Raw genomic sequence first — 72,089 nt, forward strand, 5'->3', positions numbered from 1 at the left:
AGTAACATCTATCACATTATTATTTTTCAGCAAATCTTCGAGCTATTCAAACTCTTCCTTTTTGATGACGTAGTTTTGTATTTTTCTGAAGGTAACGAACAAGCGTAAATAGATATCAAACCATAAATACTAAGTTTCTCGCATAATTTTAATTTGAGGTGCAATGCCCGATACCGATTCTCTTTGTCACGCGATATTTTACTTGTCCGAGGTTTGATCATCGGTATCTCTATACCTTGTTCAACCTCGTCTCCTGACAAGTACTCTTTACTCGTACCGTGGTATGTGGTCTCTTATGAACCATTCATATGCTTGCAAGATAATTAGACGACATTCCACCGAGAGGGCCCAGAGTATATCTATCCGTCATCGGGATGGACAAATCCCACTGTTGATCCATATGCCTCAACTCATACTTTCCGGATACTTAATCTCACCTTTATAACCACCCATTTACGCAGTGGCGTTTGATGTAATCAAAGTACCCTTCCGATATAAGTGATTTACATGATCTCATGGTCGAAAGAACTAGGTAACTATGTATCGAAAGCTTATAGCAAATAACTTAATGACGTGATCTTATGCTACGCTTATTTGGGTGTGTCCATTACATCATTCACATAATGACATAACCTTGTTATTAATAACATCCAATGTTCATGATCATGAAACTATGATCATCTATTAATCAATAAGCTAGTTATACAAGAGGCTTACTAGGGACTCCTTGTTGTTTACATAACACACATGTATCAATGTTTCGAGTTAATACAATTATAGCATGGTATGTAAACATTATCATAAACACAAAGATATATTATAATAACCATTTATTATTGCCTCTTGGGCATATCTCCAACAATATCGACTACCAGACTGAAAATCGGCCAAAATATCGGCGCTGGCGATAAATCAGTCGATATGCCAAAATCTTATCTGTTACCACCCGATTCACGATAAATCGGTATGTCGATCGATTTTTTGAATAGTAAAACTACCAGTTGAGAATAATGTGCATTTTAGGCTATACAAAAATGACAAAGTATGATCATGTTCAGAATCCAAAACATTTCGAATTGAGATTTTGCACATCTGTGGGATACATTTATTATCTACTTTTAGAATTTTATTTCATTTTTTAAACATATAGATTTTTTTATTTTTTTAAATATGCGGAAGCACTAGAGCTCGGGAGCCAAAAGAACTTTCCGGATTCTTACATGTTAATATGTTATATATGAGGTTTCTATCTATTAACTTCTCATATCATGATCCTAATCCACATCAGAGATGCTACACACCCTTTAATGTTATTTTCTTCATTATTATGATATGTCCTCTCTTTACCCATCCAATGCTCGCTTTTAAGTTTTGTTCTAGAGACATTTAAATTGTTTGTGTGCTTTGCTATACGATGCTCCTACGATGCTCCTCCGCCTGACTGCTTCCTTGCCGACCTCTATGGATTCAGCGACATCGATAACATCATGGACGACAACAACAACGAAGCAGCTGCGGTGATGACCTTCCCGGTCAATAGGTATGTGCTTCTCATCTCTTTGTTCAAGCTACTACTTGCTCCATATGCAGATCAGCTAGATTTGTTTATCAGATGCATGTAATTAGATCTATCAGTGCTTATGTCATGTTGATTTTGGTAATTAAACTCACTCGAAATTTGCTTGAATAACCTAACATATTCAATCAAGCACTCCTTATACACTTGCATACATGACATCAGTGAGTAATATAAAGCAACATGTATTAACTTCTTATTATTGAATTTCAGATCATGACTTCATGCATACACTGATTCACCATTACATGCATTATGCTGTCTACATAATTCTAACTTTCATCCTTACCGCAACAACACCGGTACCACCATCAACTTTGCGGTAGCTTCTTTCCGCTACATAACCAGTTCTTTGACATGTTTCCGTGCATGAAGGGAGCGTGCAATTTCCCGCAAAAACACACGACTCTACACCAACTCGGACACCTATGCAAATAAACTGAATGAGAAGTGTACATTCATATATAGCATTTGATTTTATAAAACTGCAAAAAATATGCATAGAACATACTGTGCAAACAATCGGTCAATCCAGATCAAGAGAGATACGTACCCATGTCATTCTTTATTTCACGACAGGACACCATAGTGGTACACGTCACCAGAAGAAACGCCAAGCAGAGAACAAATGATATGTTCTTAAGAAGGGCCATGATGAGAATCTAGCTAGTTGTTTTACTTGTACACCCTCTTCGGGTTAGTTTGCCACGGTTCTGTGTTCATTTGCTTGTGTTTATATAGAGCCATAGAGACACATGAAAAACTACATAATTAATTCTTGCCTTATCTGTTCCACTTTGCATTGATGTCTTCCTCATAAGTTTTAGGTACGCTAGCTGAAGGTATACTCCAAGGGTGTGTACGTGTTAGCCCATATGGTAATGGCCGCTGACCCGTTGTAGTTGTGGCATGTAAAAAGAGCATGATGTAATTAATGACAGGTTAATACTAGTACTACTCCCTTCATTCATAATTACTTCGCATTTTTGGCTTAGTCAAAGTCAAACTTTGTAAACCATGATCATATGCTTATAAAAGGACATCTACATGCACAATATAAAACATGTTACATTAGAATCCTCATAAAGCATATTATCATATTATATGTCTTTGGTATTAGGAATATTTAAAAAATTCATATTATTGATCAAACTTTGTAAAGTTTGACTTTGACTAAAAATAAAACTCGAACTAAATATAAACGGAGGAAGTAGTCTACTTATCTTCATCCTTGCATGAAATACAATGGAAAGTAAACCACTTCTAGCAATTAAGTGTACATTATCCTCTCCCTTGAATGAAATACCAAATAGGACGAAAAAATTAAAAGAAGATGACAAGTAATTAAACTAGTAGTAAATAAGAGTCATTATCGTCTTACTTGCATGAAATAAGCATGGGATGAGTATTAATTATGAGTCATTATCTTCTTCCCTCATGATATATTCACTCCATGTTAAAATAATATAGTGTATATTAGGTTTGTCCTAATTTAGATTCTATATATAAGATTCTACCAAATTTGTAATAAACACCAACATATATAATTAAGAATAGAATCCTTAAAGTTGAATTGAATATTAAGAAAAATACTACTCCCTCCTATCCATAATAAGTGGTGGAGATTACTTTGTACGAATTCTCCGACACTTATTATGGATAGCAGAGAGTAACATCTATCACATTATTATTTTTCAGCAAATCTTCGAGCTATTCAAACTCTTCCTTTTTGATGACGCAGTTTTGTATTTTTCTGAAGGTAACGAACAAGCGTAAATAGATATCAAACCATAAATACTAAGTTTCTCCCATAATTTTAGTTTGAGGTGCAATGGGAGAAACTTAGCAAGATCCGAAGGACCATATAAAAGATTAATCTTCCAACACCACCATTGACTCTGAAAAGGAGATCTCGTCATTGAATGAAGAGCTGAAGATCACTAATGGCCAATATTGATCATTAACCTTCATTCCTAAACTTTCCTTAAACAAATTGCATAATATATACATTCACACCACTGCGTTACGAAACCTTTCATATGCAATGCTTATTGCAAGAAAGACCAATTCACTTTTCATATGGTTCTCAAAGTTTATTTCAGAAAGAACGCCATCCAATTTCTTGTGTACCTTAATGTATTGTACAATAAAGTTACCAATGTAGGAAAGAACATTGTTGCACATTTGCTTAATTCTCTTCCTTTTGTTCATGATAGGCTGAAGCCAGTATTCAGACAAACAAATTAGAATGACAGGGAATTCAAACACGAACTGATTGTGTTAGCTAATTTTAGATAAATGTTTCTAGGGTTTGGATCCTGATTACAAAGGAATAGCTCACTGATACGTCTCCAACGTAGCTATAATTTCTGATGTTCCATGCTTGTTTTATGATAATACTTACATGTTTTGCTCGCACTTTATGATGTTTTTATGCATTTTCCGGAACTAACCTATTAACGAGATGCCGAAGGGCCAGTTGTTGTTTTCTGTTGTTTTTGGTTCCAGAAAGGCTGTTCGGGCAATATTATCGGAATTCGACGAAATGAAGACCCAACATCTTATTTTTCCCGGAACCTTCCAGAAAGTCAGAGGGGGACCAGAGGGGTGCCCTAGGGGCCCCACACGTGTGGGCGGCGCGGCCCAAGGGGGGGCGCCCCCCTAGTGTGAGGAGGTCCCGTGGCCCCTCCGACTCCGCCTCTTCGCCTATTTAAGCCGTCCTGACCTAAAACGTCGACACCAATTGACGAAACTCCAGAAAGACTCCAGGGGCGCCGCCACCATCGCGAAACTCCAATTCGGGGACAGAAGTCTCTGTTCCGGCACCCTGCCGGGACGGGGAAGTGCCCCCGGAAGCCATCTCCATCAACGCCACCGCCTCCATCATGCTCCGTGAGTGGTTCCCCCATGGACTACGGGTTCTAGTTGTAGCTAGTTGGTATTCTCTCCCACATGTACTTCAATACAATGATCTCATGAGCTGCCTTACATGATTGAGATTCATCTGATGTAATCGGTGTTGTGTTTGTTGGGATCCGATGGATTGTTACATTATGATTAGTCTATCTATAAAGTTTGTGAAGTTATTGTTGCTGCAATCTTGTTGTGTTTAATGCTTGTCACTAGGGCCCGAGTGGCATGATCTTAGATTTAAGCTCTATACTTATTGCTTAGATTGTATCTACAAGTTGTTTGCACATGTCTATGTCCGGAACCCGAGGCCCAGAGTGACAACAACTGGGATAACTGGAGGGGAAGGCTTAGATATGAGGATCACATGTTTTCACGGAGTGTTAATGCTTTGCTCCGGTGCTCTATTAAAAGGAGTACCTTAATTTCCGAGTAGATTCCCTAGAGGCCCGGCTACCACCGGCTGGTAGGACAAAAGATGTTGTACAAGTTTCTCATTGCGAGCACGTATGACTATATATGGAAAACATGCCTACATGATTAATAATCTTGATGTTCTGTCTTAATGCTATTTCAATCCTATCAATTGCCCAACTGTAATTTGTTCACCCAACACTTGTTATTGGAGAGTTACCACTAGTGTAGATAGCTGGGAACCCCGGTCCATCTCTAATCATCATATACTCGTTCTATATGTCATTGGAAGTAGTATCAACTATTTTCTGGTGCCATTGCCTCTGTGTTACTATTACTGCTGCTGTGTTACTGTTACTACTGCTCTCATATTATTGCTACTTTCACATCACCCCTGTTGCTAGTGCTTTTCCAGGTGCAGCTGAATTGACAACTCAGTTGTTAAGGCTTACAAGTATTCTTTACTTTCCCTTGTGTCGAATCAATAAATTTGGGTTTTACTTCCCTCGAAGACTGTTGCGATCCCCTATACTTGTGGGTTATCACTCACTGATCACACAAGTGGAGTCTAGGGTTACAACCCAAGGAAAGAGATGGCCAACAATGCCTCTAATCCATAGCTTTATAGACAGCTAATACAATCTTCAAAAGTAATAAAGCAAAAAAGTAGCTAATTCTCTTTGTCGAATAGGGAATGTGGAAACTCAACAGGGACCGTCGGATGTGAGATCAAAATCACCTATGAACACGGGAGAGGGCTTAGAAGTAAGAAAGAACCGAAACGGAGTAAACAGAACAGGACTAACAACAATCCATGAAACTTCCCCTTGTTTGCGGCACAAATCTTTCATCTTCTTTGGAAATCCTTTTCTTGCAAGCATCACCTTACTGGCTTCAGAATAGATCTTGTTGATCCTCGGCTTTCTTCATGGAATGCTATGCTCCAATGCTTTGCTTTGATCCATTTAACGCAAGGAATGATGTATCTTGATGGAATCTACATGAGAGCGGCAAATTCTCTTTGTACTCTATGTATAGAGCTTCAATAGAGCCAAACGTGGATAATAATAAAAAATCTATAAAATGAAGATTGCGCTGAAGACTAAGGTTTTTTGCATGGTATTTTTAGAAGAGAGTAAAATATTTACCAAAGACAACCTTTTAAAACATAATTGGCACCAAAGTACAAAGTGTGTTTTCTATCATCATGGCGATACCAATAATCACTTATTTTTCCGGTGCAAATTTTCTAGATCTATATGTTAGTCATCCAAGTAGGTTTTACCTTATACTCGTCACGCAGCGTTGCAAATATTTTTGGCAACTGACTAAATGGTGTGCATCATATGTTTAAAATACTTATTAGGATGAGAATGCTTGTCGTTATTTAACCACTATGGCTATGTGAAAATGACAAGATTTTAGTGATAAAATTTCTTCTATTATGCAAGACAACTTTTCTCTATGCATGATCGTCTCTACAACGTGTGAAAAATCGCAACATATTTATGGAGGTGCCTACATGACTGAAGGATGCAGCGATGGACATTTTTATCCAACATGGATGGCAGTGTAATCTCCGAACCGAAACCTCCATCGTTTTAGGTGTCTATACAGTTTCCTTGACGATTTCTTGTAGTGTGCGCCTTTTATCTTTTCCGCTTTTGATTGTTTGAATTTGAGCAGAATGTTCTTTTTAATTAGGCAGCCACTTTTTTTCAGTTGATGTCTGCGCGTTTGAAAACGGGAGTGGGTCAGAAGAACAGGGAGTGGGTCAGAAGAACAATGAGGTTAATCCATGTCGTACGACAGTTGTTTGCACACTTGTACTCTGATGAAGGATGACTAGCTAGGGCAAAACAAATTCTGGAGGATACTAACCGAGCGCCCTCTAGTCTTTTTATGCAGCGCGGTTGGTTTCGACACGCGACACTTTGAGCACACGGACTTTACTCTGGAAGACGTGATAGCGCCGCACTCAAATGCCACGGAAGAAGGCACGACCACCCTATGTGCACAGTTTGATTAGTAATACTCCCTCCGTCTACAAAAGGTTGTCAAAGATTTGTCAAAATTCAGGTGTATCTAGAGTGTCTAGATACATTCAAATTTAAACAAACTTTTGACATACTTTTATGGACAGAGGGTAGTAGTAATTTTATCACTGGAAGAAAAAAAACTGTCCGAGTGGATTGTAGTTGTAGCTGTTCGGTTTTGTGGGCATGCCACTGCTCTTGAACGGGGCAGTCTCGGGCCAGGCCCAATCATTGAGGCTCGCAATGGGCCGTAGCTGGATTTCGCCATCCTGTCGCCAACGAGCCTCGGTTCATATAGACCATGCTCCTACACTTTTTTTTTTAGACGGAAGGCTCGAAATGAGCCCGGCTTTGAATTAACAAAGCCATCAACCGGCTAGGAGTTACACCAGAAATTACAACACACGCGCGTCAAGCACACAACGGAACCCAAAACAGAAGACAACACAGATAACGTCGAGCTGAAGCGTCAGCTTAAACTATGGAGGGAGCCTTGTCTTCACGCAAGCACCGAGCAATGACGACCAAGTCCACACCAACAAACCTCCACCGCACCAAGACTGCAACCCATGAGGAACTCAACGACGGGCCGACGACCTAGCAGAGCTTGAGGAACCAAAGGAGGGGGTCTTGCGGCGACGCCTCCAAGAAGGTGAATGGCGCGAGAATGCGTCATCGTCGTCGGCAGAAACACAGGTCCTGCAAAGTTTTCAGCCAGACCCGAGAGCCACCACCCCTGGAGCTCGGGCTAGGTCCAGACCAAGAAAACAACATCTTCCCCCGGCATTGGGATAAGCACACCGGCAAAGCTACGACCAGACGCCGCCCTAGCAAAGCCCCCCAAGGCGCTAGGAAGGGCATCAACTACCGCAGCAAACTGTGTAAAAGCAGCCAGGCCGATGCTGCGAGTGGGCTGTGACACCAGCCAGAGATCACAGGGTGATCCACAAGACACTACTAGAGAAGCAAGCACAAAGTGAGGGCCCCAGGAGAGCAGATTGGGGCGGAGGGACAGAGTCCATCACTTCGAACAGGAGACATCATCGGGACGCCTTCAACAAGGGAGCGACACCCGCAGGTGACGCCGTCACCGGCACAGGCCACAACCATGTGCAGCTTTCGCCGAGGTCCAAACCCGACCAAAATTTTGGTCGCCATCGCGAGGACGTAGAGCAGACAAGGCAGTAATCGCTGCCGCGCCCCCAACCAAAGCCGCACTATGAACTAGCCCCAGCTAGACTCATCCGCAGGGTGAACGCAAACGCTGGCTAGCAATGCCCGGCCAGACCCAGATCTAGACGTCAACGACGCTAAATCGGCAGCAACCCAGTGACCTCACCATCCCCGAGTCGCCGGCACACCGCACACGCAAACTGGTCGGAGGGAAACCAGACTACCGCCGCGGGAGCAGCAGCAGTACTGGGCACACTGCCTACCCGGCAAGCATGCGCCGGCCCAGGGACCCATCCCGGATAGCCGACAAGAACCTCGCCCCCAAGCGACGTCAAAACCGTCGGAGAGCCCGAGAACGCCGGACTCCCACGGCAGTGAGCGGCCAGGTCGTCGGATCCGGGGCCTCTGTACCCAGATCAGGCCCGAGAGCAGACCAACAGCCAGATCCGGCCAGGCCCTGGCAGGCCCAGATCTGGGCCCCCAGGCCCAGATCCCGCCGCCACACGCCAACCCTAGGCGACCCAGCAGCCGCCGGCGGACCGAGCAGCGCCGCGCACGACCGCGCCACGCTGCAGTCGCCGACCACACGGCCCTCCACGACCGGAGCAACGCCAGCCCGAGCCGGAACCGACGCGCCTCACCGCGGCAAGGGCGAGACCCGCCCCGTCGGGCCTTCCCAGCAGGCGGTGGGAGGAGAAAACCGCCGCCGCCAGCACCGCCCGGGCTTTGCCTGGTGGCTCCCGCCGGCGGCGGCGGGGGGGGGGGGGGAAGGAGAAGGGTGGGGGATAGAGGAGAGGGAGACGGGGGGCGCCCCGGTCGCCCCGCGGGGGGAGCGACGGGAGCGAGAGGGGAGAGAGGGAAGGATTTGCAGGAAGAAGAGGACGATGTGCTCCTACACTTTCGCGTCGCCGAGGACTGGGGTGACGGATTGCTGACCACCGCGACTGCTGCCGCTGCCGCTGCCAGCACCGGCGAGGCGGCGACGTCCGCAGGCTGATCCCTCCTCGGTTAGTCCGGACCTCGCTCCAGCCCTCCCACCCGCTTCCTCCTCGCTCCTCCTAGGTTTCGCGGCGCACTAACATTTCCCCTCCGCGCGCTCGCAGGCAGACGTCCTCCGCTCCGGCGCGGGCGCACAACGCTGACGAAATCGGCAGCGCACGCATCTTACGCCGCGCCGCCCGCTGCTCCTCCGACCTCCCGCCTTCCCGCTTCCGTAAGCGTGGGTAAGTAAGCACGCACCCCCTCCCACTCTCGCCTCCTCGGTAGCCACGCGCCTACGCCGACCTACCTTTCCGGTGCTGTTTGCGACGGGTCGATGAAGTTTGGAGCGGTTTTCTCCCGATTTTATGTTTCGGCTACCTCCATCGACGAGCAAGCTCGGTTTACCTTGTGTATGTTGCTAGATTGAATTCGTGTTTCATCTAAGCCATGGGTGGATGTGGATGTGGATGCGGGCGTCGGCTCGCTGGATTGTGTGCCCGCGAATCGTGCTATTCATCCATCGTTGAGTAATATACTTGCATTTTTGGTAGGACATAGGCTAATCAAGAGCTTGTGTCTCGCCTAGCTGGGTTGTGTGAACCCACTGGATGCAAAAACCCACTGTAAGCCTGCATGAAGGTGTCTACTTTAGTCATCATGTAATAATATAACAAGTACTGTATTCACGAACCACGTAAGCCTGCATGAATAGGCAAATTAATCGAACCAAACTTTGTTCAGTTCTATGTATGGAAAGTTTGGGCGTCCACATTCTGATATATTACATGTTTGCGCGCTGTGTGGTGGTGCTTCTCTGTATGTTGTTTCAGCATTTTACAAGTCTGTCAATGATTTCGCATACCGGGGAATTGTAGAATGTTGCGAGTCTGAGTATATTCATCTAGTCTAATTTCTATTTTTATGATGGGAGAGTTTTAAATCCCCAGCCTATGCAACCTGAAGCACACAAGGCCTCAACAGTGTCTTATTACAGTGGTTTGTTCAGATGAACCATGAAAGTACTGCACACACTTGAGAAAAGAAAAACAAAGAATGTTCGAAACATCTTCAGCACCTTCAGCGTAGATTTGCATTTGCATCTCATTGTCTTGATCTTTCTCCCATACTTGTCCACCAACTCTCTAGCATATTTCAAACATTATGAGGAGTTAGTTGTAGGTGTTAAATTATTATCTTGCAATGGTTTTTCCATATCTGTGAGTGTTAAAATGTACTCTACATGTTAATGATTTTGGCATCGTTGCCTTACATCAACTTCAATAAAGAAGGCTAAAACTTTTGTTATTTTCTCTCCTGAATCAGGATTTCCCGCGCTGCGATTATTTATATCTCAAAGTATTGATGGAGTAGTTTGAAAAATCCATTTGCTTAGCACTCTAATGAAGACTATGACATAATGAATTGTGGATGCATGACATGCTCACTATTGGCAGACAATAATTCAATTATTGTACTGTTAATGAAATTATCAGACATCTGTGATTACTATATATATAGATATATCATTCTGTGCACTTCTTGATACAGAATTTGCTTTTGTTGTAGCAAATGGAGCAGGAGGAGATCGTTTGCAGCAGTTCGGGACTTACAGGTGAACAAGTGGGCAAAGTAACCTCCTTCTTATCCGATATTGTTCTATGTTGGAGTATTAATGACATCGACAATGACAGTATTGGCAAAAGCAAGGTAATTTATCACCCCTCCCTATCTATTATAATAATTACAGAATTTCAATACATCCATAGAATACAGTATTCAGATTTCAGAACATGATATCATATTCTTTTTTTCATAACTCAGGTCAGCAAAGTTTCTCATATATATGAATCAGCTGAGAAGTTTCAAGATATACACCGTCAATATTTAGTAGAAGAAACAAGAGCAATGATAAGATCAGGATGGGAAACTGTTGCAAAGCCTGCGATCTTTCATATATCTTCTGCCCAAAAATGTGGGACCTGTTGTTACTACATTGATATCAGTCTTGAGAAATCCATGGAGGCAGGATGTAATCATATTTCAAATGATAATGATATTTTCTTGCTGAGCTATGTATCACCCTTGGAGAAAGGCTTTAACACGAGCCTTAGTTGTCTTGGGATTTCTCCTATAAATGTCCCTAGACTACCCTCCCAACCAGGGGGTCTGAAAGGGGCAAATCGATCTGCACCGCACGTTTTGCTCTGTACAGTAAATTTCAGATCCCACTTTCTACCTCAGCCGTCCGATTTAGTGAAACTTTTCTCACTCGTTCAGCTTCTGAAAGAGTCCATGACGCGTGGGACCGGCTATGGCAGGGCCCGACGGTGAGAGGGACGCACGCCCGCTCATTCGGTCGCCTTCGTTCTCCTCTCCATGGTGAAACCCTAGATCGCCTCCACCACGCTACCCAATCCCCGGCCCTCATTTCCTCCCCCAATCCTCGTCTCTTCTCCTCCTCCCCAATGGCGCCGCCGAGCCGCCGCCTCTCCTCCTCCCCCAACCCGCGTCGCCGGCCCGGGCTGTCGTGCCGGCCGAGCCACCTCTTCTTCGCCCTCCTCGTCGCGCTCTTCACGGCCTCCCTGCTCGTCGTCTAGCAGCTGCTCCCCATCGGCGACGGCGACGCGACGGCGGATGGGGAGGACGCCCTGGCGCCACCCGCCGCCGGGGGAGGGGCGATGCGGTTCTCCGCCTCGCGCATGGTGCTGCGCGCGTACGACGGCCAGAGCCGGCTCGAGGCCGCGAGATCCGCGCGCCGGTGGTGGCCCAGCCTCCAGCCCGTCGGACCGGCGCTCGTGAGTGCTCCTGTTCCCTCGCTTCCCCTGCTCCTTAAACAAAACTTATTAGCAGCTTCACTGCATTTAGCTCCTAAGTTTCGGTTCCAGTGAGGAAATGCCCATTTTGTAATCCATCTACCGGACCTCGCCTTGGACTTACCCCAAGTGAAATGCCTGCCGATCGTTTCAGTCGCTGGTATCACTGCCGTTATCTATCATTATTCCTGTACCGATCAGATACTGTTGGACAGAGGAACAGACATGCTTACCTAGATAGATGCACCTCGTGTTTGCTTGCGTAGCTGTTTTTTTATTGGCCAAACCTCAACATGTATGGATTGTTTATGTTGCAGCTGCATGCCACGGAGTTGACTTTGGCTCTTGCATTGTTTCAGGTTGTGGGAACTATGAACATAGATGCAGAGTCCCTCTTGCTCGCTACTTTAGCGAAAAGTCTTGTCGGGCTGGGTTACCAGGTCGAGGTGAGTTGCTTCGCAATGTTGTGCACAGATTGCTTGTTTGGTGAAGTCCAGTTATTGTTGGCGGTCAATCTACCATATGTTAAGAACACTTCATGATGTTTCTCATTGACTGAGTTGCTATGGAGCAGGTTTTAGCATTCTCTTATGGGAAAGCTCATGACATTTGGAGAACTATTTGTCGTGTAAATATCGTGAGAATTGACAAGTTGAAGTCTGTCGATTGGTTAAAGTGAGTACCAAATACTTAGCATGGAGCTCATGATATTTTTATGTCTTTATATACTAACGTTTGTGCTTTTACTTTCTACGCCTGATTTTGTAGATACAATGCTGTGCTTGTAAGCAAATGATAGGACCTTTTAAGTATCATCATTATCTAGCTGCTGAGTTCTGATTAATTATTGAGTTGCACTTAATAGTTGTGTGAAAGTTTGTACATGATTTCATGTTAGCACATGATAAAAGTTGCAGTGCAGGTCAGTGACAAAGACAAATCTTCCCAGAATAAAATAATTTTGGTTGTACTAGAAGCATTCCAGTTGCACTGAAAGTTGCTCTCTAATATAGCTATTTAAATAAAGTTAATGTCATTAAATGAGTTATTGTTTTGTTTTACTACTATCGATTTTCTCTCCCCATTGTCATACCATCTGTTTGCTCTTCAACTGCGTTTATGTTGTATTCAGTCTTATGCAGGAACCTTTTCAATTTCTACCAGTGGTTTGGCTTATTCATGATGATGCTCTTGGACAACACCTTAGAAATTATCCAGAGTTGCATCTGTCCATTCCAAATCATATTGAAGATTGGCGAGCTCATTTTAATGCATGCACTTATGTTGTGTTTCCAGATAACCACCTCCCTGTATGTGCCGTCTCAACTTTATATTCTGAAATAATTAAATTAAATATGGACATAGCTTATACCTGATTTTACCTATCTGATTTCAGTTGTTATACTCTCCCCTTGATACTGGGAATTTCTTGGTCATTTCTGGTTCCCCGGTTGATATCTGGGCTGCTAAAGGATATGGCACATCACATTCTCAAGAAACTTTAAGGAAGCAGCACGGGATCAGAGAAGAAGATGTTGTTGTTTTGGTTGTTGGGAGCTACCTGTTTTTTGATGAATTACCATGGGATTATGCAGCAGTCTTGCGTGCATCAGCCCCCCACATATCATGGAAATAGCAAGGACTAAAAAATTGCGAGTGCAGTTTATCTTTTTCTGTGTAAATGGCAGTGACGCCTATAATACTGCTTTCCAGGTATTAATTATATTCACGTTTTATCGTGTCTTGGGAGGATTGCCCTGTATTTTAGAAAATAGCAATATCATTTTAGAGGCTTGGACTGCAAAGTTCTATTAAATTGTGTGACCGAAGGTGCTAGATGACTGGTGCATGGCATTTTGTATGTGATATGCATTTTATTTGCACAATACAATGGCTATTGTGAAGTGAATGCATCACATGGTGGGAGACTACTGGCTGTCCCTTGTTTCTTCATATAAAGGGCGCTAGCCTACCCGGCCAAGCAGGCCATCCAAAGGGGCAAACGCTCGTTGGTCGTCCGATCGGTGCCACACAGTAAATTGCTCCTCCCGCTTTTCACTAGAACCGTCCGATGCGGTAAAAACTTTTCTCACTCGTTTGGCTGTGAAAGAGGCCTGCAATTTCTAAGGTTCATGTTTCCTCTATTGAGGAATAATGCAATTGTACTCTGTGTCATAAGCTTATATAATTTAATATGGGTAGTCAATTGTTTCATGACAGTTTATGATCCTGTAGTTTTTATATTTCTGCTCCACTGATTTCATATGTAACACTGTAAGATTTAACCCTACGCGATCAATGGTGACACTTTTAGGGGAACCGACTGTCAGTTCAGAATCAACGACAGTTACAACATTCAGTTGGTGGCCTATATTCTGCACCAACAGTAGTTGAGTGCTTTGACAATATTTGTGTTAACCCAGAAGAGTTTGGTGAGTGATGATGATGTCTCTAATTTGTGTTGTCTATATTCTTAACTATGTTTTGTGCAAAACCTGATAATAATACTTGCAGCAGCACGATTTGAGAAGCTGGAATGTACTGAAGAAGATTACGAAGAAGAGCTTGAGTGTATTGAGAATGTTGGAAATTTTATTCGCTTGCTCGCTGCTCTATCAGTCCGTGCAAACATATTGTAATCCTACATGCTCTTACTTGTTTATGCACTTTAATACCGTTTCAGGTCTTTTCTCCATGGGTTGAGAAGTGCAAGCAGTTTTGTTACATCTTGTTTCTTTGGTATGCTCTGTCAGTGGGCCAAGATTGATTCTTCCTATCACTTACATGTTTGTCTAATTTTTTAGATATTGGTAACCTGAAATCCTCTTTCGTATGTTGACGTGTTGCAACAATAATAAGGCCGCATAGAGTTTCATGAGTGACATTGGCATGTGTGGTTATTTGAAGAGATGGATTTTCCTAGGTGGCATATAAGGAGTATTTCAAAGAGTCAAATAAGCTGACCGCCAATTGTATCTTTTTTGCATTCAGATTTGTATTGAGTAACGGTCCCTGAAAGCATTAATATGGAGGACGTTTGCACATGGTGGCACTTCAAACTGTATGCATGTCAGTTTTTCCCTTCTCATCTTCCATGCAAGGTGCTCAAATTGGCACATTTAACCTTCTGATGAGCTCGCCTTGCCGCAGGTTCAATTCGCTCCTTCACTATTGTAAGTAATCATGTATTAGTTAGTGCTTATTCATTTTCATGCCGGCGAGTAACATTGACTTCATGCATCTGCTTCTTGCTGCCTTTGTTATATTGATCCGCGGGAAAAAGGGAATTTTACCCTGCTAGGTACATGCACGGTTGTTTTGTTGATTTAGTAGAAAGGTTGTGATACCTAATAATTTTCAATTAATTTGTTGTCCTACCAAAGTTGGTTGGAAAAGAAACAGGCTCCTTTTTCCAGAGCCATTTTTTTAGTGATGTTCACAGCAAGAACTGGGCTCCCCAATTTTTCCATTGGCGTCTTTATGTTGGAGTTGTACTACACCGCTCCCTCTTTTCTGTCAGTGAATTGCTTGATTTGTTGATGCTCTTAGCTGGTTGTCCAATATACTTGCTCAGCTGAAAGTATTCTTGATATTTGGATCGAGTAGGATTCCCATCTTTATCTTCCTTTTTAATGCGAGTAAAGATGGCAAAGATACCATTATTCTCTCTTGACTACGTGGCTCCGCTGCATCTATTGTCTGCTTCTTTCTATATTTGTCTGATCTATATCAAGAGAATACTTGGTTTCTGTACTACATGCTGGTCGATATCATTTTCTTAGTTGTCCTCTAAGTAGTGTGTGTCCCATGTCCTTGAAATACCTTCTGCTATTTTCATGCGTTTTTCTTCCCTTCTGCTGCATATTAAGACAAATGGTAATGTTGGACTCTGCAGATTATCAAGTACAGTATACTGGAGCATATCAACTTCTTAAATTTATGTTGCAGCCTAGAATATATCAACATCAAAAATATATCAGCCAGGTAATTAGTTCACATAGGCTGCCATTTCCCATCCCTTCCAACTTTAATTTTCATGTGTTTAGACTGATTGATGTCTAGACTATATCAGTTTCTGTACGGGAGAGATAGGTGGTTCTGGAGGTTGAGCAGGGAGGAGGGAGCTAGAGAAGTGGTGCAGCGACGGAGTTGGAGGATCAGGGAGGGGCTATGTTGGCCCGGCTCTGTCCCTCACGAAGATGAGCACATCTCCCTCCTCACCCCTTCTGAGCTGAGCTTCTTCTTCCAACTCATGGCAGGGCTTGGTGGTCTCACAGGGGCAAGGTAGGCAATCAACACCGCCCCTTCTCTCCTATTTCTTGATTTTTAGAAGGATTCATCTCGATTTGAGATGTTAGTTTGTGGTTGTGTTCTTTCTCTTGTATCTCAGGATGTGATCATGGCTAAGATGAGGTGGCCTCACTGCTTGTAGGTTTTCCCACCACATGCTTGGTTCAGACATCTCGTCATCCTTGTTGTCTGCGCTCCTCAACTGAATGTCGGCGTGGACGCCGGCGCATTCCCGAGGGTGCATTTGAGCAGCGATGGTGATCATGCCGATTCATGCTGGTGATCTAATACTAGGTGTTGACAATGAGGATTTCACGTATGTTTTTCCCATCTTCCTTTTGAGATTAAGCACCGCATAATTTTGATCCATTAGTTTTTTTCGTGGCCTGTTCTGTTAATTCAGTGGCAAGATTTGCATCGTGGGAAACCTAGCTTCTTTTGAAATTTGTTCTTACCAATCAACCGCAATAATCATGACTCCATAATCTTACTGACTATTGAGACCCTGTCTTCTATTGTGTTCTCCAGTTTGACAAGCAAGGTGGTGTAGAGTTGGCTGAGCTGTCAATGGTGACGGGTTTTTATGATTAGGATTTTGGTGCTTGGCTATTTCTCTGGAGTGACTAAGGTATATACTCGTGGAGTGCTCATATCTAGGTTTATGTGTGGTATTTTGGTTTTTCCCGAGAGCAGAATGTGACCGATGTTGTAGTAGATCCTTCTTATTCTTGCTTACATGCACCGGTTGCATCGCTGCTTGTTTGTATCTGCACTCCCTGTTATAATTGTTTTTCTAGAAACTGAGTAGATGTGCAGGTTAGCTGTTCTTTGCATTGTCAGAATCAGAAGCATTTGGCTATGCTTATTTTGTGTATGTAAACTTTATGAATTGCACAGGAGATTCTAAGTGAACAAATGCTTATCGTAGGATTGGAGTCTACCTTAGGATCAGTTTATCCTATGGGCCTATACTACAGTGTTTATCTGGCGACGGGGAGCTGCTGCTGCCGGAGCAAAAGACGCGTCTTTCCCGAGCTGAAGCCGCCAGCCACCGCTCCTGCTTGCTGCTGCTGCCGAGAAAAATCGCAGACTTCTTCAGTTAAACAAGGTACAACCCAGTCTCATATCCTTTTGTTGCCCATATACTACCAATCTGATCTGTGTATGCAACCTGCACATTAACAAAAGGCAACGATGTCGATTTAATTAACCTTTCCAGTGATTAAATTCCTTTGTACTGCTAAATGCATTGTTCATTTCAAAGAGTATACAAGGGAATTGATGTTGCACTCATATACTAGCAATCTGATCTGTGTATGCAACCTGCACATTAACAAAAGGCAAGGATGTCGATTTAATTAACCTTTCCAGTGATTAAATTCCTTTGTACTGCTAAATGCATTGTTCATTTCAAAGAGTATACAAGGGAATTGATGTTGCACGTATAAAGAGCTCTGAATTGATGAGGCGGTATTTTAGCCCATTTCCCTTTCGGTGTGTATGGAACAAATTTTGTCTTCCAAATAGTTATCTCAGTTGCCATCACTATTGTTCTGACAACGCAATTTTTCCCCTGTAGATACTAGTACTATATAATGGAAAAGTTATATGGCGCAAGCCTAAATCTTCACAACACCTCCTTGTAGATACTACTACTCCATTATTTTCGGTGACATGGGAAGATAAATGTACGCCAATACTGCCTCAACTTACTGCTTACACTACACATTTTAATTCATCACATGATCATGTGCTGTGCATTTTAAAAGCCACTTGATGCGCTCGTTTGCATAAAGTTTTAAAGCCACAAGGCATATCCATTAAGAATTCGTTTCTCTTTTAACCTGTAGTTTTACTTGTGGTTTGAAACAAGATTAATTATGCTAAGATGACTTATTATACCCTAGCATATGCATAGTCTTCTGCTCTCTCTGATTGTGTATGAGAATATCATCTTCTATCCGGGCGATCTTTGACTTTTTTTTGTCTGAATCTTCTGATCAAGCACTATCTAGCGCTAATAGTTCTATAGCAGTGTATATTTAATGTTTCTTAAAGGAATAGATAGAATTGTCTTCAGTAATTCTTCATAAAATGCAACTTGTGTTAGCAGTAATTTTTTAACATACTGAAAGAGAATCCCTTTTTTAACACACTAGAGCTGCACCCCATGTTTGTAAATTAGCAGTCTTTAAATCTCTCATAGTAACAGTTGAGCGATCTAAAATTAAGCCATAGGTTTGTAAATCTCTTCTCTTTTATGTGCAGAACTGATGCAGAAATTATAGAACCCTATGTGAAGAAAATTATGGATGAGAATCGTGGATAGAAGTATGGGTGTGGAGCCATGGGGTGTTCAAAAGTTTTGCATGCTCCTGAGTTTGTTAAAAATCATCTAAAACTCAAGCACCTTGACTTGGTCTCTGTGTTGACTTCTGGATTTTGTTGGTGATATCACCTGATCATGTATGCTGCTCAGTTGTGCGGTTGTGCCCCTTTGTCTTTGAATTCAGCTTTGTTGATTATTATTGCTTTTCTTTTTTCAGAATATTGATATAGTGATATTATTTCCACATTGGTAAGCTGAAACATGCCATTTATGTTTCTGCCTACCATAGTTTGTGAATCAGTCATTTTGTGGAATTGAACCTGCTCCATTCAATTACGAAACCATCTACTTAGTACATTCAGCAATTGTTTTGTTTCTCTTGTTCCTTCCGGATTGTACATCTACTGATCAGTTAGGTCTGATATTGCATCAATAGTCGTGTTATTCCACCAGAGATTTTTTTGTGTTAGAAGGAAGGTCAATAGCGAGGAATGTTAGGAGAAATGCATTGTGGCTCTCGGGTGCTACACACCCCCATACTTGGAAAAATAAAATAAAAAAGTTAAAAAATCAAACTTTTTTGAAATCAAAGATGATCAGGTATTGTATTTGTATAAAAATATTTCCCTAGGGAATTACTTTCATTGTATCCGGGGCAAAACAAACTCGAAATGGCCCATGACTAGGTACTATTCACTTTATATTCATCATAATTTTTTTTCCCTGAATATCATAGGAATCATTTCTTTTCCAAACATTTTTTTACGAGTATTAACTTGATCATCCTTGGTTTCCACGAAGATTCATTTTTTTTCGCTTTTTTAAATTACTACAATTTTTGGGGTGGGTGTGTAGCACCGCGAGAGCCAAAAGTCCGCGTTAGTAATGTAAGGCACTAAAACTAAAAACTTATTTGACATTTTTTTCTCATCGTAGATTATGTTGTTAGGAGCAGATCTTCCAAATGATGCAAAAGTTGCTACAGTTGGTAATATTTTTTTTGTTGGAATGAATTGATTTGGAAGGAAAATCAAGCTCTTTGACATTGTCATAGAGTAATGCCTATGTATCTACCGGTGATTTTGTACATACTTAACTTTGTCTATTCTTAATAGTAAGATAGGTTAAAACTTATGTTTTAAATTCCGAGTTGATTCTGCTATTTGCGCGATAGCGCAACGGGTCATCTAGTGGCCATTAAAATTGGCCAGGATACCTCTTACCAGAAAAGCTTTAATGTTCTTCTGTCAAAGAATCGTATCAGAGAAATTCAACCTAAAGAACTGAGATTTGCTACTTTCTTGACCAACTTGACTGTCAAAATGAAGATCTCTCAAGTTCTTTCATTTATTGATCAGAAGAATAATCCTGCTATCAAAGCAATTATGGACTTCAAGAAAACGGTAAGTTAGTTTCTATCTTTTGTTGAATGGCATTTTTGTTTTCTGCTGTTTTCGTATGGTATGTCTCAAATAAATTTTGATTAAGATATTCTGTCCGGTTATGATTTGCAGATAAATAACAAGTGTAAGAGTTGTGATAAAATCTCCAAGTGCAATACAGATGTGCAAACCGTGGAGTCTTTACTTTCAATTGTCAACTGTGTTCATAAGACCAGAACTGAATTAGTATGTACACCTCCAGGGACTAGGAAACATACTCTGATAGCTGAGATCGTCAAAGTGTTGGTTGCTCGAAAGCTGAGAATCTTGATATGCTTCCCATCAGTAACTCAAGTTTCTGAGTTCTTAACACAATTGGATGATTGTTCTAATGTTCTGGCTTTGAATAACATATTTAATCCAGAGAACCAGAAAACATTACATACATCGTCTTTAGGTCAACAAAGTCATGAACTATTTTGCTGCCTGACGATGTGGAAAGCCTGGGCGGAGGAAATGGCGCTTCTTCTAGGCCTGGGCGCATATTATCATGTCCAGTGTGAATGTCCTGAAAGTTGTACACGTTGCAAGACAACTGGGCTTTTGCAATTCACATTGATTTCTTTCAGGGAGAGGTTTAAGAATATCTATGTTCTTCTTCGGAATATTTTGGACTACATAATAAAAAAGATTCCCCAAGCTTGCACAAGTGTTTCTGATCTTAAGAGGACAGCGAACTTGCTTGACACCATGGCCCGTTTTGAAGATCTGATCCATAATGATCGTTTAACTGATGGCATTGTCCACACAGCTTTTGGTCTTGTGGCCCAGACTGATCTACCTGCCGAAGACAATGAATATGGCACTGGACAGAAACTAAATGAAACAAGGGAGGAGTGTATCAGATTGTTAAATAGCCTCTGCAACTCGTTGATATTACCAAAGCCAAGAAGCAGGTCCGAGCTAGAGATATTTTGTATCAAATACTCGCTTGTTGTGGTATCAACTACCGTCTGTGCTTCCCAATTGCATGGGATCCACATGGAGCCATTTCATGCGTTCATAGTCGGTGATGCCGGTCTGATTAATGATAATGAGCTCCTTATACCTCTCCTTCTTCCGCTGAGGCATACTATATTCTTAGGTGATCATAAACACCTACAGCCATTTGTTCAAAGCAAGGTACAATATTTTGTATATCTAGATTGATATATGTCTTGCATTCAATACTGAAAATATAAAATAAGGGATAAATACTGTGCCAACCATTAAATTTAATATAAATGCAAACTCTTGCCAACTTGCTGTGCTGAAAGGATCACACTAAATCCACAGTTTAGCTTTTGTTTAAGTTTCTTTCGAAAAGGAGCCTTTGTTTAAGTGAAGCTATAGTGTGATTAATGTTCTATAGATGTTTATTCCGAGCATTTCCACTACTTCAGGTTTTGAAATGAACCAATCCTATGTTTTTTTGTGACTATTTCAATCGGACTTCATTTGTTTAATTGTTAGGTTTGGGAAGAAGCAGGATTCAGTACAAACTTATTCCAAAGGCTGCAACCTCTATGTTCGAAAAAGCACATGCTGAGAGAGCAACAAGAAATGCATTATTCACTTGTTGAATTTCCTAACAAACTCTTTTATGGAGACAAATTGGTGAATGGTGAAGATACCACAGATGGCTACAATGAAGAATTCAAACTATTAGAGCAGCCAGCTTTTTCATTTTTCAACATCCGAGCTGTGGATAAAAGGAGGCATCAAGGGAAAATTACTATCCAGTCTGCTGCTATTGTGATGCTAGTTGAGATGCTATACAAAGGTAGGTAATTTGGAATAACTGGCATCCATTCCCTTATTTTCTTCTCCATTGTAACATTGTATCGCCTCCATATCAACATCACGCGATTTCCACTGAGCTTCAAATTTGCTAAAAGGGCCCCCTGCCATATTCTTGCTATGAATGACAAAAAAATTTCGTGTTTGTTAGAGATGCTCAAGTACTTGCTAGCTGTTGTCTTCTACAAAGATTGCCTAGGAATTAATTGTCATGATTGATGAAATAGTGTCTTGTACAGTGCAGTTACTTCAGTTTCTTTGAATTGTGTCAGGTCCAATGATTGCTCGTAGAAGGCTGAAAGTTTGTGTTATATGCCTGTCAAGCAAGGAAGCAAATATAGTTAGAAGACAACTCAGATATAGTGATGAGATGCATGCTAAAGTTAATCTGGATGTGAAATCCATTGACAGCTTGCAACAAGAATGGTTTGATGTGACGATTATATCAACAAATGTTAAAGATCGTGTTGAGCTAGATTTTGTGAAGGATAATTGTATTAACGCCGCTCTTACATGTGCAAGGTACAGACCATGTATTTATGCTAATTATGAGTTTTTTTGTTGACACCGAACAATATATTAACACCAACTCTGTTTTTCTTCCTCTAGGCACTTGTGCTGGCTGGTAGGCGAATCTGATGTTTTGTCGCGCTGTGAGGGTATTTGGAGAGATTTAAAAAATAATGCCCAAAAGCGGAGATGTCTTACAGATTGCAGTGGCAAAATCCTGGCCGACATTGCACAACAGTTGGAAGTGAATATGAAGAAGGAGGAGGATTCCATTTCTTCCAACTCTTCAATTCCAAACAATCTAGTTTGCAAAGTAAGTCCAGATCTGAACGAGACACTTCTTTTGTCGAATCGTTGGAATGAGAGACTGCGACATACTTAGTTATACCTCGGCTTTATTGTTTTCCACAGGTTGCAAAGTTCTCAGTTTAAGTTGGAAAATAGAAAATTCCAGATGTTCCCTCTCGCGATTTAGAGATGACCCTGAATCAGTTAAATTTGTTTACGAAGAATCTAAAATTTTGCACTTCTACTTTCGCGACATAACAACAACAATAATGGTTTCATGATATTTATGAAATTTTGGAAGAAATAAAAATAACGTCTTCTGAGTACCTTTTGTACTTGTTGGGCACTGTCTTTTTTGGTGCTGCACTTTTATAACCAGTACTACATGATATGTGCCTCAATCAGCATGGTGGTGCTTCAGCTTCTTTTTTAGAGGTTGGCTTGGAATTAACGAAGCCATCAAAATTTCAGCTTCTTCGGACAACTAGTTATATCTGTTACAAGTTATCATGAAATCAACCAAAAAAATCCCATCTGTAGGGACAAATCCATAACTATGGCTCTTGTATTTTCTATATTTTTCTGTTTTCAAAACATTTAGATAATGACCATGGCATGCCAAACTCATGCAGCCAGCTCAGGAAACTACATGGTCTCAAAGGCCCCACAGGGGTAAATTAATTCTGGCTCACGTTCGTGACCAAAGAGGGTGTGACGCCCCGGAACCGGTACCATGAGGATCCCAGCGAACCCGCCGAAATCCGCATGATATCGATTCAGAGACGCCCTCCGACACGACGTGCGCGAAGAATCACACACGTGATGCCAGAGGAATTAACACGAGCGGTAACATTACAACAGGATTACAATAGAGCCCACAAGATACATATATTACAACAACGACTCCAACGAGTCAAGATACAAATATACAATACAAAGATCCAAATCATACAGAAGAGCGAATACGTCCGAGTACGGACAAGATACAAATTGGACTAAGAGTCCTGAAGATAACCAGTGGCGTCCATAACCCCGCCCGGGCCAAGCCGGAAGGGTAACCTTGCTAACGTCGTCATCTCGTACCTGTCAAAGTCGGGCCATCGGTTGCCGACAAAAGGGGAGGAGACAAAAAGAAAGGAAGGCGAGGGTAAGTACCATTGGCACGTACTTGCGAGACAAGACCAGCTATGCTCGCCGGTGGGCGGTATAAACTTCACCCGGCTATATGTGGAGTTTAGCGGCAGCAAAGCTACTATCCAATAGAGACACGCTACAACATCCGTCTACTCGAGAAGATAAGAGAGCGCACAAGGTAACGGATAAATACTACACAAACATAACCCGACCAATGCGATCCCCCTTCGCCAAGAGGTATTGCAAAGGCACACACACTTTTGAAAGAGTTTTATTAGCAAATTATTAACAACAGGAAAATAAGGTGTAAGTTGTTCTATGATCAAGCTATACAATTCCAAGTCGTTCATAACCGCGGACACGGCTTATTGATAAGATGTACACCCTGCAGGGGTTGCCCAAATGTAACCATACGCATGCTCGAACCCACTTACTACAGGTGGAGTCTCACAACAAGACCGTTCCCAATGCAAGAGAAAGTTTAAGGGGAGCCACCCCGCTAAGCTACCCGTGACGAAGTTCGGCCGTACTCCGATACGGACCCGCGAGGTTTGTGTCAATGGCTAAGCTAAGTGTGAACAACTCCGTCGTCGCTAATCGTTCCACGATATGAGTACGAACGAGAATATAAACACCCGGAGGCAACATAAGTAAATCGTGCATCGTGCATATGGGCAAATAAAACCAAGGTTGTGGCTCCCAATAAACGTACTCAAGGAAAGGTAGTGGGTGATGGGGGTCCCATTCCCCCACGTACGGGTAGAGCGCTCAATCTCGGAACGGATAACAAGAACTCGGGTCCTAGGGGACATTAGCGAGTCAAAGTTCCGATGCTTTCGCAAAGGGGCTCACGAGATGCCTCTCGCTTACAATTTTAGTTGTTAACAATTAAGTAAAGCATGTGTATCTCCAACAAATGATATATCATGTGAAAACCTCCCAACAACCCAACATATCCCGATAACGATCGAGATAACAACGAGCCTAAACACGCCTACGACTCGCAAAGCCGGCAAACAACAAACAATAGGTAGGGCGAGGAGGTGTATCTCGGACATATAGGTAACAAGTGGGTAGGACACGTGACACAACGAGAATCGCACATAAGGATAGCAATAGATCAAGAGAGCATGTAAAAGTAAAATAGGTGAAGGGGTGGGCTCGCCTGTGAAAAGCTGCAGGAGAACTTGTCGGAGAACTCGTCGTATCTCACATCAACAATTCGTGATCCTATCCGGGAAGAAGCAAATGCTCGGAACACACAACGTATGCAAGTCTTACTACTACGGATAAAGAATCGGCATGATCATGATATGATATGCATGGCATGGCAGATATGGTGCGATGCAACTTATCCATATTAATCGGAGTCTGAACCCGGACAAGCAAGTTATGTTGGAGTTGCATTTTCTACCGACAAAGTTAAGTATTGATTAGCATGGCATATCATGGCAGGGGTGCGCTACTTCAAGTTAAACGGAGCGGGGGAAACCATAGTTGGAAATCCAAAATACTCCGCATATATGTGAGGTGAACATGCATAACTATCATCGGACGACATGATGCGAGATGCAAACAGATGTATGGATGACATATTCATGTTCCTTATATTTTTCTGATCAAAATTCATATAGAACACTTTGCATTTGGGGTTATAGTTTAGAAGATATAGATTTTACAAGATTTGAGCATTTTTCGCAAAAACAAAACAAGAAGGGGCGGACCGGGCCGGACTCTGCACTGTCCTGGGCCGGATCTGGTCTGAAGCGGAGACGAGACGTGCGGGCGTTGGGTTGCAACCTGCTGCTCGCGTGCGTTGGGCTTCTCCGGGGAGGATCCGGGCTGAGGCCTATCGTGTGCAGATCTGATCCAACAAACAGGGAAACAAAAAATAGAAGGATTAAACGCCCGTGCGTGGATTTGAACTCAAGATCTGTAGATCAAGGATGAAGCAACCAACCACTCGGGCTGTTGCGTGGATGCTCGAACAGGATGGGCCGCATCGCCTTTTGAAGCAGCGAGGCAGAGCTCGTGGCCAAGACAACCATGGCGAGACGGAGATCGGGTCGACCACGGATCTCACGATTCGGAACGAACCGAGACGAGGTAGAGGCGTCGGAGGTGCGCCCGAACACGAGGAAGCCGAAGGTGTGCTCGGCTTGGCCGGAGGAGGACGAGGGCGGCCGGAATCGACGCCGGAGTACGGTGGCCGTGGCGGAGAAACGAGGTCCTTGTCGTCGGCACAAGGCTTCCCGGTCGATTCACTTGGGGAGGAGGACGAGCGAGATGCGGCGGAGCTTCCGGTGGTCTCGGTACGGCGAGGGGCGGCTCGGAGCGCCGGCGCCATGGTGAGGAGGTGGTGGTGTGCTCCTTCGTTACCTCACGCAGAAGAGAGAAAAACGTGGGGATGAAGAGGTGGCGGCGCGAGGTGAGGAAGGAGGTGAGGCTAGGGTTTCGGGGCCTCGAGGAGGGGATAAGAAGGGGAGGGAGCAGGTGGAGATGGGGTGGTGCGGTGGTGGAAGGGAGGACCACGGGAGGATCACGCCATCCTCGTGCACGAAGAAGACGACAAGTGGTGCGTACCGCTTCGTCCGGGAAAAGTGGGCCGAGATGGGTCGGTGGTGGTGGGTCGAAGGGAGGAGGGTTGGGCCGCCGGGTGAGAGAAGGAAGAGGGAAACCGGGCCGGGGAGAGAGAGGCCTATAGGAGGGGTTTGGATTTTATTAAAATAAAAATAAAAAGAGGGTTGAATAAACCATATGAGAGGAAGGCACAAAATAGTTTTTATTAAAAATAATTTTATTTGATAAAATCTTGTGGATGATATGATGCATATGCCATGATGACTTGGAACGACACGGAAAAACAAGCAGCGGGGAAAAACAAATCTATGGGGTTTTTCCGGGTCGTTACAATCGACACCACTAACAAGGAACCTCGCCCCGAGGTTCCACGCCATGGTACGGGGAAGAGAGGTGAACTATCGGATCTTCTGACGACGTGTCGATCTCCACGACACCACTAACAAGAGTTTTTGCTCCACGTAGATTGGTCGACGCCACTAACAAGAAGTTGTTGCTCCGATGTTGATGATGTGCTTCCGTCGGGATCCTCTGAAGATCGGACCTATTAGGATCAAGGCAAAGATCGTCCAACCCACGTCGGAAACTAAGACTCGGAGAACTTAGATAAGAGAGAAGACTCAAAACTCGCGAAGATAAGATGAGAAAGAATAGAGGTAAGGAGAAAAATGCAGAGCTAATTAGATCTATCCAACGAATTTTAAAAAAATAGATTTTGACACTCTACACAACAACGTCCGTTGGCACGGTTATCCTACAAGTCGGACTAGTGGGGTACCGTAAACCCGGGCTCGATACCAACTTGTGACGCCCGGAACCGGTACCATGAGGATCCCGGCGAACCCGCCGAAATCCGCATGATATCGATTCGGAGACGCCCTCCGACACGACGTGCGCGAAGAATCACACACGTGATGCCGGAGGAATTAACACGAGCGGTAACATTACAACAGGATTACAATAGAGCCGACAAGATACATATATTACAACAACGACTCCAACGAGTCAAGATACAAATATACAATACAAAGATCCAAATCATACAGAAGAGCGAATACGTCCGAGTACGGACAAGATACAAATTGGACTAAGAGTCCTGAAGATAACCGATGGCGTCCATAACCCCGCCTGAGCCAAGCCGGAAGGGTAACCTTGCTAACGTCGTCATCTCGTACTGTCAAAGTCGGGCCATCGGTTGCCGACAAAAGGGGAGGAGACAAAAAGAAAGGAAGGCGAGGGTAAGTACCATTGGCACGTACTTGCGAGACAAGACCAGCCTATGCTCACGGTGGGAGGTATAAACTTCACCCGGCTATATGTGGAGTTTAGCGACGACAAAGCTACTATCCAATAGAGACACGCTACAACATCCGTCTACTCGGAGAAGATAAGAGAGCGCACAAGGTAACGGATAAATACTACACAAACATAACCCAGCCAATGCGATCCCCTTCGCCAAGAGGTATTGCAAAGGCACACACACTTTTGAAAGAGTTTTATTAGCAAATTATTAACAACAGGAAAATAAGGTGTAAGTTGTTCTATGATCAAGCTATACAATTCCAAGTCGTCCATAACCGCGGACACGGCTTATTGATAAGATGTACACCCTGCAGGGGTTGCCCAAATGTAACCATACACATGCTCGAACCCACTTACTACAGGTGGAGTCTCACAACAAGACCGTTCCCAATGCAAGAGAAAGTTTAAGGGAGCCACCCCGCTAAGCTACCCGTGACGAAGTTCGGCCGTACTCCGATACGGACCCGCGAGGTTTGTGTCAACGGCTAAGCTAAGTGTGAACAACTCCGTCGTCGCTAATCGTTCCACGATATGAGTACGTAACAGAATATAAACACCCGGAGGCAACATAAGTAAATCGTGCATCGTGCATATGGGCAAATAAAACCAAGGTTGTGGCTCCCAATAAACGGACTCAAGGAAAGGTAGTGGGTGATGGGGGTCCCATTCCCCACGTACGGGTAGAGCGCTCAATCTCGGAACAGTATAACAAGAACTCGGGTCCTAGGGGACATTAGCGAGTCAAAGTTCCGATGCTTTCGCAAAGGGGCTCACGGATGCCTCTCGCTTACAATTTTAGTTGTTAACAATTAAGTAAAGCATGTGTATCTCCAACAAATGATATATCATGTGAAAACCTCCCAACAACCCAACATATCCCGATAACGGATCGAGATAACAACGAGCCTAAACACGCCTACGACTCGCAAAGCCGGCAAACAACAAACAATAGGTAGGGCGAGGAGGTGTATCTCGGACATATAGGTAACAAGTGGGTAGGACACGTGACACAACAGAATCGCACATAAGGATAGCAATAGATCAAGAGAGCATGTAAAAGTAAAATAGGTGAAGGGGTGGGCTCGCCTGTGAAAAGTCGCGAGGAGAACTTGTCGGAGAACTCGTCGTATCTCACATCAACAATTCGTGATCCTATCCAGGAAGAAGCAAATGCTCGGAACACACAACGTATGCAAGTCTTACTACTACGGATAAAGAATCGGCATGATCATGATATGATATGCATGGCATGGCGAGATATGGTGCGATGCAACTTATCCATATTAATCGGAGTCGGAACCCGGACAAGCAAGTTATGTTGGAGTTGCATTTTCTACCGACAAAGTTAAGTATTGATTAGCATGGCATATCATGGCAGGGGTGCGCTACTTCAAGTTAAACGGAGCGGGGGAAACCATAGTTGGAAATCCAAAATACTCCGCATATATGTGAGGTGAACATGCATAACTATCATCGGACGACATGATGCGAGATGCAAACAGATGTATGGATGACATATTCATGTTCCTTATATTTTTCTGATCAAAATTCATATAGAACACTTTGCATTTGGGGTTATAGTTTAGAAGATATAGATTTTACAAGATTTGAGCATTTTCTGCAAAAACAAAACAAGAAGGGGCGGACCGGGCCGGACCTGCACTGTCCTGGGCCGGATCTGGTCTGAAGCGGAGACAGAGACGTGCAGGCGTTGGGTTGCAACCTGCTGCTCGCGTGCGTTGGGCTTCTCCAGGGGAGGATCTGGGCTGAGGCCTATCAGGTGCAGATCTGATCCAACAAACAGGGAAACAAAAAATAGAAGGATTAAACGCCTGTGCAGGGATTTGAACTCAAGATCTGTAGATCAAGGATGAAGCAACCAACCACTGGGCTGTTGCGTGGATGCTGAACAGGATGGGCCGCATCAGCTTTTGAAGCAGGCGAGGCAGAGCTCGTGGCCAAGACAACCATGGCAGACGGAGATCAGGTCGACCACGGATCTCACGATTCGGAACGAACCAGGACGAGGTAGAGGCGTCGGAGGTGCGCCTGAACACGAGGAAGCCGAAGGTGTGCTCGGTTTGGCCGGAGGAGGACGAGGGCGGCCGGAATCGACGCCGGAGTACGGTGGCCGTGGCGGAGAAACGGGGTCCTTGTCGTCAGTACAAGGCTTCCCGGGTCGATTCACTTGGGGAGGAGGACGAGCGAGATGCGGCGGAGCTTCTGGTGGTCTCGGTACAGCGAGGGGCGGCCTGGAGCGCCGGCGCCATGGTGAGGAGGTGGTGGTGTGCTCCTTCGTTACCTCACAGAGAAGAGAGAAAAACGTGGGGATGAAGAGGTGGCGGCGCGAGGTGAGGAAGGAGGTGAGGCTAGGGTTTCTGGGGCCTCGAGGAGGGGATAAGAAGGGGAGGGAGCAGGTGGAGATGGGGTGGTGCGGTGGTGGAAGGGAGGACCACGGGAGGATCACGCCATCCTCGTGCACGAAGAAGACGACAAGTGGTGCGTACCGCTTCGTCCAGGAAAAGTGGGCCGAGATGGGCTGGTGGTGGTGGGCTGAAGGGAGGAGGGTTGGGCCGCCGGGTGAGAGAAGGAAGAGGGGAAACTGGGCCAGGGGAGAGAGAGGCCTATAGGAGGGGTTTGGATTTTATTAAAATAAAAATAAAAAGAGGGTTGAATAAACCATATGAGAGGGAAGGCACAAAATAGTTTTTATTAAAAATAATTTTATTTGATAAAATCTTGTGGATGATATGATGCATATGCCATGATGACTTGGAACGACACGGAAAAACAAGCAGCGGGGAAAAACAAATCTATGGGGTTTTTCCGGGTCGTTACAGAGGGCAAGAAGGTGGTTATATTAACTTACATTTTATTGCACGGCGTTAATATTATTTCAGTTTTAACCATCCCAGTGGAGTTCCTTCACTTCCTGTTCTTTATATGCAGACACTTGCACTTTGCAATGTTGTGCCGGAGTGACGGAATCTGATAAGAAATACCAGTGTGCCTGCGAAGAACCTCCAAAGGACTTCAAATGTATCTTATCTATTGACGACTTTAAGATTCAATATGCGAAGAAGTTGAAATTATCTGAGGGATTTGGGTCGGAGAAAAGTGACCAAAGAGGCAAGGACCGAATAAAAACAGGATTTGATATTCTTGAACATCCTGGTGTCATGTGCCGTAATATATCAGAGAGTCAGGTGAGATCTGCGTAGTTTTGTTGCTCATTCAAGTCGATTTTGCATGAATATTTTTAACTGTATTACACTCTTTGCGTTACCATCCATTAGTTATATGTTGATGTATATGGGATAGTGGGAAGACTGGAGGTGAAAATCATAATTCAGCATGTAGACTTTACAGCTTTGGGTGACCTCTATATACTTACCATTCATTAGTACTAGTAGTTAGGATGGTCAAATTTTAGTATGGTCAAGGAGAGCTGTACTTTAGTGTGTGGAAAAAGATATCACAGCTGAACTGTAGTGTATAAGTATAGATATTGAGAAGGCACGGTAGTGTATAGATTGTATTTCTGAATCTTGTATAAATAAAAACAAATGTTCTGAATCTTGTATTTTTGTAGCGCTTTCAGCGTGTTGGCTTCTGCATATGCAAACTCACAGTGTTGTTTGCTTGTCGATTACTTACATATACACAAATCAACATTATTACCTGCCTTGATTGATGGTTCATGCAGGCAGTTGTGCCAGCAGAGGAGCAATGCTGTTCTGGCCACCGAGTGAAGATACCTGGGTACACTAGAATGATACCCCAGGACATGGATGCCACGTCTCTGACAGCGCTTCTGAATGACGGGAAAATCATGGCCGGCCATTTCCGGCTGTCCAGGAACTATTTCTACCTCAAGCCCGGCGAGGTGTACTGCTATGATGAGGCAATGCCGTACATACACCCGAAGTCCAACCTGCCAGCTTCCCACGCGGTGATGATCATCGGTAATGGGCATGCTCAGACCAAGAGCGAGACTGGAGATGCTCAGACCGAGAGCGAGACTGAAGAGATACTTCACATGGTGATGCAAAACAGCGAGGGCAAGATCTTCGGGATCGATGGCATTGGCCGAGTGGAAAAAGAGAGTCTCCGTGGGTTGTACATGGTGAACCCATGAACACAGGTCGAGTAGGAGTGAGGGTTAGGACAGATCTTGAAGTTTTGTAGGATACAGGAGATTGGTCAAATGCTGACAGAAGAACGGGATTGATTGCTCGTAGACCTCGCATATTTCCTTTTCCCCCTTCTTTTTCGGTGGTAGGTAGCAGTAACCTGAGTGTTTTGACCGTGCAACGGCGAAGAGCACTTTCCCAAGATAGTTTCATGTACAGCAGAGGAGTATATATGTAGTTCATGCTGATGCTTTTGCAGCAATCCAATTTGTTGTGCTGCTTGACTATTTCTTGTATGTTTGGATCGGAGTTATTGCCCCCTCTACCTCACAGGTTTAGCAACAGCAGCGTGGGTTGTTTTGGACCGAACCATAGACATCTCTCTGCTTCCGTTCTATCACCTGACCACACTAGTAAGCATGCCCGTTTTGGTTACCGTTAATTAATTAATTATCTTAATAGTAACAATCACTCTACTGTGATGTAGTGATTGTTGCATCCATACTATCACCCACCCAAAGCCAATAGTAGCATTGCACCAACCCGCCGCCTCCAATCCTAACTCATGAGTCGTGAGTGGTTTTCAAGTGCCACCACCGATCGAATTAATCTGACCACAACGAAAAACGCACGACCCCAACCCTAGCCCCCACCACACCCCCTCCTCCCGCCGCCGCCGCCGCCGGGCAAAGCCCCGCTGGCGTGGCGGCGGCGGGAGGTCTTCCTCTGCTGCGCCGGGAAGCCCGGCCTAGTATTCGCGTGGTGTTCTGGGACGGCATCGAGATGGTGGAGGCGACGTCGCGTCGGAATAAGAATGCTGGAGCTCGATCCCCATCTCGGCAAGGCCACTTGTGGCGGCACCGGCGAGCTGCTGGCCTGGTTTCCTCTCAGATCTGTGGATCGGGGGAGGGTGGAGTCCCCGGGCATGGTCGAATTTCGACCCTGCCGTGGAGTTTGCGGAGTCTGTTGCGGAGTCGGAGGAGTGCTGATGCTGTTGCCTTCTCCTCGGCCGGCCGTGGTGGCGAGGGAGAGGAAGGAGATGGCACCATTGCCTTCCTTTATAGGGTTTGTGTTCTTCTGGTGGCTTGCGGCTGTCACATTTTGCAGCTTCTTCCGGCCGGCCATGGTGGCGAGGGGAGGAGGCGGTCCGACGTGGCGATGCCAAAATCGGCCAGATGGTCGGGAGAAAGACCCTTCTTCCTCCTTGTCGGTATGATTTGCTGCTGCTGTTCTTCTTCTTTCTCGGCGCTGATGCTGGAGGGAGTTCCTGGTTTGCCCGGGCGGATGGCCCAGCCGCGGTGCTGGACCGGTCGGTTGACTCGAGTTCCCTTCCTTACGGAAGGGACACTTTTCGCGGTACTCAAAGCCAAAGATGGCGACGGCGCTGGTGTCAAGGAAGGAGGAAGCAGCGTGGTGGCAATTGCACCGTGGTCGAAGATGATGACCTGCTTGTGCTTGGTTGTAGTTCTTTCTGTTGTAGGGGTCTTCTCTCAAGTTTATGGGATGATGACACAGGGCTCCGGAGATCTTCATGGGTTATGGTGGTCTTAGGGTGTTCTAGATGTTCTTGGTCCTTTGTGTTTGTGTTTCTCGGTGCTTGTAAGGGTCAACAACTTTGTATCTTTCCAGAGAAATTCTCAAAAAAAAAGTGCCACCACCAATATATATGCATTGCACCGACCTGCCATCTCTGGTTTTAAAATTATGCCACTCGTTATTCCCACCTAACAATAGAATATGTTTCTAAAAAATGAAATGCGTAGTTAAGATATAACGATCAAAAAGATATAATCATTACACGATACACATTTAGTGAGGCACTGTCAACATTCCGAAGTTTGAACGAATTAAGGTTCAGAAAAGAAAAAGTTTGATCGAATCATTTATTCAGAACCTGAGACGTCCCTTTTTGTAAATTTGTTTGATTCAGCAGAACTAACTACAAATCACTCAATACATTGATAAAAAAGATGACAGCTCCATCTATATATGATATACAGCATTGTACAACAGTTAGAAGAACACGATGAATGTGACCTATAGCTTTGCATCTACATCTATGAGAACTTGCACATGAATGAGCAACACACATAAGAGCGAGCAAAACCGCAGGCGGTGAGTAAGAAACAAGCAACAAGCCAACCCCATGTCTGAGATTGGTGTAGCCTAAAATTTCTCGACCCTACCATCTACAAACACAATCATATACAGAGTAAGTTGCAAGTAGAATCTATGTTGGTAAATATATAATTTTTTGTATTGTAAATCAGTTACACAAAAATATACCGAAATAACAACCATGTGAAACAGAAAAGAAGCATGCATCTTCCCGTCTATCATAACAAAAACACAAAACTACAGGTAGTATGAGAAAAATTCTTCACAATTCCATCTCAAGTAAGCTACATACTCTAGTTTGAACCAATCAGAATAATAATAAAATAGGACAGACACTATCGACAATTGCAAATTTATCATGGTTGCAAAGTCATATAACCAAGTCCGGCCAATTTTTGCAAGGAAAATACATGAATTAAGCAAACAGAGAAATCTTTCAGCACAAATCTTTCTAGAACAATATGAGCTCCTAGTTAGAAAGAAAAAACACATACACTTGAACAATCATGCTTTGTTTTAGAATGCCTACAAAATCACATGCTATATATTATTATATTAGTTGCATGTAGAAAATACAAAATCAAAACAAGCCAATTGAAACCAACAATATGACGAATCAAATAGGCTGAACAAAAAACTCCAAAGTGATGAATTCGAAAGTGTGCTCCAACCTGCAGAGGTGCATTTCAATTTCCAAAGCAGAAATCCATCAATAAATTCGAAGGTTAATTTGATCTACTAGGATCTAATCCCCACTCTTTTTTTCTCGATATGGGGTGAACCCCCAGCCTCTGCACCAATCGATGCATACAGTGCTTTATTATCATTATTGAAAATCTGAGTTACACACTTATTACATTTCACGGATCACTCAAGTTTTCACGAAAACCAACCATCTAAAAAAGACTAAAAAGACAAGTCGCCACAAGATCTTCATGTGAGCCGCTTATCAGTACGCCAGCCGCACTGGCTGTAGAATTCCCGTGCTACCGTCGCCAAGCGGTTGCACCCAATATCCATGTCCCGACGCACATCCTCCTGCTGAATATAGGACCACATATGGATCCAGTGAGTAACCAAAGGAACAACCTGCAAAAATGATGGAAACCTCTTTTTGTTAAAGAAAAATCATTACGAACGTTCCAGATGGCCCAATATAAAGCGCACACACCCACTCTAATGTATCCTTTATCCTTCTTCACTACCCCATTTAACCAATTACCAAAAATATTAGTCACATTGGACGGGGCAGGAATATTGAAAGTCATATAAATAATACACCGAGTATTTTAGCAAAAGGGCAAGCAAAGAATAAATGTTGAATTGTGAGATGATCACAAAAGCAACATTTGGAGCATCCCTGCCAATTTCGTTTTTTAGAATATCTTTTGTAAGAATGACCTTCTTATGAAGGAACCGCATAAAAATTCTGATCTTAAGTGGAACCTTGGTCTTTCAAATATATTTTTTGGCATCTCCTACATTACCATCAAGCAAATCAAGATACATAGATTTGACCGTAAAAAGACTAGATTCAGTGAGATTCCAATAGAAGGTGTTGATGACCCACAAGTATAGGGGATCGCGATAGTCTTCGAGGGAAGTAAAACCCAAATTTATTGATTCGACACAAGGGGAGGTAAAGAATACTTATAAGCCTTAACAACTGAGTTGTCAATTCAGCTGCACCTGGAAAAGCACTAGCAACAAGGGTGATGTGAAAGTAGCAGTGATATGAGAGCAATAGTAACAGTAACACATCAGCAGTAATAGCAGTATGAGAGCAATGGCACCAGAAGATAGTTGATACTACTTCCAATGACATGTAGAACAAGTATATGATGATGAAATATGGACCGGGGTTCCCAGCTATCTACACTAGTGGCAACTCTCCAATAACAAGTGTTGGGTGAACAAATTACAGACGGGCAATTGATAGGATTGAAATAGCATTAAGACAGAATATCAAGATCATTAATCATGTAGGCATGTTTTCCATATATAGTCATACGTGCTCGCAATGAGAAACTTGTACAACATCTTTTGTCCTACCAGCCGGTGGCAGCCGGGCCTCAAGGGAAACTACTTGGATATTAAGGTACTCCTTTTAATAGAGCACCGGAGCAAAGCATTAACACTCCGTGAAAACATGTGTCCCTCACATCACCGCCATCCCCTCCGGTTGTCCCGATTTACGTCACTTCGGGGCCTTTGGTTCCGGACGGTGACATGTGCATACAACTTGTAGATACAATCTAAGCAATAAGTATAGAGCTCAAATCTAAGATCATGCCACTCGGGCCCTAGTGATAAGCATTAAGCATAACAAGATTGCAGCAACAATAACATCATAAACTTTGTAGATAGACAATCATAATGTAACAATCCATCGGATCCCGACAAACACAACAACGATTACATCAGATGAATCTCAATCATGTAAGGCAGCTCATGAGATCATTGTATTGAAGTACATGGGGGAGAGAATACCAACTAGCTACAGCTAGAACCCGTAGTCCATGGGGGGACTACTCACGGAGCATGATGGAGGCGGTGGCGTTGATGGAGATGGCTTCCGGGGCACTTCCCCGTCCCGGCAGGGGCCGGGACAGAGACTTCGTCCCCGAATTGGAGTTTCGCGATGGCGGCGGCGCCCCTGGAGTCTTTCTGGAGTTTCGTCAAGTCGTACGGTGTTTTTAGGTCGAAAGGGATTTTATAGGCGAAGAGGCGGCGCAGGGGGCAGGCTGGGGCGCCACACCATAGGCCGGCGCGGGCCCGGGCCGAGCCGCGCCGCCCTATGGTCCGGTGGCCCTCTGGCCCCTCTCCGACTCTTCTTCGGTGTTCTGGATGCTTCCGGGAAAAATAGGAGGTTTGGTCTTCGTTTCGTCGAATTCCGAGAATATTGCCCGAACAACCTTTCTGGAACCAAAAACAGCAGAAAACAGGAACTGGCACTGTGGCATCTTGTTAATAGGTTAGTTCCGGAAAATGCATGAAATCATCATAAAGTGCAAGCAAAACATGTAAGTATTGTCATAAAACAAGCATGGAACGACATAAATTATGGATACGTCGGGGACGTATCGGCATCCCCAAGCTTAGTTCTCGCTCGTCCCGAGCAGGTAAACGATAAAAATAATAATTTCTGTAGTGACATGCTACTTACATAACCTTGATCATACTATTACAAAGCATATGAAATGAATGAAGTGACTCAAGGCAATGATCTATAGTTGCTAATAAATAAATAGCATATAGCAAAACTTTTCATAAAGAGTACTTTCAAGACAAGCATCAAAAGTCTTGCATAAGAGTTAACTCATAAAGCAATAAGTTCAAAGTAAAGGCATCGAAGCAACACAAAGGAAGATATAAGTTTCAGCGGTTGCTTTCAACTTGTAACATGCATATCTCATGGATAATTGTCAACACAAAGTAATATGATGAATGCAAATATGCAAGTATGTAAGAATCAATGCACAGTTGACACAAGTGTTTGCTTCTAAGATGGAAGGAAGTAGGTAAACTGACTTAACATAAAAATAAAAGAATGGCCCTTTGCAGAGGGAAGCATTGATTGCTGTATTTGTGCTAGAGCTTTGGTTTTGAAAACATATAGAGAGCATAAAAGTAAAGTTTTGAGAGGTGTTTGTTGTTGTCAACGAATGGTCGTGGACACTCTAACCCCCTTGCCAGACAAACCTTCAAGAGCGGCTCCCATGAATTATTTTTATTTTTGGGTGGCACTCCTTCCAACCTTTCTTTCACAAACCATGGCTAACCGAATCCTCGGGTGCCTGCCAACAATCTCATACCATGAAGGAGTGCCTTTTTATTTTAGTTTTATTATGATGATGACACTCCCCCCAACCTTTGCTTACACAAGCCATGACTAACCGAATCCTCGGGTGCCGTCCAACAATCACATACCATGGAGGAGTGTCTATTTTGGTTAATTAATTTGGGACTGGGAATCCCATTGCCAGCTCTTTTTGCAAAATTATTGGATAAGCGGATGAAGCCACTACTCCATTGGTGAAAGTTGCCCAACAAGATTGAAAGATAAACACCACATACTTCCTCATGAGCTATAAAACATTGACACAAATTGAGAAGCATTTTGAATTGTTTAAAGGTAGCACTCAAGCAATTTACTTTGGAATGGCAGGAAATACCACATAGTAGGTAGGTATGGTGGACACAAATGGCATAGTGGTTGGCTCAAGTATTTTGGATGCATGAGAAGTATTCCCTCTCGATACAAGGCTTAGGCTAGCAAGGTTGTTTGAAGCAAACACAAGTATGAACCGGTACATCAAAACTTACATAAGAACATATTGCAAGCATTATAATACTCTACACTGTCTTCCTTGTTGCTCAAACACTTTTACCAGAAAATATCTAGACCTTAAGAGAGATCAATTATGCAAACCAATTTCAACAAGCTCTACAGTATTTCTCCACTAATAGGCTTAGACTACATGAAAAAAAACTTAATCATGATCTACTTGAGAGCTCAAAACAATTGTCAAGTGTCAAATTATCCAAGACATATGAGGCATTTTCCTTTTCCAACCAACTATAAATAAGTGCAATAGCTTCCAACTTTTATCATTGAACATTAAAAGTAAAACGAAGAACACGAGTGTTCATATGAAAAAGCGGAGCGTGTATCTCTCCCACACAAGGATTGCTAGGATCCGAATTTATTCAAACATAAACAAAACGAAAATAAACACATAGACGCTCCAAGTGAAGAACATAAGATGTGACCGAATAAAAATATAGTTTCGGGGAGGAACCCGATAAGTTGATGAAGAAGGGGATGCCTTGGGCATCCCCAAGCTTAGACGCTTGAGTCTTCTTGAAATATGCAGGGATGAACCACGGGGGCATCCCCAAGCTTAGACTTTTCACTCTTCTTGATCATATATCATCCTCCTCTCTTGACCCTTGAAAACTTCCTTCACACCAAACTTCTCATAAACTTCATTAGAGGGGTTAGTACTCAAAAAATTTGAATCCACCTTGGTCCTGTAGTGGCACATTGGAAGAACTCAATAAAACATTAGCTACAGCCCTCTACGTCTAGAAAACCTCGCTTAAAATCCACAAGAGACAATGCAAAAAACAGAGACAGAATCTGCCAAAACAGAACAGCTAGTAAAGACGAATTTTAATAAAATACTTCCGTTGCTCAAATCAGAAAACTTAAAACTAATGAAAGTTGCGTACGTATCTGGGGATCACTCACGTAAATTGGCATAATTTTCTGAGTTACCTACAGAGAATTAGACCCAGATTCGTGACAGCAAAGAAATCTGTTTCTGCGCAGTAATCCAAATCTAGTATCAACCTTCGATTAGAGGCTTCACTTGGCACAACAAAACACAAAACTAAGATAAGGAGAGGTTGCTACAGTAGTAAACAACTTCCAAGACACAAATATAAAACAAAGTACTGTAGCAAAATAACACATGGGTTATCTCCCAAGAAGTTGCTTTCTTTATAGCCATTAAGATGGGCTCAGCAGTTTTAATGATGCACTCGCAAGAAATAGTATTTGAAGCAAAAGAGAGCATCAGGAGGCAAATTCAAAACACATTTAAGTCTCACATGCTTCCTATGCATAGGAATCTTGTAAATAAACAAGTTCATGAAAAGCAAAGTAACAAGCATAGGAGGATAGAACAAGTGTAACTTCAAAATTTTAAGCACATAGAGAGGTGTATTAGTACCATGAAAATTTCTACCACCATATTTTCCTCTCTCATAATAATTTTCAGTAGCTTCATGAACAAACTCAACAGTATAACTATCACATTCAGCATACTTTTCATGATTTCCAAACACATAATTTTTATCAAGTTCAAGAATAGTGGAATTAAAACTTTCAAACTTACTTTTATTAATAATATAACAAGGTAGTTGATCAATCTCAATAGATATGGGACTCATAGAATAAGTCAAGAACTCTCCAATCCCATTTTCATTAGTAGTACAATTAATATTATCAAGTAACATAGGACCATCATCTAGAGCTTTATCATAGACATTTGCCAAACAAAATTCTTTAGTACCATGCATTTCGACATCGAGCACAAACAAAGCATTATCATAAGATTTATCAAAGTAGCATGGATTATCATAGATAACAGTAGCATAATCATTCTCACAAGTATTACTCATAGGTACTATTTCAAGAGAATCCACAGGAACATAACATTCAACCTCTTCCGGTAAGCATGGAGGACAATCAAATAGTGTAAGAGATAAAGAGTTACTCTCATTAGAAGGTTGACATGGGTAGCTAATCCATTCTTCCTCCTTTTGTTCGTCGCTCTCCTCTTCTTTTTCATCCAATGAGCTTTCGGGTTCATCAATTTCCTCCTCTTTTTCATCCAATGAGCTTTCGGGTTCATCAATTTCTTCTTCCACCGGTTCTCGCAAATTGTGAGTGCATTCTTGTGCATTAATGTGTATCTCTTTATAATCACGGATATAAGGATTCCTACTCGTAGCATTCTATGCAAGAATTAAGGATAGTAGAGACATAATCTTTAAGGTCCTTACAAACAACACAAGTTTCATAATTCTCAACCATGAAGGATTCTATCTCGGAGGCTCCCATAAATAAGACAAATTGTTCTACTTCTTCGAACCCATAATGAATATAGCAATTCTGATTATAGCTCTTAATAAAAAATTCCTCACTAAAGCCACATTGAAATTTAAGATGTTTAGTGTCCTGTTGAGAGCAACAGTTTATATCATGGCATTTAAGCAAGATTTTAGCAATTGTATTCAGTTTTTCTATCATAGCACTCATTATTTTACCAGTTCTTGATTCTCTATAACAATTATAACATTTCATAAGCTCCAAGTAGGTTGTTGGTTCTCCCATAACAGCAGTTTTTAATTTTTTGGTTTTTCAAATTTTTATGGATTTTTGGGTATATGAGACAAATAAAACAAGACAAAAGTAAACTAAGAAAAATAAAATAAAATAAAATAAAAGCAGAGAGAGAGGTAGAGTGTACTCCCCAGGTGAACTTATGAGTAGAGCTATGCCTCCCCGGCAACGGCGCCAGAAAACAGTCTTGATGACCCACAAGTATAGGGGATCGCGATAGTCTTCGAGGGAAGTAAAACCCAAATTTATTGATTCGACACAAGGGGAGGTAAAGAATACTTATAAGCCTTAACAACTGAGTTGTCAATTCAGCTGCACCTGGAAAAGCACTAGCAACAAGGGTGATGTGAAAGTAGCAGTGATATGAGAGCAATAGTAACGATGAATACAGCAGCAGTAATAGCAGTATGAGAGCAATGGCACCAGAAGATAGTTGATACTACTTCCAATGACATGTAGAACAAGTATATGATGATGAAATATGGACCGGGGTTCCCAGCTATCTACACTAGTGGCAACTCTCCAATAACAAGTGTTGGGTGAACAAATTACAGTCGGGCAATTGATAGGATTGAAATAGCATTAAGACATAATATCAAGATCATTAATCATGTAGGCATGTTTTCCATATATAGTCATACGTGCTCGCAATGAGAAACTTGTACAACATCTTTTGTCCTACCAGCCGGTGGCAGCCGGGCCTCAAGGGAAACTACTCGGATATTAAGGTACTCCTTTTAATAGAGCACCGGAGCAAAGCATTAACACTCCGTAAAAACATGTGTCCCTCACATCACCGCCATCCCCTCCGGTTGTCCCGATTTCGTCACTTCGGGGCCTTTGGTTCCGGACGGTGACATGTGCATACAACTTGTAGATACAATCTAAGCAATAAGTATAGAGCTCAAATCTAAGATCATGCCACTCGGGCCCTAGTGACAAGCATTAAGCATAACAAGATTGCAGCAACAATAACTTCATAAACTTTGTAGATAGACAATCATAATGTAACAATCCATCGGATCCCGACAAACACAACACCGATTACATCGGATGAATCTCAATCATGTAAGGCAGCTCATGAGATCATTGTATTGAAGTACATGGGGGAGAGAATACCAACTAGCTACAGCTAGAACCCGTAGTCCATGGGGGAACTACTCACGGAGCATGATGGAGGCGGTGGCGTTGATGGAGATGGCTTCCGGGGGCACTTCCCCGTCCCGGCAGGGGCCGGGACAGAGACTTCTGTCCCCCGAATTGGAGTTTCGCGATGGCGGCGGCGCCCCTGGAGTCTTTCTGGAGTTTTGTCAAGTCGTACGGTGTTTTTAGGTCGAAAGGGATTTTATAGGCGAAGAGGCGGCGCAGGGGGGCACCTGGGGGCGCCACACCATAGGCCGGCGCGGGCCCAGGCCAGGCCGCGCCGCCCTATGGTCTGGTGGCCCTCCGGCCCCTCTCCGACTCTTCTTCGGTGTTCTGGATGCTTCCGGAAAAATAGGAGGTTTGGTCTTCATTTCGTCGAATTCCGAGAATATTGCCCGAACAGCCTTTCTGGAACCAAAAACAGCAGAAAACAGGAACTGGCACTGTGGCATCTTGATAATAGGTTAGTTCCGGAAAATGCATGAAATCATCATAAAGTGCAAGCAAAACATGTAAGTATTGTCATAAAACAAGCGTGGAACGACAGAAATTATGGATACGTCGGGGACGTATCAGGTGTCATCATTCTCTGAAAGTTGAACTTCCATTAAGCGGGCAACAAGATGAGCCCATCGATCCCATCTATTGTCCGAGAGCGACCTCCTAAATCCTATATTTAAGGGTGACTCATTCATAACATGGGCAACCGAAACATTAGTATGGTTGACAATACGATACAACGACGAGTATTGATAACATAAAGGCCTACCCCCTAGCCAAGTATCCTCCCAAAACCTAGTATTCTGACCATTCTCTACCTTCAACGACCCTCTTCTAAAAAAATCATCTTTTAGCATCATTAGACCTTTCCAAAACTACGAGTCTGTTGGCTTAGCTGATATATGAGATAAAGTTTTGTTCTTTAGATATTTATTTTGCAACAACTCTTGCCAAACCCCTTGCTTATTTATGAGTTTAAATAGCCATTTTCTGAGCATGCTCTTGTTTTTTTAATTCAAGTACTCCCACACCTACCCCCCCATCTTTCGGCCTACAAATAATATCCCATTTAGTCTATCTATATTTTTTCTTGTAACCATCACTTTTCAAAAAAAAAAAGGATCTAAAAAAGTCTAGTCTCTTTCTCACCCCAATTGGAATTTCAATAAAAGATTGTATCAACATTGGTAAACTTGTGGAACAAAATTAATAAGTGTTAACCGATCACCATAGGAGAGCATCTTGCCCGCCCAACAACTAAATTTTTTCTCAAAGCGTTCCTCAACAGGTTTCCACTCCCTGTTTTTCAATTTTGAAAATGAATTGGAATCCCCAAATATCTGAAAGGTAAGGGTCCAATACCGCATCCAAAAAGGTTCTTATAATCTGTCTCAAGATCTTTAACATTCCCAAAACAACAAAAAATTCATTTTTATGAAAATTTATTTTGTAAAACGACTTTCATATTAACGGCTTTGTCTAAATCATGCTCCATAAAGAGAATAGTATCATCAGCGTCTGTGTTAGCTTAACAACATTTTTCGCAATACCAGTGACCCCATTAGTCCCAAATTTTGTAAACACCGTAAAACTAACTTTAGGAAGACAACTAGGGCGATATTGCTGAATTTGGGTAGCATTTTATTTCTTAGGTAACAAAATAATTGTGCCAAAGTTCAGGTGAAATAATGGCAACTTGCCATTCTGGAACGCAACAAACATAGCCATGAGATTACCCTTAATCACCTTCGAGAATTGTTGATAGAATTCAGCTGGGAATCCATCGAGACCTGGGTCTTATTTTTTTCCATTTGCTTAATCGCCTCAAAAACTTCATTTTCAGAGAGAGCCGCAGTTAAAATATTATTTTCTTCAACATATATCTGAGAAATATACTGTGTCCTAGACTCCTCCAAGACGCAAGTGTTGGAGATTTTCCCAAATAATGATTTATAATAATCGGTAATGTAATTTTTAAGATTCTCCTGACCAATAATTGTCCCTTCGTCTTGTTCAAGTTGGAAGATTTTCTTTCGTCTATGCTTCCCATTAGCTATGAGATGAAAATATTTAGTGTCCCCCCGTTCTTATCCTCATCCAGTGGGATAGTCTCAGCTTTGCAGTCTAAAAAGTCAATAATACTAAGAAGATGTTCTTTTTCCGCCCTATAAGCTCCACTAAGATTTTTTGCCCAACCCCGCAAAAACTGGCGAAGATGTTGAATCTTGTTCTGCCACACATCCATAGGATTAGAACCGACATAAATCGAAGCCCACTCATGAGCTACAATTCCAGCGAACCCCTCAGTTTTTAACCAAGCCAATTCAAAAGAGAAGTGTGACTTGTTTCCTTTAAAAGCTTGGTCTTCCGAGTCCCATAACAACGGAGTGTGGTCTGAACCTGATCTAGTAAGCGCTCTCACCGAAACTAGAGGGTACTTTTGCTCCCATGACACACTAGCTCGAATTCTATCTAACTTCTCATAATTCGGAGTTTCGCGACGGCTTGACCAAGTGAACTGTCTACCAGAGAGAACTATCTCCCTCAGGTCCAGACTTTCAATGATAGCATTGAACTGAAATGGCCAACAGAACGTTAAAATTATCATTGTTTTTTTTCTTCTCTTCGCCTAATTATATTAAAAATCCCCCCCCCCCCAACCTGACTCGGGAGAGGCTCATTCTCACAAATATGGACAAGTTTGGCAAGAAACCCAGGTTTGTGCTCGTCTTGAGCCGCCCCATATAATGCTATTAGAACCCAACGAAAATGATCAGCTTTAGATGTGACAAAAAATTTAACACATCTATCCCCGGCTACAACCTTCTGAATTGATAATGAGGCTGCATTAATCCCGACCAACATCCCCCATGATTGCCTAATAGGAGGAAGGCAACCACTGAAAGTCTTGCCCTCCAGAGATATTATTTTAAAAAGATGTTAAAATTTTATCTCTGCCTGTTTCTAAAAATTGCAAAAAAATCAAGCTTATGCTCAAAAATAGTCTCACGCACAAAACGATGCTTTGACGGATCCTTGAAACCATCACTATTCCAAAAGCTACCCTTCATTTGAAAGAAAAGTTAATTTGAGTTCTTAGTTTTTTTACACGGTCGCACACTTTGGCGTACCACTTTGGGAATCATTTTTTCTCTTCTTTTATAAATATTTAATTTTTTCTCCCCTTGCACCAGATCTTTCCCCTCCGGGACAAGTTGATCTTCATGATCAAGGTTCGTGGATATAGATGCCGCATTATGCATGGTCTCATTATAAGATGGTTCATCTATTTTACTAGCTTCTTCTCAAAAAAATCTGAATCGGGATGAGACTTCTTTTGTTGTTTGCCTCTTTGATTTTCATAATTGATTCACGAATTTGAGATGGAGAGCCCCCCAGCGGAACTCCCATCATATTTTCTCTATGTGCAAAAACATCATCAGTGATTGAACTTAGGGAAAAAATTGAATGTTTGGCATTACCTGAAGAGTTTTGGTCATCTTTGTTAAGGTTCATGCACTAGCCACTTGAACCAAAAGTCCGAACTGATGGAAAGGGGTAGACAATCTACTTACACGTCAACACCCCCTCCCACGTGTGACGGAAAGATGAGAAGACAAGTCAACACGTGTAGAGAGGCAAAGAGGCAGCGCCGGGACCACACGCCACACGGCAAGAGGCTGCGGGGGAATTTAGAAGAAATTGGGGATTTTTAGAATAAATTGTGGAAGCCAGGATTTGAACTCGAGACCTGGGGCTCTGATACCATGTTAAGGTTCATGCACTAGCCACTTGAACCAAAAGTCTGAACTGATGGAAAGGGGTAGACAATCTACTTATACACGTCAACATGTTAAGGTTCATGCACTAGTCACTTGAACCAAAAGTCCGAACTGATGGAAAGGGGTAAGAAATCTACTTATACACGTCAACACCCTCTCTCACGTGTGACGGGAAGACGAGAAGACAAGTCAACACGTGTAGAGAGGCAAAGAGGTAGCGCCAGGACCACACGCCACACATCAAGAGGCTGCGGGAGAATTTAGAATAAATTGTGAAAGCCAGGATTTGAACTCGAGACCTGGGGCTCTGATACCATGTTAAGGTTCATGCACTAGCCACTTGAACCAAAAGTCTGAACTGATGGAAAGGCGTAGGCAATCTACTTATACACGTCAACAATCTTTTGCCTTCGCCAAGTTTGTGCCCTTTCCATCTGTGTAGCATCGGCATCTCTTTGATGCTTAATACGCTGACTTAATCTAGCCCCCAACTAAAGGAGAAGATATGCATCCAAAATCCACCACTTTATCCACCGAGAGACGTCCTCCCAGGAAATATCCAGTACAAGCCATGGTAGTATGTTCTGTAGTACAAAAACGAGGTGGAAGTTCATGAGATTCTAAGCCAACTGAAAACACAGGACAAGCTCCTTTTCCAGGATTAGATACATTTGGTGAAGAAATAAAAGGGGAAATAGGAGTATTCTCTTGCCTCCTTAACACTATTATCACATGTACCTTTCAGAGACACAGGTCCATCGAACCGACCATGTCGCGCGTCCTTATAAATAACATGCAATATGAATCCTGAAACGAATCAAGAGCAGTTGGAGTCGCGGCAGGTAGCTGATACGTCTCCGACGTATCGATAATTTCTTATGTTCCATGCCACATTATTGATGATATCTACATGTTTTATGCATATTATATGTCATTATTATGCGTTTTCCGGAACTAACCTATTGACGAGATGTCGAAGGGCCGGTTCCTGTTTTCTCGCTGTTTTTGGTTCCAGAAATCCTAGTAAGGAAATATTCTCGGAATCGGACGAAATCAACGCCCAGCATCCTTTTTTTCCACGAAGCTTCCAGAACACCTGAGAGTCGCCAGAGGGGGGCCACTGGGCCCCCAGATGATAGGGCGGCGCGGCCCAGGGGGGGTGCGCCCCCCTAGTGTGTCACCGCCTCGTCGCCCTTCGGACTCCGCCTCTTCGCCTATAAAAAGGTCCCTGACCTAAAAACCACAACACGTTCGACGAAACCAGAGAAAACCTTCCAGAGCCGCCGCCATCGCGAAGCCAAGATCTGGGGGACAGGAGTCTCTGTTCCGGCACGCCGCCGGGACGGGGAAGTGCCTCCGGAAGGCTCCTCCATCGACACCACCGCCATCTTCATCAACGCTGCTGTCTCCCATGAGGGGGAGTAGTTCTCCATCGAGGCTCGGGGCTGTACCAGTAGCTATGTGGTTAATCTCTCTCCTATGTGCTTCAATACAATAATCTCATGAGCTGCCTTACATGATTGAGATTCATATGACGATGCTTGTAATCTAGATGTCATTATGCTAGTCAAGTGGATTTTACTTATGTGATCTCCGGAGACTCCTTGTCCCACGTGTGTAAAGGTGACAGTGTGTGCACCGTGTGAGTCTCTTAGGCTATATTTCACATAATACTTATTCACTGTTATGAATGGCATAGTGAAGTGCTTATTTATATCTCTTTATGATTGCAATGTGTTTTTTATCACAATATATTTGTGTGCTACTCTAGTGATGTTATTAAAGTAGTTTATTCCTCCTGCACGGTGTAATAGTGACAGTGTGTGCATCGTGTAGTACTTGGCGTAGGCTATGATTGTGATCTCTTGTAGATTATGAAGTTAACTATTGCTATGATGGTATTGATGTGATCTATTCCTCCTTTCATAGTGTGAAGGTGACAGTGTGCATGCTATGTTAGTACTTGGTTTGGTTATGTTGATCTGTTATGCACTCTAAGGTTATTTAAATATGAACATTGAATATTGTGGAGCTTGTTAACTCCGGCATTGAGGGTTCGTGTAATCCTACACAGTTAGTGGTGTTCATCATCCAACAAGAGGGTGTAGAGTCTAGCATCTATCTATTTATTCTGTTATGTGATCAATGTTGAGAGTGTCCACTAGTGAAAGTATGATCCCTAGGTCTTGTTCCTAAATACTGCTATCGCTGCTTGTTTACTCGTTTTACCGCATCTTTACTTCCTGCAATATTACTACCATCAATCGCACGCCGGCAAGCACTTTTCTGGCGCCGTTACTACTGCTCATATTCATTCATACCACTTGTATTTCACTATCTCTTCGCCGAACTAGTGCACCTATTAGGTGTGTTGGGGACACAAGAGACTTCTTGCTTTGTGGTTGAGGGTTGCATGAGAGGGATATATTTGACCTCTTCCTCCCTGAGTTCGATAAACCTTGGGTGATCCACTTAAGGGAAACTTGCTGCTGTTCTACAAACCTCTGCTCTTGGAGGCCCAACACTGTCTACAAGAATAGAAGCTCCCGTAGACATCAACCACTTTTCTGGCGCCGTTGCCGTGGAACTGAAGAAAAGCTACACCACAAAGATTTCTAACTCCCACGTCAACTACACGCCAGCATTTTTTCTGGCGCCGTTGCCGGGGAGGAAAGGTAAATGGCACTCACACACCGGACCCCGGCAACTAGCCACTTTTCTGGCGCCGTTGCCGGGGAGGAAAGGTAAAAGGCTCTCATACTCCGGTCCCAGGTAAAGTACTTTTCTGGCGCCGTTGTGTGTGTGCTCGAAGCTATTTCCTTTAGATCCTGCAATTGCATCTTTTTGTTTCTTGTTTACACTAGTTAGGCATAATGGACAACAATGAGCTTCTTATTCTATTTCCTGATTTAAGACATGGATGGTTTGATGCGAAAATTAAAAAACCTATGGAACATATTAGTATGAACGCTTTGAACACCATTATTGCTAATGATATGGAAAATTCTAAGCTTGGGGAAGCTGGCTTTGATGAGCATGATATTTTTAGTCCCCCAAGCATTGAGGAGAAAATTTTCTTTGATGATACTTTGCCTCCTATTTATGATGATTATAATGATAGTGGTCTTTTGGTGCCACCTACTATGGAGATTAAATTTTGTTGTGATTATACTATGCCTCCTACACTTGATGAGAATAATAATGATAGCTACTTTGTTGAATTTGCTCCCACTACAACTAATAAAATTGATTATGCTTATGTGGAGAGTAATAATTTTATGCATGAGACTCATGATAAGAATGTTTCATTTGATAGTTATATTGTTGAGTTTGCTCATGATGCCACTGGATATTATTATGAGAGAGGAAAATATGGTTGTAAAAATTTTCATGTTACTAAAATGCCTCTCTACATGCTGAAATTTTTGAAGCTACACTTGTTCTATCTTGCTATGCTTGTTACTTTGCTCTTCATGAACTTGTTTATTTACAAGATTCCTATGCATAGGAAGCATGTTAGACTTAAATGTGTTTTGAATTTGCCTCTTGATGCTCTCTTTTGCTTCAAATACTATTTCTTGCAAGTGCATCATTAAAACTGCTGAGCCCATCTTAATGGCTATAAAGAAAGCACTTCTTGGGAGATAACCCATGTGTTTATTTTGCTACAGTACCTCTATTTTATATTTGTGTCTTGGAAGTTGTTAATACTGTAGCAACCTCTCCTTATCTTAGTTTTGTGCCTAGTTGTACCAAGTAAAGTCGTTGATAGTAAGGTTCATACTAGATTTGGATTACTGCGCAGAAACAGATTTCTTGCTGTCACGAATCTGGGCCTAATTCTCTGTAGGTAATTCAGAAAATTATGCCAATTTACGTGAGTGATCCTCAGATATATACGCAACTTTCATTAAATTTGAGCATTTTAATTTGAGCAAGTCTGGTGCCTTTTTAAAATTCGTCTTTACGAACTGTTCTGTTTTGACAGATTCTGCCTTTTATTTCGCATTGCTTCTTTCGCTGTGTTGGGTGGATTTCTTTGTTCCATTACCTTCCAGTAGCTTTGAGCAATGTCCAGAAATGTTAAGAATGATTATGTCACCTCTGAACATGTGAATTCTTATTATGCACTAACCCTCTAATGAGTTGTTTTGAGTTTGGTGTGGAGGAAGTTTTTAAGGGTCAAGAGAGGAGGATGATATACTATGATCAAGAAGAGTGAAGAGTCTAAGCTTGGGGATGCTCCGGTGGTTCACCCCTGCATATTTTAAGAAGACTCAAGCGTCTAAGCTTGGGGATGCCCAAGGCATCCCCTTCTTCATCGACAAATTATCAGGTTCCTTCTCTTGAAACTATATTTTTATTCGGTCACATCTTATGTACTTTACTTGGAGCATCTGTGTGTTTTTGTTTTTGTTTTTGTTTGAATAAATTAATGCTTGTGTGGGAGAGAGACACGCTCCGCTGGTTCATATGAACACATGTGTTCTTAGCTTTTAATGTTCATGGCGAAGGTTAAAACTGCTTCGTTAATTGTTATATGGTTGGAAACGGGAAATGCTACATGTAGTAATTGATAAAATGTCTTGGATAATTTGATACTTGGAAATTGTGGTGCTCATGTTTAAGCACTTGCATCATATACCTTGCACCCATTAATGAAGAAATACAAAGAGCTTGCTAAAATTTGGTTTGCATATTTGGTCTCTCTAAAGTCTAGATAATTTCTAGTAAAGAGTTTGAACAACAAGGAAGACGGTGTAGAGTCTTATAATATTTACAATATGTCTTTTATGTGAGTTTTGCTGCACCGGTTCATCCTTGTGTTTGTTTCAAATAACCTTGCTAGCCTAAGTCTTGTATCGAGAGGGAATACTTCTCATGGATCCAAAATCCTTGAGCCAACTACTATGCCATTTGTGTCCACCATACCTACCTACTACATGGTATTTCTCCGCCATTCCAAAGTAAATTGCTTGAGTGCTACCTTTAAATTTCTATTCTTTATCTTTACAATATATAGCTCATGGGACAAATAGCCTAAAAACTATTGTGGTATTGAATATGTACTTATGCACTTTATCTCTTATTAAGTTGCTTGTTGTGCGATAACCATGTTTACGGGGACACCATCAACTACTCTTTGTTGAATATCATGTGAGTTGCTATGCATGTCCGTCTTGTCCGAAGTAAGGGAGATTTACCACTCATTTAATGGTTAGAGCATGCATATTGTTAGAGAAGAACATTGGGCCGCTAACTAAAGCCATGAATCATGGTGGAAGTTTCAGTTTTGGACATATATCCTCAATCTCATATGAGAACATTAATTGTTGCTACATGCTTATGCATTAAAGGGGAGTCCATTATCTGTTGTCTATGTTGTCTCGGTATGGATGTCTAAGTTGAGAATAATCAAAAGCGAGAAATCCAATGCGAACTTTCTCCTTAGACCTTTGTACATGCGGCATAGAGGTACCCCTTTGTGACACTTGGTTAAAACATGTGTATTGCGATGATAATCCTGGTGATCCGAGCTAATTAGGACAAGGTGCGGGCACTATTAGTATACTATGCATGAGGCTTGCAACTTGTAAGATATAATTTACATGATACATATGCTTTATTACTACCGTTGACAAAATTGTTTCATGTTTTCAAAATAAAAGCTCTAGCACAAATATAGCAATCGATGCTTCCTCTCGCGAAGGGCCTTTCTTTTACTTTTATGTTGAGTCAGTTCACCTATCTCTCTCCACCTCAAGAAGCAAACACTTGTGTGAACTGTGCATTGATTCCTACATACTTGCATATTGCACTTGTTATATTACTCTATGTTGACAATATCCATGAGATATACATGTTATAAGTTGAAAGCAACCGTTGAAACTTAATCTTCCTTTGTGTTGCTTCAATACCTTTACTTTGATTTATTGCTTTATGAGTTAACTCTTATGCAAGACTTATTGATGCTTGTCTTGAAGTACTATTCATGAAAAGTCTTTGCTTTATGATTCATTTGTTTACTCATGTCATTAACATTGTTTTGATCGCTGCATTCATTACATATGCTTACAATAGTATGATCAAGGTTATGATGGCATGTCACTCCAAAAATTATCTTTGTTATCGTTTACCTGCTCGGGACGAGCAAGAACTAAGCTTGGGGATGCTGATACGTCTCCGACGTATCGATAATTTCTTATGTTCCATGCCACATTATTGATGATATCTACATGTTTTATGCACATTATATGTCATTATTATGCGTTTTCCGAAACTAACCTATTGACGAGATGTCGAAGGGTCAGTTCCTGTTTTCTGCTGTTTTTGGTTCCAGAAATCCTAGTAAGGAAATATTCTCGGAATCGGACGAAATCAACGCCCAACATCCTATTTTTCCACGAAGCTTCCAGAACACCCGAGAGTCGCCGGAGGGGGCCACTGGGCCCCCAGATGACAGGGCGGCGCGGCCCAGGGGGGGTGCGCCCCCCTAGTGTGTCACCGCCTCGTCGCCCTTCCGACTCCGCCTCTTCGCCTATAAAAAGGTCCCTGACCTAAAAACCACAACACGTTCGACGAAACCAGAGAAAACCTTCCAGAGCCGCCGCCATCGCGAAGCCAAGATCTGGGGGACAGGAGTCTCTGTTCCGGCACGCCGCCGGGACGGGGAAGTGCCCCCGGAAGGCTCCTCCATCGACACCACCGCCATCTTCATCAACGCTGCTGTCTCCCATGAGGAGGGAGTAGTTCTCCATCGAGGCTCGGGGCTGTACCGGTAGCTATGTGGTTAATCTCTCTCCTATGTGCTTCAATACAATAATCTCATGAGCTGCCTTACATGATTGAGATTCATATGATGATGCTTGTAATCTAGATGTCATTATGCTAGTCAAGTGGATTTTACTTATGTGATCTCCGGAGACTCCTTGTCCCACGTGTGTAAAGGTGACAGTGTGTGCACCGTGTGGGTCTCTTAGGCTATATTTCACAGAATACTTATTCACTGTTATGAATGGCATAGTGAAGTGCTTATTTATATCTCTTTATGATTGCAATGTGTTTTGTATCACAATATATCTGTGTGCTACTCTAGTGATGAGGACATCCCTACCTCACTACTACCTCCGTCATTAACAAATGAAGATGAACCTGCTGTGAAGCTCAAGTCCAATGAAGTTCGGATTGGACCAATTACAAGAGCTCGTGCGAAGCTACTTAAACAACAGGTGAACTTGTTCCTAAACGATACTTTGATTGATGAGAACTTTATACTGCCTAAGTCCTATTACTTATGTATCATCGGGTATCAAGAGGAGACAAGCATCGCACGAGGAGAGGAGCAGCTGGACATGAAGACGGACGTCAAGAGGGCCGTGAAGCTGGACATGGAGCTGGACATGAAGATATCTCATGGACGCGCGAGGGAGGAGCGGGAGGAATGCGCGAGAGGAGAAGAAGAAGTCCAGGCCGGTCCAGAACCCGGTCAGACCGGCCCCTAGACCGGCCAGCCCGGTCCCTGGCCCGGTCGACCGGTCGTAAACCGGCCACCAACCGGAGGAAATTTATCGTACCGGGGCGAAACCGGAAACTTCGCAGTTTCCCGGTTTCCGACCGGTTGACCGGACCGCCGGCCGGACCGCCCGGTCCACAGCCCGGTTGACCGGACACCAAACCGGACAGCCCGGTCCACAGCCCGGTTGACCGGATTCCAGACCGGACCAGTCCGAGTCTGTCTCGACCAGATTTATTCTGGGTCGGTTATTTTTGTATCTTTTCGACCAGAACTCGTCCCGGAAACCTATATAAGTGCCCAGGACGCCCCCCTAGCTGCTTCAGACCACGTTTAAGATAAACCCTAGTTCATAGTTGTTTGCTAAGCAAAACTATTGTTCCCCAACTCTCCAATTCGTTGCGATCTGGAGTTTTATGCTACTGAAAGTTTGTGTGATCTCGCTGTTCCATTGGGGATTAGAAGATTGCAATCTACCGCTTCGTGGTCGGCGGCTACGTGCGCAAGTGTGTGGAGTTGCGAATATCTTGCGGGGTTGAGAGCTGTTGCATTGGCATCGGGAATCAATCGAGAGACTTCGTCGGTGTCATACAAGTTATCCTCCTCATCATCATCGATTTCATCCGCTGCTACCATCACGTGTTCATCACCACCCGTCGCTATCGAGAAGATCGGGCCACCCCTTATCATCTTGGTATCAGATTTCCAGTTTTCCTCGGTAAGCCATCCACAATCCACCCCATAGTTGAGTTGTGAGTGTTTTCCTATCCAGAAAAAGCCATAAAATTTAGGGTTAGGGTTTGCCATAGCCTTAGATTGCACTAATTTCGAGTTTTAGTTGCTTTTCGTAGTTGTTTTTGCGTATCTTTATCTTTCTTCTAGTAGAATTGTTAGGGTTTGTGTTTTCTCTATCATCTAGATTATCATAGTGTGTCAGTTTTGTTACTCCGAGTCCACATAGCGTACAGTGTGCTTGTTTCCCAACCATAGACACAGCCTATCGATATAAAGTGACTAGGAACTTCCCCAGAAGAGACTAGTTTTACCGCTCGACAGGCTGCTCGTTAGGGTTTTGGTGCTTTGCAATTTCTGTTGGCCGTGTTATCAAGGAGTTGTGTCAAAAAATCAAAAAAAAAAAAGAGAAAATTGAAAAGAAGCAAAAAGAGCTACATAGCTGCGTGTGTTCTACAAAAGAAAAATCCAAAAAGAAAAGTGTTGTGCTAGTTGAATCAAGTGAAGGCCTAAGTTTACTTTACTGCACCCGTAGTTGAGCAATCTTGTGCCTGTCTCGTTGAGCTTTGCTAGCGTCTCTCTAGTGCATTGCAACGTTTCCCACATATAGTTGCATTGCCCCATTATATCGCCTTGTGTGAGTATCATTGGTTGTCTACGGTCAGCGCTAGAGCTTGTTATTGGTGCAAATAGGTAGCCCACCTACAGCCCCACATATATCCTGCTTTGTCGTGTGATTGTTCTTATACCCTCGATATTCGCTTCGCTACATCCGTGCACTAGTCCGTCAATCCAAGTTGGTAAGCAATACTAATTCACTTTGGAGCGGTAAGATTTACCTTTCTTATCAGTTTTGAGTGAGTTGTGAGAGTACCACCAAAGATTTTTGTTTAGTGCACTAACCTACTAATCATGTCTTCTACCGAGAATGTTGATGTGATGCAGAAAAAGGACGCCGCTACACCAGTTACTTGGCGTGAGTATGAGGCACTACGTGATCACCTACAACGTGAAATCCGTGTTGCCAATGAAGCGTTGGACAAGGATATTCAGAGTGTTCACTTGAAGGTCGATGAGACTACTACAGCGGTTAATACCGTTCAAACATCAGTGACGACTCTTCAAGCATCTATACAAGCTTTGACAACCGCCGTTGGTGAGATACGTACAATGGTGCAACAACAACCACCACTTGATGAAGATGGCAGTGTGCAAGGTGACAATGCCGAAGCTGCTCATGCTCAAGGGCGTGGTGTTGGTCGTGGTCTTGGACGTGGCGTTGGTGATGCGTTCCGTGGTCGTGGTTTTGTCCCCGTCGGAGCCCAACGTGTTCCTCTACAACAAGACGATGGTTTGGGTAAGCCCAAGTTCTCAATTCCCAGATTTGAAGGAGGTACTGATGTTGAAGAATATCTTACATGGGAGCTGAAGATTGAGAGATTATGGCGTTTACATCCCGACTATACCGAAGATAGGAAGATCAAGCTTGCTTCCTCTCGAATTTGATGGCTATGCATTGCGTTGGTGGGATGGACTTGTGAGTGCTCGAGAAGAAGATGGTGAGCTGCCTATTATCACATGGCGTGCTATGAAGGCGGCAATGAGAGCTCGTTTTGTTCCTACCAATTACTTGCGTTCCGTCTTTGACAAGTTGACCCAATTAAAACAAGGTGTATTGACAGTTGATGCTTACTACATGGAGATGGAGATGCTTATGCAGCGTGCCCGTGTCCATGAGTCTCTTGAGATGACACTACAGCGACTTCTGAATGGTCTCAGATTTAACATCAAGGGCATTGTGCGTCATCACACTTATGCTACTATGAATGAGTTGCTACATCATGCAAGAGAAGCTGAGTCACAGTTGGCTGAAGAACTGCAAATGAAGGGCCGTGCTACAGGCGCTGGGCGCTACACACCCCGCGCGCCGCCCTCCATGGCGCCATCTTCGCGCCCTGCGGATGTTCCTTCTTCGTCTAGCAAGCCGGTCTCTAGTGTCACCAACACAAAGAAGCCCGCTCCTGCAGCAAGCGGAACTAGTTCTAACATGTCGACAGCGCGCAACCGTGATATGGTTTGTCATACATGTGGTGGCAAGGGTCACTTCAAGAAGGATTGTCCTAATCGCAAAGTTATGATAATTAATGAGGACAATGAGTATGAAACTGGAGATGATGTTGATCCAAATGCTCCAGATGAGGATGATTATGATAGCGATGGTTATGATGCTTTTCCTTCTGAAGCGCAAACTATTGTTGTCTCGCAGCGTGTTCTTAATGTGCAGTCAAGTGCATCTACACAGCGCTGTAATTTGTTCCAAACAAAGGCACTAGTTGGTCCTGATAAAGCTTGCAAAGTCATTATTGATGGCGGAAGTTGTCGCAATTTAGCAAGCAAAGAGTTATGTGCCAAGCTGAAACTCGAAGTATCTACCGCACCCGCATCCATATTATATTCAGTGGTTGAGCAATAATGGTGAGATGAAGGTGAGCCACATGGTGCGAGTTGATTTTGAGATTGGACCGTATAAGGATTCCATTGATTTTGATGTGGTTCCTATGACGGTTTGTCACCTCGTTGTTGGGCCGGCCATGGCTCTATGACCGTTACGTGCAACACAATGGCCGCGCCAATACATATCACTTGGAGTTCAAGGGAAAGAAGATTAACTTACGACCTATGTCACCACAGACAAATTGTCAATGAGTCTCGTCAGAAGATTGAAGTAAATTTGGAGGATGCATCCATAGATAGGCGAGAGAATTGTAATGCCGTGAGTGATATAACGAAAAGTGAGAGAGTGAATTCCTTAGTCTCATTAGCCACCAAACAAGATATGAGAGAATTTTGTGAGGATCCTACAGCCATGCCTATTGTGCTCATGTACAAGGGTACGGTTTTGGTTTCTAACGACATGACCCCTCTTCCTTTTGGTGTTTCTAATGTTTTGCAGGAATTCAGCGACGTGTTTCCGGACGAGGTACCCGCAGGACTTCCACCATTGCGAGGTATTGAGCATCAAATTGACTTGATCCCCGGAGCATCGCTGCCCAATAGGGCGCCATATAGAACGAATCCCGAAGAGACGAAGGAGATACAGAAGCAAGTACAAGCGCTACTCGACAAAGGTTATATCCGCATAAGCCTTAGTCCTTGTGCTGTTCTCGTTATTCTTGTTCCTAAGAAAGATGGTACATGGCGTATGTGCGTAGATTGTAGAGCGATAAACAACATTACTATTCGATATCGTCATCCTATTCCCCGTTTAGAGGATATGCTAGATGAATTGAGTGGTGTCTGCTGTTTTCACTAAAATTGATTTGCGTAGTGGTTATCATCAAATTAGGATGAAAGAAGGGGATGAGTGGAAAACCGCCTTTAAAACAAAATTTGGTTTATATGAGTGGTTAGTAATGCCTTTTGGTTTGACTAATGCACCTAGCACTTTCATGAGACTGATGAACCATGTTTTGCGTGATTTTATTGGCAAGTTTGTGGTTGTGTATTTTGATGACATATTAATCTACAGCCGCAATGAATCTGATCATATTATACATATTCGACATGTTTTGCAAGTGTTGCGTGATAGTAAACTCTATGGTAATCTTGAGAAGTGCACATTTTGCAAAGATAAGGTCATATTTCTGGGTTATGTTGTCTCTAAGCATGGAGTAGAAGTAGATGTGTCTAAAATTGAAGCTATTCAAAATTGGCCTACTCCCATGAATGTGAGTCAAGTTAGAAGTTTTCATGGTCTAGCTGGGTTTTATCGCCGTTTTGTGCCCAATTTTTCTACTATTGCTGCACCTTTGAATGAATTGACTAAAAAGGGTGTTGTCTTTGAGTGGGGCGTTGCCCAAGATCATGCTTTTGATGAACTGAAACGATTGTTAACTTCTGCACCGTTGCTTGCACTTCCTGATTTCAATAAGCAATTTGAGATTGAATGTGATGCTAGTGGTATTGGAATTGGTGGTGTGTTGATGCAAGAGGGTCGCCCAATTGCATATTTTTCGAGAAACTTTCTGGTGCTAAGTTGAACTATCCAATATATGATAAAGAATTGTATGCTTTAATTAGAGTTCTTGAGGTTTGGCAACATTATTTGTGGCCAAAAGAATTTATCATACATTCCGATCATGAAGCTCTGAAATATCCGAAAGCCCAATCTACTTTGCATAGTCGTCTTGCTAAGTGGGTTGAGTTCATTGAGTCTTTTCCGTACATTATTAAGCATAAGAAGGGAAAAGATAATATTGTTGCTGATGCTCTATCTAGGAAGACTATGCTATTAACCCATCTTGATGTTAAAATTCCTGGATTAGAGGTGTTATGTGATTTATATGCGACTGATCATGATTTTGCTGAACCATATCGCTTGTGTGTTATTGGTAAAGCATGGGAAAAATATCACATACACGATGGGTTCTTGTTTCGAGCTAACAAACTATGTGTTCCAGAATCGTCTGTGCGTTTGCTCTTATTGCAGGAATCTCATGCTGGGAGGTTTGATGGGTCACTTTGGGCGTGAGAAGACGCTACTCATGCTCGCTGATCATTTTTATTGGCCAAAGATGAGGCGGGACGTGGATAGGTATGTGAAGAGGTGCATTACTTGCAACAAGTCCAAGTCCAAGCTGAAGCCTCACGGTTTGTATACTCCGTTACCGGCACCTACTACCCCTTGGGAAGATATTAGTATGGATTTTGTGTTGGGTTTGCCGCGTATTAAGAGAGGCCATGATTCTATATTTGTGGTAGTGGACAGATTTTCTAAAATGTCACACTTTATTGCTTGCCACAAAAGCGACGATGCGTCGCATATTGCTAACCTGTTTTTCAGGGAGATTGTTCGACTACATGGAGTCCCGAAGACTATTGTTTCGATCGTGATGTGAAGTTCATGAGCTACTTCTGGAAGACACTTTGGGGAAAGCTGGGGACAAAGCTACTGTTCAGTACTACTTGTCATCCCCAAACTGATGGTCAAACTGAAGTGGTGAATCGAACCTTGTCACAACTGTTGAGATCCATGATCAAGAAAAACCTGAAGGAGTGGGAAGAGTGTTTGCCGCATGTGGAGTTTGCTTACAACAGGGCGGTACATTCTACCACGGAGCTGTGTCCTTTTGAGGTGGTGAATGGTTTCAAACCCATTACTCCACTTGACTTGTTGCCTTTGCCCATACATGAGAGAGTTAATATGGAGGCATCCAAGAGGGCAGATTTTGTGCGTAAGATCCATGTGAAGACTAAAGAGTTGATCGAGAAGAAAGGCAAGAGCAATGCTGCAAGGATGAACAAGAAGCGCAAAGAGATGTTGTTCAAGCCCGGTGATATGGTGCGGGTACATTTTCGCAAGGATAGGTTCCCGAAGCTGCGGAAGTCTAAGTTGAAGCCTCGTGGTGCTGGTCCTTACAAAGTGCTTGCCAAGATCAATGATAATGCATACTCGATAGATCTTCCGGAGGATGAGTTTGGTGTCGGTAATTCTTTCAATGTTGCTGATTTGACACCATATGACGGACAAGACCTTGGAGCGTCGGGGTCGACGCCTTTTGAAGGGGGAGATGATGAGGACATCCCTACCTCACTACTACCTCCGTCATTAACAAATGAAGATGAACCTGCTTGTGAAGCTCAAGTCCAATGAAGTTCGGATTGGACCAATTACAAGAGCTCGTGCGAAGCTACTTAAACAACAGGTGAACTTGTTCCTAAACGATACTTTGATTGATGAGAACTTTATACTCGCCTAAGTCCTATTACTTATGTATCATCAGGTATCAAGAGGAGACAAGCATCGCACGAGGAGAGGAGCAGCTGGACATGAAGACGGACGTCAAGAGGGCCGTGAAGCCGGACATGGAGCCGGACATGAAGATATCTCGGGGACGCGCGAGGGAGGAGCGGGAGGAATGCGCGAGAGGAGAAGAAGAAGTCCAGGCCGGTCCAGAACCCGGTCAGACCGGCCCCCAGACCGGCCAGCCCGGTCCCTGGCCCGGTCGACCGGTCGTAAACCGGCCACCAACCGGAGGAAATTTATCGTACCGGGGCGAAACCGGAAACTTCGCAGTTTCCCGGTTTCCGACCGGTTGACCGGACCGCCGACCGGACCGCCCGGTCCACAGCCCGGTTGACCGGACACCAAACCGGACAGCCCGGTCCACAGCCCGGTTGACCGGATCCCAGACCGGACCAGTCCGAGTCTGTCTCGACCAGATCTATTCTGGGTCGGTTATTTTTGTATCTTTTCGACCGAACTCGTCCCGGACACCTATATAAGTGCCCGGGACGCCCCCTAGCTGCTTGAGACCACGTTTAAGATAAACCCTAGTTCATAGTTGTTTGCTAAGCAAAACTATTGTTCCCCAACTCTCCAATCCGTTGCGATCTGGAGTTTTCTGCTACTGAAAGTTTGTGTGATCTCGTTGTTCCATTGGGGATTAGAAGATTGCAATCTACCGCTTCGTGGTCGGCGGCTACGTGCGCAAGTGTGTGGAGTTGCGAATATCTTGCAGGGTTGAGAGTTGTTGCATTGGCATCAGGAATCAATCGAGAGACTTCGTCGGTGTCATACAAGTTATCCTCCTCATCATCATCGATTTCATCCGCTGCTACCATCACGTGTTCATCACCACCCGTCGCTTACTGAGAAGATCGGGCCACCCCTTATCATCTAGTGATGTTATTAAAGTAGTTTATTCCTCTTGCACGGTGTAATGGTGACAGTGTGTGCATCGTGTAGTACTTGGCGTAGGCTATGATTGTGATCTCTTGTAGATTATGAAGTTAACTATTGCTATGATGGTATTGATGTGATCTATTCCTCCTTTCGTAGTGTGAAGGTGACGAGTGTGCATGCTATGTTAGTACTTGGTTTGGTTATGTTGATCCGTTATGCACTCTAAGGTTATTTAAATATGAACATTGAATATTGTGGAGCTTGTTAACTCCGGCATTGAGGGTTCGTGTAATCCTACACGATTAGTGGTGTTCATCATCCAACAAGAGGGTTTAGAGTCTAGCATCTATCTATTTATTCTGTTATGTGATCAATGTTGAGAGTGTCCACTAGTGAAAGTATGATCCCTAGGCCTTGTTCCTAAATACGCTATCGTCTGCTTGTTTACTCGTTTTACTGCATCTTTACTTCCTGCAATATTACTACCATCAACTGCACGCCGAGCAAGCACTTTTCACGGCGCCGTTACTACTTGCTCATATTCATTCATACCACTTGTATTTCACTATCTCTTCGCCGAACTAGTGCACCTATTAGGTGTGTTGGGGACACAAGAGACTTCTTGCTTTGTGGTTGCGGGGTTGCATGAGAGGGATATCTTTGACCTCTTCCTCCCTGAGTTCGATAAACCTTGGGTGATCCACTTAAGGGAAACTTGCTACTGTTCTACAAACCTCTGCTCTTGGAGGCCCAACACTGTCTACAAGAATAGAAGCTCCCGTAGACATCAGTAGCATAACCTGATTTTGTGGCAAACCAGTCACCTCTTCCACCTTTGCTGCACTGGTTGCCAGGAAAACATCTGGTTTCTCTGCCAAGCTACCCCGCGGCAGATAAAATCTATGTTTTTTCTTCCGTGTCAATAGAAGGCTGAGTAGAACCACTTGAAACCCCTCCTTGACTTGCGGACGAGCAACCATCAAAAGCCGAAGCAGGAACCTCATGAAACATTAGCTCATTGCAAGACACCCCATATGTAACAACAACTGTTTTAGGCATCGACAACAAAGGACAATCATTAGACTCATGCGTAGTCAACTCACAGTACATGCAGAGGACAGCTGTACAAGCATCCGCAAAATGCCCAAACTCACCACACTTTAAACATTGCATCTTGTCAATCTTTTTTTGAGCACGAGCCGACAAAGACATCCCAGAGATCTCCTCCATTTGTTGCTTTCCAGGCACAGTTTCAGTACCTCCCGAGATGGTAGAGGCCACCACCTGAGCAACCCCGGACGCCTGAGGATTGGCACCCGACCCATGGGACTTAGCACCCAAGCCCTGAGAGATGGTATCCAGTTGGGATCCGTCAGAATTGTTGAATCTACGCTGAAACCGGTTGGTGTTATTGTTGTATCTACCAGCCCCTCGGTAATTGTTGTTGTAGTTTCGATTCCACTGCCTGTGATTGTTATAAGGATGCGGTCTATAGCAACCTCGATTGTGAGAACCGAAAGTATTGCCAAAACTATTATTACTATCATAGTATCCCTCTTGGAAACCACCAAAGCTTTGATCCTCAAAACCCTCGTATCTTCTGTCACTAAAACAATCAGCTTGACCTGAACCACACCCAGCGGCAAAACGAGATGACTGACCTTGTTGGGACATATTTACTCCTCCCACTGTTGAACCCACGGCCCCCTCGGAAGAGCTGGCTGAAGCAGGGGCACCATTCGGGGCATTGCCCACCACAACATGTCCACTAGGAGCACCAGCCATGGTGCGGCCCGGAGTAGATCGAGGTGGAATTGGCTAGCGCATAGGAGCAGACACCGGCGCAACACTACGAGGTTGAACGGGAATCTGTCCCGCCATGAGAGGTAAAACCCTAGCCGCCAAAGGACGTGAGACCGAGGGTATCGCACCACTATGACGTGGAACTGTTGGAGATATGCCCAAGAGGCAATAATAAAGTGGTTATTATATATCTTTGTGTTTATGATAAATGTTTATATACCATGCTATAATTGTGTTAACCGAAACATTGATACATGTGTGTTATGTAAACAACAAGGAGTCCCTAGTAAGCCTCTTGAATAACTAGCTTGTTGATTAATAGATGATCATCGTTTCATGATCATGAACATTGGATGTTATTAATAACAAGGTTATGTCATTATGTGAATGATGTAACGGACACACCCAATTAAGCGTAGCATACGATCACGTCATTAAGTTCATTGGCTATAAGATTTCGATACATAGTTACCTAGTCCTTTAGACCATGAGATCATGTAAATCACTTATGCCGGAAGAGTACTTTGATTACATCAAACGCCACTGCGTAAATGGGTGGTTATAAAGGTGGGATTAGGTATCCGAAAAGTATGAGTTGAGGCATATGGATCAACAGTGGGATTTGTCCATCCCGATGACGGATAGATATACTCTGGGCCCTCTCGGTGGAATGTCGTCTAATTAGCTTGCAAGCATATGAATGGTTCATAAGAGACCACATACCACGGTACGAGTAAAGAGTACTTGTCAGAGACGAGGTTGAACTAGGTATCGTGATACCGATGATCAAACCTCGGACAAGTAAAATATCGCGTGACAAAGGGAATCGGTATCATATGTAAATGGTTCAATCGATCACTAAGTCATCGTTGAATATGTGGGAGCCACTATGGATCTCCAGATCCCGCTATTGGTTATTGGTCGGAGAGAAGTCTCAACCATGTCCGCATAGTTCGCGAACCGTAGGGTGACACACTTAAGGTTTGATGTCGTTTAAGTAGATATTGTTGGCGTCAGAAACCCACCGGCGGGCAGCGACGGGCAACACAGTAGAGCCGGGAACAACTAGGGTTGCGGCTGGCCCCAGTCCCTCTGAGCGACGGCCCGCAAAGCCTTCTGGTCACACACCGATGCTGTCGCAAGGGCGTGCCACCTGACCTATACCTGGTCAGGAAGGTGTGGATGATGCCTCGCTTAGTTTCCTGCAGGGCACACACGTAAATGTTAAATACGAGCCTCGATCGGCTCTCAGGTTATCCTGTGAATCGGCTCAAAGAGCCGATCCACCCATGATTCGAACGAGGTGTCCGAATATATGGTGGTCCTGCTTGATCAAGATAAAGCTAATCTAATCTACGACGATTTAGGGTTTTCACCGCATAATCGGATCATCCTACTCACGATTGGGCCTCGCGCTCGCGTACGGTGATCGTAAGCCGATCCTAGACAGGGCCTAAAAACCAACACGAGGTTGATCCTCGGAACATCCTGTTTAGGGCTAGCAGACTACACCCTACACGCCACTGGATCCTCCAACCCTTTGTAAGGCCTAACTATTGAAGATGTTAAACTAATCCTTGAAGAATCAAGGAGCAACCGTAACGGATCGAATCTACTAAATAATGATCAAGCGGGGTGCCGCTCCTACACCTAAGATAGGTGTAAGGGCGGCTAGACATGCAAGGGTCGCACTACGATAGCATATTATACGAAGAACAATGCTAACCCTAACATGTCTAAGATAACTACGTTGCTCGCCATCAAAAAGGCTTCGAGCACGAGCAACGCATGAACAACGGGGATAGGCATTACGCTGCCTAGATCGCAAGATGCGATCTAGGCAGCATGGTGCTTACCGGTAGAAACCCTCGAGACGAAGGAGTTGGCGATGCGCCGAGATTTTTTGTGGTGAACGTTGGTTGTTGTTTATTCCATAAACCCTAGATACATATTTATAGTCCAGGGGACTTTCTAATGTGGGCGTGCACTAAACCGTGCACGGGTAAAACTCTAACTTCTAAACTAAGATGCGATCTAATATCTTACAGATACACGGGCAATTTAGCCCAACTTGGTATAAAAGGCCGATTCATGTACTTCTTCTATGTAGATTCTTCAAATCCATCTTCAATCGCGGCCCACCTCTGACTTGGTCAAATTCCGGTGATAACACATGCCCCCCCTGGTTTTGGAAATGACATTTCCAAAATCATTATGCTTTTCTTCCATCGGGACATGTCATGGCGGAGCGGAACTGTTGCAGCATCGGCAAAACCTTCATTCTGACGATTTCTCGGGGAAGGTAGAGGATGACGATGATGACTCCCTCGAAGGTTACCCACCAGCGAAGCACTCCGTGCCTGGTAGGCCAACGTCAGCGATGACGACATGAGGGAGACGAGGGCCGCAACGGCCCCTAGATCTGACAACGATGAGGAAGACGAAGGCAGCAACGGCCCTTATACTAGGGAGTGGTAGTAGTATTTGGCTCCTGCTCTTCCTGAGCAATCGGCTCCTCCCCCAATGAGCCTTTCTTTCTTGTCAACTTTGTCGATCGTCAAACCAAGATCGTTGTACAAAGAGCCGATGACAAGGCATCGGCTTGCACTTACAAAAGCAATTCGAGGCAAAAAACCGTTGCCTATCCGTACAGCCCAGCAGGTTTGGCCCCGTCCGAACCATCATGAACGTGCAGATTGAACCCTCAACAAACCACCAGGAGATTATCCCAAATATTATGATCTAGATTGAGTTCGTTCCGCTAGAGTCGATGGCCATGCATCGGCTTTACTATTCTGAAGTCGATGCCTGTGCATCGGCTGTTAGCACACTGTTGTTTTCCACATGTTTTCTCAAGTCGGTGCCTGTACATCGGCTGTGATTTTAATTTTTTACTGGCCGATCTAAAAATCGGCCTCCACATCTTACTGCCTATCCTCCCACATGCTTGGGAAATACTTCTTGAGATGTTGGCCGTTGACGGCCACTGAGAACTTCAGACCATCCAATTGTTCAAGCATATAGGCATTGCCCTTCAGAACTTGGATGACTTTGTAAGGACCGTGCCAATTAGGAGACCATTTGCCGTATGCTTTATCCCTGGTTCCTGATGGCAACACGGCTTCCCATACTAAATCGCCAACCTGAAACTCCTTTGGTCTCACCTTTTTATTGTACGCCCGAGCTACCCTGGCTTTATTTTCTTTAATCTTCTCTAGCGACCAAAGTCTAAGTTCTGTTGCATCCTCAATAGTGTCACTCATCAGGGTTGCATATTCTTCAGGTGTCAGGTCATTCTGAAACGTAACACGTCTCGATCCGGCCGTGATCTCCCACGGTAATACGGCCTCCTGTCCATAGACAAGTTGGTACGGCGAAGTCTTTATAGCTCCATGGCATGACATGCGATAGGCCCACAAAGCTTCTGACAACGTCTCATGCCATACCCTGGGGTTCTCCTCAATCTTCCTTTTAATTAGCTTGATCAAGCTTTGATTGGATGCTTCGGCTTGCCCGTTGGCCTGGGCGTAATATGGCGATGATCGGATTTGTTTAATCCCCATGTCGTCGCAGAACTTTCTGAATTCCTTAGAGACAAAGACCGAACCTCCATCGGTCGTGATGGTTTGGGGAATCCCGAACCTATGAATAACATGTTCTTTGACAAACTGGATCACATCTTCCGATTTTACTTTCTTCATGGGAACAGCCTCCACCCATTTGGTGAAATAATCTGTAATGGCCAGAATCCATTCGTGGTTCTTGCTTGACGGAGGGTGTATCTTGCCGATCATATCCATGCCCCAACCTCGAAATGGCCAAGGTTTGATGATAGGGTTCATCGCTGATGCGGGTACCATCTGGATCTTCCCGAACATCTGACATGCTTGGCATCCCTTGTAGTAGTTGAAGCAGTCTTCCAGCATGGTAGGCCAATAAAACCCTGACCGTCGGATTAACCACTTCATTTTTTGGGCCGATTGGTGAGTCCCACAGGCGCCTTCATGTACCTCGTGTAAGAGTCGATTAGACTCCGTTGGCCCTAAGCATTTGAGTAGTAATCCTTCCAACGTCCTGTAGAACATGTCATCTCCTATGAGGACATATTTCATGGCCTTGTATCTTATCCTTTTGGGTGCCCCCCGAGCCGAATCCTTCAAATAATTGAAGATATCGGTTCTCCAGTCATCCTGTTCCGGGAATTGTACCCGAACTTCGACCCGTCGGGTATGTCTATGTAGCTCGACGCCATCTGTGCGAGATTGTTGGCCTCGACGTTCTGGGACCTTGGGACCCAATTAAAGTTGATGTACCGAAACTGTGTCATCAACTCACGGCATTCCATCCAATATGGGAAAAGTGATTCACTCTCGCACTTATATTCGTCCGTGAGCTGGTTAATCACCAACTTGGAGTCTCCAAAAAGCTCTACTGCCTCTGCCCCGGCTTCCAATAGCAACTCCATCCCTTTGCGCACCGCTTCATATTCTGCTACGTTGTTGGTGCAAGGGGTAGATAGTCTGATGGAGAAGGAGTACTCTGCCCCCCGAGGCGACATGAGAAGAATGCCGATGCCACAACCATCGTCGCAAGCCGATCCGTCGAAGAACATAGCCCATGCACGTATAGATAGTGCCGCTATATTGGTACTGATTCGCTCAGCTATGAGATCGGCCAACGCTTGCCCTTTGACTGCTTTCGCAGGCTGATACCGGAGATCGAATTCGACAACGCAAACATCCACTTACCCAGTCGGCCTTTCAACACAGGGGCCGACAGCATGTGCTTGACAACATCCGACTTGCATATGAAGAAGATCTCTGCCGTCAAAAGGATGTGATGCAGCTTGGTGCAGGTGAAGAACAGGCAGAGGCACAGCTTCTCGACCTCAGGATACCTTGTTTCCGTGTCCAACATCCTTCTGCTGAGGTAGAAAACGACCCTTTCGACGCCCTCGTAGAGTTGCACCACCACCGAGGCGATGGATGTGTCAGCCACTGATAGGTAGATGTAGAACGGCTTGTCTTGCCGGGGCGGAACTAGCACGGGCGGCGTCGTCGGATACCTTTAATTTCATCAAACGCCTGCTGCTGTTCTGCCCCCCAGTGAAATTCTTCGTCAGACTTGGTCTTCACCAGCGCCATAAATGGCTCGATTCGTCCTGACAGATTGGAGATGAATCGTCGGACAAAATTGATCTTGCCAATGAGATGTTGGAGCTCCTTCTTCGTGGTGGGCGGCTGCATGGTGCGCACCGCCTCTTGACTCTTCGGAGCCGATTTCAATTCCCCGTTCATGAACCAGGAAACCTAGGAACTGACCAGCCGTCACACCGAAGGCACACTTCTTCGGGTTCATTCTCAGTCCGAACTTCCGAGTTCGGTCTAGGACGCGCCGTAAATCATCCAAGTGTCCCTCCATGGAGACAGATTTGACTACGACGTCGTCGATATAGATTTCCACCAACTTACCAATCAAATCGTGAAATATATAATTCATAGCTCGTTGGTACGTTGCACCAGCATTCTTCAATCCAAAGGTCATTACTACATATTCAAACAAGCCTACCGCCCCTGGTACTCTGAATGCGGTCTTGTGTATATCTTCTGGAGCCATGAAGATTTGATTGTAGCCGGCGTTGCCATCCATGAAGCTCAACACCTTGTGGCCGGCAGCTGCATTGATCGGTGTCTCCGCCACGGGCATCGGATATTCGTCCTTGGGGGTGGCTCGTTGAGATCTCCGAAATCGATGGCCACACGCCATCGGCCATCCTTCTTCTCTACGGGCACGATACTGGAGATCCACTCGGCATACCCGCATGGCCTCGATGAACCCGGCGGCCAACATCTTCTCGATTTCTTTCTTGACCTCCTCCAGAATTTCGGCTCTCATCTGACGTGCTCGTTGCTGGAATGGCCGAAATCCTTTCTTAAGGGGGAGCCGATGTTCGATGATGCTCCTGTCTAACCCAGGCATCTCTGTATAGTCCCATGCGAAGCAATCTAGGTATTCTTTCAACAGAGCAATCATCTGACTCCTGAGCTGTGGATCCAACTTCTTGCTGATAAAAGTTGGTCGCGGCTTGTCCCCAGGGCCGATGTCGACTTCCTCCAGCTCATCAGCCGAGGTGAACCCGTACCCTAACTTTCCGTCACCTGTGAGGTCGACGCCAAATACTGGGAGAGCCGGTGGCGCGGATAACACGGTCCGATCGCTGGAATCGGCCTCCATCTTGATCATCACCAGGACCTCGTAGCAGTGTCGGGGCCGATCACGTGGGCCAGCCCCCCTTTATCCTTGCTATGAGAGCAGCTGCCCTCGTCACTACCCTTACCAGGGCGGTACCCAAGTTCTACCATATGGATGTTGAACAGGTGTCCTGGCTGTGGCCTCCCAGGGTGTATATTCTCCGCCATGCCGACGGTGCATGCCGGTGATCTCGGCACTTCCGATGCTGTCAATGCGCCTGGCATCGGTAGACGGGTCTTTTCAAAGGAGCCGATGAGTTCGGCTTTGAGGACTGTCTTGATCTCGTCATGTTTCTTCTTGAGCTCATCAGGCAGATCCTCGTACTTGACCGGAGTGCTTTCCGCCATCTCGGATGTAGATGGCGATGCGGTGGATGTCGAAGATTGTCCCACCGGGCGTGCCAGAATGTGTTGGCGTCGAAACCCACCGGCGGGCAGCGACGGGCAACACGAGTAGAGCCGGGAACAACTAGGGTTGCGGCCGGCCCCGGTCCCTCCGAGCGACGGCCCGCAAAGCCTTCCGGTCACACACCCGATGCTTGTCGCAAGGGCGTGCCACCCGACCTATACCCGGTCGGGAAGGTGTGGATGATGCCTCGCTTAGTTTCCTGCAGGGCACACACGTAAACGTTAAATACGAGTCTCGATCGGCTCTCAGGTTATCCTGTGAATCGGCTCAAAGAGCCGATCCACCCATGATTCGAACGAGGTGTCCGAATATATGGTGGTCCTGCTTGATCAAGATAAAGCTAATCTAATCTACGACGATTTAGGGTTTTTACCGCATAATCGGATCATCCTACTCACGATTGGGCCTCGCGCTCGCGTACGGTGATCGTAAGCCGATCCTAGACAGGGCCTAAAAACCAACACGAGGTTGATCCTCGGAACATCCTGTTTAGGGCTAGCAGACTACACCCTACACGCCGCTGGATCCTCCAACCCTTTGTAAGGCCTAACTATTGCAGATGTTAAACTAATCCTTGAAGAATCAAGGAGCAACCGTAACGGATCGAATCTACTAAATAATGATCAAGCGGGGTGCCGCTCCTACACCTAAGATAGGTGTAAGGGCGGCTAGACATGCAAGGGTCGCACTACGATAGCATATTATACGAAGAACAATGCTAACCCTAACATGTCTAAGATAACTACGTTGCTCGCCATCAAAAAGGCTTCAGCACGAGCAACGCATGAACAACGGGGATAGGCATTACGCTGCCTAGATCGCAAGATGCGATCTAGGCAGCATGGTGCTTACCGGTAGAAACCCTCGAGACGAAGGAGTTGGCGATGCGCCGAGATTTGTTTGTGGTGAACGTTGGTTGTTGTTTATTCCATAAACCCTAGATACATATTTATAGTCCAGGGGACTTTCTAATGTGGGCGTGCACTAAACCGTGCACGGGTAAAACTCTAACTTCTAAACTAAGATGCGATCTAATATCTTACAGATACACGGGCAATTTAGCCCAACTTGGTATAAAAGGCCGATTCATGTACTTCTTCTATGTAGATTCTTCAAATCCATCTTCAATCGCGGCCCACCTCTGACTTGGTCAAATTCCGGTGATAACATATATGGAATATGGAATGGAGTTCGAAGTTTTGTTCGGAGTCTCGGATGGGATCCAGGACATCACGAGGTGTTCCGGAATGGCCCGGAGAATAAGATTCATATATAGAAAGTCATTTTATAAGTTTGAAAATGATCTGGTGCATTTATGGAAGGTTCTAGAAAAGTCCGGAAGAAATCACCATGGAAGGAGGAGTCCCGGAGGGACTCCACTAGCATGGTCGGCCAACCCTAAGGGGAGGAGTCTGATGTCTACGCACGCTTCTATTCCTGTAGATAGTGTTGGGCCTCCAAGAGCAGAGGTTTGTAGAACAGCAGCAAGTTTCCCTTAACTGGATCACCCAAGGTTTATCGAACTCAGGGAGGTAGAGATCAAAGATATTCCTCTCAAGCAATCCTGCAATTAAGATACAAGAAGTCTCTTGTGTCCCCAACACACCTAATACACTTGTCATATGTATAGGTGCACTAGTTTGGCGAAGAGATATTAAAACGCAGATGATATAGATGGTGGTAAACGGTAATTGCGATCGGAAGTAAATATTGCAGGAAGTAAAGATGCAGTAAAATAGTAAATAAGCGATGTTTGCAGTATTTGGAAATAAGGCCTAAGGATTCTACTTTCACTAGTGGCCACTCTCAACATTGCAATCATAATTGAATATAAATATAAGCACTTCATCATACTACTCTCCTGTTGGATAAAGAACTCAAATTCATTGGGCAAGTGTGCAAAAGCACACCTCAAAGGCATATTCCCAAGTACTAATAAACACCCCACACTGTCACCGTGAGCATTCTGCTTCTGCCTACTTTTGAAATCATTTTACGACGAGCCAATTGTGATGGTTAGTTGGTTAGCTCTTTGTTCGAATTAGCTAAATAATCCGTGGTATTCCTGTCAAAATAGAGAGTGAAATAACATGCATTTTCAGTAATATTCATCATTGCTACAAGATCCAGTCTGATCTAACTTCTCTTCTTTGCATGTAGTTTTGTCATCAAATGAATTATTAGTAGATGCTAAAAGGGAAGGGACGTTTAGGTATGTGTGCTCTATGAATTTAGGACTATTATATAATGTGAAACATATTATGGAGTTACGTATATCTGCAAACATAGGATGCCAAAATTTAGTACAGTCAAAGTGAGTGGTCGGATCGATAAAATAATCTCTTATATGTGTCTGCTTGGAAATCCACCTACTAATTAAATCATCAACTACTTGATAGAAGAAACAGGGAATTGAGAATAAACCAAAAGTAATCTGTCCTTTTGTTTTCATCCATTTAAGTTGTATGGTGATACAATTCAGACTGTAGTTTTAGGTTCTTCCACTTTTTTAGACATATATATTTTATTCATGTTTGTTGGGCAATACACAATCTGAACATACAACTTCCTATGTGAAACACAACATAGGGTATAGTATCTTTGTTACTTAAACTGGCAAGGGTCATTGAAGAGACATTTTTAAACGGAAGGGATTGAGGAGGCATTTATGAAGGATCTACAAGGTGGAAATAATGGAGTGGTCACTGTTAGACATATATTCCACGGATAGTCTAGGATAGAGATAGGACTCTTGTGTCTTGTCTTGCACTCCAAGATGATCCATGTACGCCTATATATACTCGCCCATGAGGCTCAATAATACATCCATCATATTCCGCATATCTCTCTATCCTTCTACACCGCGCGCCTCTACTCCAACCTCGACATCGACCACGGCATATCCTCGCGCGGCTACCCCGACCAAGGTTGCAACACCCACGCTCTCGGCTCCCTTGACATCGGCACAAGGGCTACCACCTCGCCTGCGCCTCACCAGCTTCCTCTACAGTCCAAGCATCCGCGACGCGACATCGTCCACGACGCTCCCG

At 43.8% G+C, this 72,089-nt stretch overlaps 1 long non-coding RNA gene across 11 annotated transcripts; it reads left to right on the forward strand.

Annotated features, from left to right (window-relative positions):
• The first annotated feature begins 12,252 nt into the window (after positions 1-12,252).
• On the forward strand, positions 12,253-18,879 carry LOC124668288. 11 transcript variants are annotated; one of them, XR_006991624.1, is made up of 15 exons: positions 12,253-12,349; positions 12,478-12,578; positions 12,672-12,825; positions 13,036-13,213; positions 13,300-14,335; positions 14,418-14,485; positions 14,587-14,642; positions 14,895-15,076; positions 15,799-15,887; positions 15,976-16,187; positions 16,336-16,509; positions 16,722-16,821; positions 17,122-17,301; positions 17,773-17,881; positions 18,462-18,879. It is a non-coding gene; the product is annotated as an uncharacterized LOC124668288 (long non-coding RNA). The 11 variants fall into 11 exon arrangements; XR_006991627.1 differs by having other exon boundaries at positions 13,046-13,213; XR_006991631.1 differs by lacking the exon at positions 12,672-12,825 and having other exon boundaries at positions 14,895-14,972; positions 15,054-15,076.
• Positions 18,880-72,089: the final 53,210 nt, after the last annotated feature.

The sequence above is a fragment of the Lolium rigidum genome, chromosome 6, assembly GCF_022539505.1.
Source record: "Lolium rigidum isolate FL_2022 chromosome 6, APGP_CSIRO_Lrig_0.1, whole genome shotgun sequence".
Classification (NCBI taxonomy): domain Eukaryota; kingdom Viridiplantae; phylum Streptophyta; class Magnoliopsida; order Poales; family Poaceae; genus Lolium; species Lolium rigidum.